We start from the raw sequence: 72,089 nt of genomic DNA, 5'->3' as shown, positions 1-72,089 counted from the left end.
GATTGTCGTGTATTTTTGGTAAACTAATAAAGTTGACATGAAATGATTCAGATGTGACAAATTAAAGCCATCCGGGTTCTTACTATACCCGTTTTGATAAACCTTGAGTTTATCTTCAAGAAAAGATAAGTGCTGAAATTCTCTCGTGTAGAAATTTTATTAAAGGGAAGACACTACACTGTGATTGAGTATATATGATATTGGAGATCTAAACTTCTCGTTATAGAATAAAGAACTTAAATGTTCGTGTATGAATTGATACTATATTGTGTGACTTGTAGTCACATAATGGTTTTTCCGAGTAGTTCCCGTGATTAAAAATCACATTCAGATTTTTATATAAAATCGTTGATCTCTTAAACTGGGCATTGTGAATCAGCACATTAAAAATCCAACTGCATTACGCATTTCTTCCAGAAATGTTTTGCTATTGTACAAAGATGCCCATATAAATTTTCATCAATGATATGAGAAATTGATGTCTAAGGCGGTTATGATAAATTTTGGACTATAAATTAATTATAGTTTTTACCACCTTAGGGGGAGAAATGTGAGTTAAAAGCTGGTAAAATAAAATTGATCCCATAATGAACCAAACGTTCAGAGAAGGTTATACGTTAAATTAATTGAGTAGAGGTTTTTGAATTTGATACAACCATATATTTTACCAGAATAATACAAGTACATACACTTGAAATATATTATGATAAAAGTCAAGATGAATTGACGGTTCCAATGAATGTGAAATAGCAAGTTCAAGTAGTTGGTATGACATATTAATTTCTATGTTTGAAGTGTCCCTGAAGTGACACGATATCTGAAGGATAATAGATGGCTTAAATGAATATAATGGTACCACATACATGTTCAGATATCATTAAGCAGTACTGATATCATCAAGAGGTGATGAAATTATATCGATATATTTATGGAACCTACATACATTTGCGCGCGATATTTTATGGACTTTATAAATGGGGATCGTAAATTTAAGTCCATTTTTATTGTCGACATATAATCTATGATTATAAATGAGCTCATGGACTAGATGTCCAGTTATTGACTTGAAGTCAATTTAAATTATAAATATTGGAAAAGAAAACTGTACAGTTTGCATTATCGAGTCATCATCATGTGCATATAGACAGTAAGTTCATCATTGCATTTAGTTTTACTATATACATTATTATTGGATTATTTTAGGATATGTTATTTAGAACTTAGTTTTATATCATATGCATGCACATGTTTCATAATATAATTTTGAATGGATAATGTTGGAAAAGAGAAATATATTATGATCTACTCCTTTGAGGATAACTCCCTGTAGGAGCCTCAAATAAATTATCATCAATTGTTAATGATTGATGAATTGAGTTATTGAAAACTCTAGTTAAAATATATAAACCTCTACAATACGATTGAAAGATACCGTGATTAATTCCAAAATGGAACATCAAAACTCCTATAGAGTTTATTTGAAAAGTTATTGTCTCAACTTGATGTTTGAGTATATTGGAATTTAGATTTGAATGAGTTTTTTTGGCTAAACATGTGAAATTAGTTTATGGTCTAGAATTACCATAACGATTAGAATAAAGTAGTGAAAATCTACGATGAAATATGTCAATCCATACATATATGATTTAGCAAAGAAAATCGCTCAAGGGTATTGGATGAATTATTCAATAATGATCGGATTGATTCTCTTGAAGACAATGAATTCAGGAAAAAAAGCCACACTCTTTTTCCCTTCGACTAGGTTTTTTTGTCCCAATGGGTTTTCCTAGCAAGGTTTTTAACGAGGTAACACTATACGCGCATTATTACGCTATAGTCATGATTATCATTATTGTTGCGATAACAATTATTTTGGGCATATAATGCTATGTCATATATTGAGGAGAAACTCCATCATAACTATGGAGATATTATTTGAAATGAAAATTTAAGAGTTATTATGAAATGATCATATCCAGATTGTGAGTTCCGATGAAGTATGATGATTGAAGTTATCAAGAATTTCTACTAATTGAAGATATCAAGTTATCAACGAAGATGAATTATATTTCAACAATCGAGAAGTTATGTCAAAGCATGGATCATTTTAAGATACATCAAGTTATGTAATCAACAGGGGGAGTTGACACGCGCTGTACTCTTTTTCCTTAGCCATGGTTTTGTCCCACATGGTTTTCCATGGAAAGGTTTTAACGAGGCAGCTTGTTATGCGTGTTTGAAGATTAATGTACTCTTTTCCTTTCTAGCGTTTTTCCCATGGGGGTTTTTTTAGTAAGGTTTTTAACGAGGCATCCTCTTCAGTGATGGACATCCAATGGGGAGTGTTATGAAATATTATAGTATAATATTATATGGATGTCCATATCTTAGAATATTCTAGAGTGTATTAACTTATGGAAAGTCTACTCTCATTGTATGTGTATATATACCCCCTCATAATGGAATAACATACAGTTCTGTTTCTCTCTCTATATTCTCTCTACCATTCTCTCCTCTTTATTTCACAACACACATAAAAATGTTAGGTTCATATACCTCTTATTAGACTCTTCTAAAAATGAACTAATTAACTGATCGGTTGAGATTGTCGTCGGGTCTCCCAATCAAACACATTTATATTCTCAACAAACAACTAGTTAGTGGTTAAGTCGAGGTCGATCCATAGGAAGGTGTGCTTTGGGTTCTAAGTCTATCTATCTCAATTTATGCAAGTGTCACAATTTGTTTGGGTTTGTAATTGTGTTCTAGACTAATGCAAGCAATAAAGTAAAATAAGCAATAAAAGGAAGGATGCAAACAAATGATTAAAGGTGCTAGGATATCTTGGGTTCATAGGGGATTCATGGGAGTTGATCATACAAACATGTTCACAAAGTTGCAAGCAATTAATGTTATAAAGGAACCGAGTTGGTTTATGTCTTACGGTTCTTAGGAAGAGTTGGGTCCCGGAGCTGAATCGATTAGATTGTACAACACCTACAAGTCGATTTACTTTCCTCCTAATCACTTCTATGCATGGTCTAACAAGACTCTAGTTGGTTTATATCTTACAAGTCAAGTTGAGTAGATAAGAGATGGGTAAAATTGCAAGGATTCATGGGCTTAGCATTTCATCAAACATAACATGTGCATAGGTTGACATTACAACAAGCAAGCGAATTAATTATGGAAACATATTAGATTAAGCAAGATTAATCCCCATGTTTATTTTCCCTAATTACCCACTAATCCTAGCTAAGGAAACTACTCACTCATTATCATGGAAAACATGTCATCAAGGGCGTCAATCATTACAACAAGTATAAACATGATAAAAGTTTAAGGAAATAAACAATAAAGAGTAAAGAGTAAAGGAATTATACCAAACTTGAGATGATCCAAATAATAAAGCAAGGAATAAAAGAAGAGAACTTGATTGATTGATGAAGAGTTGTCAATTCTCCAATAATAACCCAATAATATTCAATTACCCAAAAGTAATTAACCTGAACAATAATTAAGGAAAGATTAATGTGTGATTTTGTGGAAAGATTGAGATTAATCTATTTTAATTTACTCCTAATCTAATCTAACAGGATTTCCCACTATGGGAGCCTCTTCATTTTGATTATTACAAATGGGGTATTTATAGTAGTGCATTACTAGGTTAAGTAAGGATAAATTAGTAATTAACAATGCTAAGTTCTAAATTAGGGAAATGCAAGTCTCTTCAAGGAGATGAGCATATCGTGCTAGGGTCGTCACTATCCGCTCGGGTCAAGGAGGGAGACGCTCGGACTGTGAGTTGCGACGACGAGCGGTTGATGGTCGGGATGCTCGGATGAAGAGACGGGAAGACGAGCGTCGCCTGCTCGGGACACTCGGATTCTGGGCAGGGGAGACAAGCATCTTCTTTGTAGTCCGCTCGGATTGTTCCTCAGAATGGTCCTTGCTTTTCCTTCTCTTGCATGCTCTTTGTTCTTGTGTTGTCGGTCTTCGTTCTTGCCTCCTCTTTCACACTAGTTCACCCATTATCATCAATAAGCTTTCAAATATGCACGGGAGGCGGGAATTTCCGCCTAATTGTCTTCTTTCCTACTAAACATACGAAACGCACTAGGAAAGCAAAATAGGAAGCATTTGACGGATAAAATGGATATGGAATGTTATTATAGTATGCAAAATAGGCTCAATTAGGGGACTAAATGTGCGCTATTATGAGTCACATCAAATATCCCCAAACCGAACCTTTAATCATCCTGAGTAAAGAGGTGATTAAAACTAGACCTTTATTTAAACTATCCTAATAATATAACCGATATGAGACAATTAGCGGGTCTCACTCCGCCCCTTCAACTCACAACAAGACAACCATGAGGTAAGATGCCTTCTTGCAAGGCAAGGTGGGGCTTGCCAAAATGGCGACACATCCAAGCATTAAAGCACACAAAACAAGTAATGGATGCATCTACAAACTTGAATAGCCACTTTCCTCATCTAAGTGGCGGAAATTACCTAAAGAGGAAGCAATTCAAGGGTATACACTCTATTATAGATATTATTTCTCCAAGCTACTAAGTCTAAGAGAATATCAACAAATCACCTCCAAGTTGTGTTAAACTAGGGTACCTTTGTCCACAATTACTAAATGTTTTTGTCAAGAATAGTCTCCTTATGGTGTTAGAAACACTGTAGGATCGCGGAATTCCCCCTCTTGCCTAGACAAGAACAAGGGTCGTCCCCTCTCCACCATGAAACAAATAAGATCAATGGATAAAAGGGATCAAGATGTTTGAGTTTCACATTTGTAGTTTGCTTTTTAATTTGTTCCCCCCAATTTCTTGTGGTATTTGACTTTTGAGAACATTTCTTTGCCACTTTTGATGTTTGGCATTTTGATACTTGGCAATTCTTTTCAATATTGCATTTTTGAACATTTTTCAAAGTCACCCCAATTTGTAACGAGGGTGCTTTTATTGAAGCACAGGAGTTTATTTTTGTACTCCTTTTTTTTATTTGATGCATTTTGTGCAAACTTTTTGATTTTCATTTTGGTACTTGAACTCAATTTGGAGATTTTTGTGCCCATTCCTTTTTTGTTGACAAAATATGATGATAGAAGTGTAAGAACGGTTGCATGGCTTTAAAGGTCACCTTGGAATAAACGATAGCCAAGGAGTTATCACACCACAAGGTAGTCTTGACTAGGCCTTAGTCCATGGGTCAAAAGATACTAATATGACACATCCCAGGGTGTTTTGAGGGTATTCTAGCAAACAAAGTTTCAAGGGGAAAAATTATTTACAAGGGCCTTATATACACTTATCAAGCTTCCTAAATAGGCATTTTCACAAAATTTTCTAACTATGCAATTACATGCTATGATGCAACTAACATATCTACAACTCTAATGCATATGCTTCTATCAACTATTATGCCATATAGACTAGATGCAACTCCTAACAACACATAGATACACAAACTGCAACAACAAAATACACCACATCCTCCTTGACATGTAAGCCCATCCTCTTCATATGAATAATGAAAATAAATGGAAGGGAAATAGAGATTAGAACGATCATACCAAGCGGTCTTCATTTTCCCTTACTAATGCCTCAAATGTAGTGTTGTATCTATGTGAGAAGAGAACAAAAATACAAGTATATACAATTCTATACTACTATATTAAAGAACATGTTTTTGGTTTTTGAAATTTTCAAACTTTTTTATGGATTTTTGTTTTAATGAAATTAAAGAACATATTTTTGGGAATTTTCGAAATTTTTCAATTTTTATGCATTTTTTTTTGGAATATAAATTCCCATCCCCCATTTTATTTTGGACATTGTCCTCAATGTACATGTAGGAGTAGGAATGAAAAAGAAATACATGTTTTTGTATTTTTGATTTTTTTATGAAATGAAGTACAAATGCAATATGATATGAATGAATGCATGCTCTAACTAAATGCAATTCTATATGACATATATAACAAATGAGTGCAATCTAAACTATCCTATATGATGCATGTTTTCTAGTGAACTATGGTCACTTATGATCAAACCTCCCCAAACCGATTTAAACACTATTTCTAGTGTAGAAAAGAATAGGATTGGTCAGTAGTGACTATGCATGAATTCTAATTACATGAATCATGTGAGATATATATTACAATGCAAACTATACTATATAAACTAACTAATGTAAATGCAATATGGAATATAATACAAATGCAAGTGAAGCGTAAACTAAATGTAATGCAACTATACATAAGAGATAGGGAGAGAAGAGTATCATACAATTGGAGATGGTGTGGTAGGCATCTCTCACTCGTCATCATCACCGTCATTGCGGTATCCATACCCGCTAGAACCTCCTTGGTCATACCCTCCTCCTTGACCATAGTATCCCCCACCTTGACTGCCAAAGTTCCCGTCTTGGTTCTCTTGATTAGGGAACAAAAGGTGCGGTTGAGCCCAGGATGGACGAGGGCCATTAGGGTCGACATACCCTTGTTGTGCCATTTGTTAGTATTGAGGATAAAGGCCAAATAGTTGTTGACCCTCCCATCGTATACTCCAAGATCAACTTTCTTCATAAGCGTCATCAAATCATTCATATCCGGAGCATTGGGGACTCGTGGTGTGAATGTCACATGAAGAGTGGGGTATGGTGGGATGGGCACATAAGATGGTGGGGCATTACCCCTTACCGGCATCCCACGAGGTTGTTGAGGTTGGCGGCAGGTTGGGGTAGATCTCAATGTCTAGGAGGTACCTCAGAGTAGGTGATTACCGGCTCAACCTCGGGTCGGTAACGGGTACATTCCACCCCGTAAGAACAATAGAGGAACACCCTTTTGTAAATCACTCCACACTCCTGGTTTGAGTGTAGGTACACCACGACTGGTGGTTGAAGATGGCATCCTCATCAATTAAAGTGCTACCCTCAAGTTTCACATAAGCCTCATGAATGTTAAACCCGGGACAAAGATCGTTAGCCAACATTGTGATTAGACCTCCCATCACGAAGGTCTTGATTTGGGAGTTCCCTTGAGCAAAGTTGAAGAACCTTGTGAGCATCTCAAGGGGGGTATTGAAATTATAGGGCCTTGTCCCCCGAACATTTAGATAGGACTCTAGAAAGGTCAAATCAAGGAGAGTGCACTTATCTTGCTCAAATCTCCCATTAATAGTGCCGGCAATGAAGCGTTCGGTGATGCGAATCACCGGATGTTGAATTGCGAAGGTATAGCATTGTTTTAAATGTATGAAGTCCCTCCCAGAGATAGCCCTCCAAACACGGTCAACATCAAAGTCGGCGGGTTTGTCGGTGTTTTCCGTTGGCATGACAAGACCAAAAATATTTGCGAGTTGGTCAAGGGTTAGTCTATGTGTATGATTGCACAATCGGAATTCCATACAAATGGTCCTCCTAGTATTCGTGACGATGCGGAGGCTACTCAAGAACTCTAGGGTGAGGCTAAGGTAGGTCTCTTCGTGGGCATAGAATAGCTTTCCAAGCCCAAAACCATCAAAGAACATTTTGGTATGGTACCTTATACCTAAGACCTCTAGCACATTGGTATCAATGAATTAAGTCGGCTCGTAATGCTTACCTAGCAATGTGACGAACTTATTGCGGTGCTCATCGGATGTGAAGATCACTTCTGGAAAATATTCAAGTTGCTCCACCCCTCCTATCATCACATTGCGATGACCTCTTGTCGGCATCCCTCCTTGGGCGGATGAAGAAGCGCCTTTGCGTTTCTTGGTGGAGGGCTCAACGATTTTCTTGGCTTTTCCCTTGAGTTTCATCATTTTTGAAGTGAAAGAGTTAGGGTTTTTGGGGTTGATTTTTGTGATGGGAGTGTTTAGGAGATGAAGATGTGAGTTTTTAGGGTTGATAAGGTAAGGAAATGAGGGATGGTGGGGGTGTTTATATAGAAAGGGGTGAGGGACGAGCGGCTGAGGGTCGAGCTCGGGCGGATTGCACGAGGTTTCTAGAAAAATCAGGGGAATCCGAGCGTCCTGTTAGTCGGGACGAGCGTCTCGCTGAGGGGGTCCAAGTGTCTTGGTAAGAATTCGCTCGGATTCTTAGTCAGTGATTTAGGCTCTTCTGAGATTGGCTGAGGACGAGCGTCTGTGGTTTCGACGAGCGTCTTTTGCAAGACGAGCGTCTCACAGAGAATCCGCTCGGATTCTCTTCCAGACCGAAATTATTTTCAAACTGCTATTTAGGACGAGCGTCTCTCCTCTGGTACGAGTGTCTTCTTTTAGGACGAGCGTCTTCCTTGTAATCCGCTCAATTTTAGGTCAGGACCAAACAGTACCCATGAAGAGGCTCTAGACGAGCGTCTTTCCTTCGAGACGAGCGTCTCTTGCCGTCTTTCTCACTTCTTTATTATTTTCTTGCAAAAATCATTCCCTTGCACCCTTTTGTGATTCCTCCTTATCTTTTTCTGAAATTATGCTCAATAAATGGGTAAGAGACCCTCTCTCACTACTATCATGTAAGAACTTATAAGAAAAATGCGAAAATGTACAATATTATACAATGCAAAGATTTAAGAAATATCTTACAAATGGTGGTTTGAGATAGGAGTCCACCAAACTAGTTCAAATTGTCGAAATTCTTTGTCTATAGAGCTCAAGGCTCTTAGAAGGAGACCAAAAGCTTGTGAACAAGCTCCAAATAAGCACAAGTATGGTTTGCTTAACTTGAAAATGAAGCTTGGCCAAAGGAATTTCTCATTCATTTTCTTTTTCACCCTTTTCTTGGCACTTGAGTAATTGTGATGCTTCAAACCATCAAGCCCATGATTCTTGTCAACACTTGGTATGAAGTATGGCTTATTTTCGTCCGGAGACTTCCACTTGCCACCTTCTCCTTCAATTTTGGCGATGATGATAGCATTTTGATTATTCAATCCTTCTAAAGTAGAAGGAGAATTCTCATGACATTGATGATCGGGTTCTTTAGAAGTTAAAATTGTGGATGCCAAATTTCCACAAGTAGCTTCATTTGCAAGTTTCTTCTTGAGCTTTCCCACCAAGTACCCTTTATATGATGTTTTGACCTTTTGGAGGAGATCCACCATATCGTCTTCAACAATCATAGGTTCTATACTGGGTGTAAAGTAGTCTTCATAGACAATAGGGAAAGGGCATTCTTCTTCTTCATGATAAGATATCTCAAATTTCACAAGGATAGGCTCCTCAAGTAGAGTGATCTCACAAACCTCCTCTTCCTTATCCCATGGGTTCTTGCAAAACACGGTCTTATCATCATAGCTATCTTCATAGGAATTGTAGATGGGGCTTCATTCAATAATCCTTCTTCCACCATCTCAATGTTCACATCAAAAGACACACCCTCATACTCACAAAGGCTAAGAGTATTTGGCTTACTCAACCTCATATCTTCTTCATTGAATACAACACTTTCATACTCACAAGAGCTCAAAGGAATTGACTCTTCCCACTTCTCATCTTCCACATCAAAGGTCACTACTTCAAATTCGCATTTATGGTCAATGTTCAAGGAATGGTGAGGATTAGTTACTTGGGCTTCTTTTATTTGGGCAATTTGAATCTCCAACTCCTCACCTTGGGTAACAATGCCTTGAAGAACATTGTCCCTCTTTTGGCTCTCCTCTAGCATTCGTTTGAAGAAGTTTTGTTGATCTCCCATCATTTGGAGAATCACAGTTTGAATGGGTTTATTTTCTTGTTGTGGGTAGGTGTGAAAGTGGTTGTTTTGTGACAATTGAAATTCATTATGAAGTGGGTATTGGGTGGGTGGTTGTTGTGGATATTGGATGTGGTGATTTTGGTGGGAAAAATTGGGGTAGTAGTTAGGATTTTCATTGTATGAATAATAAGGTAGGTTTGTGTTGACTTGCTCCTCAAACTCCCCATACCCATAGACATACTCAAAAGATCCACCACATACTCCATATGTCAAGTCTTGGGTCATCATGGCTAAGACAAGGAAACAACTACAAGCATAGAAACTGCACAAAAACGGTAAGAACAATCCTTGAAGAACAAGTTCCTCAAGGTTAAAGCACAAATAAAAATTGAAAAACAAGTAAGAACTTAATCACATAACACCGTCCCCGGCAACGGCGCCATTTTGATCGGTTGAGATTGTCGTCGGGTCTCCCAATCAAACACATTTATATTCTCAAAAAACAACTAGTTAGTGGTTAATTCGAGGTCGATCCATGGGACGGCGTGCTTTGGGTTCTAAGTTTTTCTATCTCAATTTATACAAGTGTCACAATTTGTTTGGGTTTGTAGTTGTGTTCTAGACTAATGCAAGCAATAAAGTAAAACAAGCAATAAAAGGAAGGATGTAAACAAATGATTAAAGGTGCTAGCATATCTTGGGTTCATATGGGATTCATGAGAGTTGATCATACAAACATGTTCACAAAGTTGCAAGCAATTAATGTTATAAAGGAACCGAGTTGGTTTATGTCTTATGGTTCTTAGGAAGAGTTGGGTCCCGGAGCCGAATCGATTAGATAGTACAACACCTACAAGTCGACTTACTTTCCTCCTAATCACTTCTATGCATGGTCTAACAAGACTCGAGTTGGTTTATATCTTACAAGTCAAGTTGAGTAGATAAGAGATGGGTAAAAATGCAAGGATTCATAGGCTTAGCATTTCATCAAACATAACATGTGAAAAGGTTGACATTACAACAAGAAAGTGAATTAATTATGGAAACATATTAGATTAAGCAAGATTAATCCCCATGTTTATTTCCCCTAATTACCCACTAATCCTAGCTAAGGAAACTACTCACTCATTATCATGCAAAACATGTCATCAATGGTGTCAATCATTACAACAAGTATAAACATGATAAGAGTTTAAGGAAATAAACAATAAAGAGTAAAGAGTAAAGGAATTATACCAAACTTGAGAAGATCCAAATAATAAAGCAAGGAACAAAAGAAGAGAACTTGATTGATTGATGAAGAGTTGTCAATTCTTCAATAATAACCCAATAATCTTCAATTACCCAAAAGTAAATAACTTGAACAATAATTAAGGAAAGATTAATGTGTGATTTTGTAGATAGATTGAGATTAATCTATTCTAATCTACTCCTAATCTAATCTAATAGGACTTCCTACTATGGGAGCCTCTTCACTTTGATTATTACAAATGGGGTATTTATAGTAGTGCATTACTAGGTTAAGTAAGGATAAATTTGTAATTAACAATGCTAAGTTCTAAATTAGGGAAATGCAAGTCTCTTCAAGGAGATGAGCATATCGTGCTAGGGTCGTCACTATCCGCTCGGGCCAAGGAGGGAGACGCTCGGACTGTGGGTTGCGGCGGTGAGCGGTTGATGGTCGGGATGCTCGGATGAAGAGACGGGAAGACGAGCGTTGCCTGCTCGGGACACTAGGATTCTGGGCAGGGGAGACGAGCATCTTCTTTGTAGTCCGCTCGGATTGTTCCTCGGAATGGTCCTTGCTTTTTCTTCTCTTGCATGCTCTTTATTCTTGTGTTGTCGGTCTTCGTTCTTGCCTCCTCTTTCACACTAGCTCACCCATTATCATCAGTAAGCTTCCAAATATGCACGGGATGCGGGAATTTTCGAATAATTGTCTTCTTTCCTACAAAACATATGAAACGCACTAGGAAAGCAAAATAAGAAGCATTTGACGGATAAAATGGCTATGGAATGTTATAATAATATGCAAAATAAGCTCAATTAGGGGACTAAATGTACGCCATTATGAGTCACATCATTAACTTCTTAATATTTGTTGTTTAGATCTAGTGTATGCATAACAAAATAAGAGATTAATAAAGAAAAACAATGTCCCTTACATTGTTGAGTTGCTCGAAATTAAGGGCACAAATAAGATCACCTTCCTTATTTGTTCTTGAGCTATAATATGTTGGATGATCCTCCAGAATCTCAATGTAGAGATCCTCCTTTGATTGCACCCAAGACTAATTCCTTAAACTAGTATACTAATTAACTAGATTAATATAATAGTACCCTTAAAATTAATTCTAATAATACACTTATTACTACACTAGTAATTTTGTATTGTGTTTTAGAATTCATGATGAACAATTCTAAGTTCTAAAACTTGTTTTGTGAGAGGTAGAGAGAATATTGAATATTTGCATGTAGAGTGAATGAATGAATGTAAAAATGAGAACCATTTCTCATATAGAGGAGGTAGGGGTGGCATCTTGCTTTTTCTTTTTCCCTTCTCCAAAATATAGGTGTGTAAGAAAGTAGTGTATATTTTGTAAGGCTAGTAAGGAATAGCCATGATTATGTATCATTTATCACATAAAATAAAACAACCACAACCCACTACTACTCCCTCCATTTCGGTCTACTTTATAAAATGGACTACCATTTTATTTTGTCAATTTGTCATTTGTCACACAATATGTCACATGTAGTATGTTATATGTTATTAATTAATTTAATGCATATTTATCAAATAAATATCATTTTATAAATTAATTAAATCACATACAATAAATTGACTAGTGATACTTGATCACACAAACAAAATGGGTTATATAATTATAATTCACAACATATTGTAATTATAATTGACCATTCATTCTTATCTCAATTGTTTCACAAACAATAATCAATTTTAGTAATAAAGTATTTCAATTACTAAAATAAATCTTATTTAATCTCATTACAATAAGAGATCAATATTCTTTCTCACAAATGAATTGTTCAATTTTAAGGAATTGATCAAGTTGTATCGTCATACAATTAATCAATTTGTCTATTAAGAGAATTGTTCTTTAGGTGTGCCATTAAGGGATCAACTGACCACCACCGTCAAACGACAGTAATGTCAAACTCTAGTTAGCCAATCATTACCGATTAATGATGATCAGTTGACTATATATGAGATTTAAACATGTGATCGCACTATTGTTGAGGACACATACTCCAAAATTCTCCCACTTGTTCGAGACAAGTGTGCGTCACCAATTCTCTTGTCCTATTACAATCTCCCACTCAATACAAGGTGTCTCGCAAGTCGTAGTTACACTTGATCATATCTTGAGGGGTTTCCTCGACCTGGAGTGTAACTATCTGACCGGAATTATCTACCATAGATACTTTCCGAGCGTGGCCACGCATTTCCAGTTCACTACTCCTCGAGTGGCCTTGAGATTTCAAATAATCCAGACAATGGGGTGGACAATTCATATCACACTATTCCCTTTGTTTAGCCACAGTTCATTATAACCCAAAATATACTCATTTGACCTCAGTTACGACAGTCGTAGAGCATAAATCAAAGTCAATCAGAATTTTGTGCCAACTTAGGCGAATAGTCTCTAGTCAAAAGAATTGACTCATAAGAATACTATAGTAGCTCTTGCCACGACCAGGCTTTATGAGTTACCATAACTTTATAAGTGGTCACTGCCCGACAGAGTGTCCCATACAGTCTACCTATGTGATCGACTAGTCATCCCATATGACTCTATGACACTTGAACATACCATCAATCGCATCACACTCTAGTCACTTCGAGACGTCACCTCCTTCAAGTAACCAGGGGCGAATACTATGTTAATCCAGTTCACTTTAATGGGGTTTAATTTGTCTCTACAACCCATTTGGATATAACAAGGTAACGGGTGAGTTTAATAAAACTCAAACAATAAATGCGATTATCATATATGAATAGTCAATACACTATTACTACTTCATATCTTATAATCTTTAGTGTACCTTTTACACTAATTGAAATGCAATAAAAGCTTGGCAAGTGGATATACCACGTATCTATACAATCCAACTTTATGAATTGCTATTTCCTTCCATTCAATGTTATTTATAATAACTTGAATTTATCTCTAAGTATTTGTCTAGTCTTCTCACTAGACTTGGGCTCTTTAACTTGAAAGATGCTCCCACTATTATCACATAACTTGTGATAAAGTCATTGGTAGAGGAATCTATTCTCATTCCATACGTTGACCATTTTATCACAATTTACTTAGATTTCTTTTGTAGAATTTGCAATATACAAAACTAAAACACTTTTCTAGTCTCTTACTGTAACACCCCATTATTTTCGGAGTTATTTATAAAGGGTTACTTATACATTAGTCATTATGGGATTTGGAGTCGTCAACTATTAAAGAAAAAATTATGTTTGTTATTATTAATATGGAGGGAACAAACACTACTACAAATACATGTAACTACATCGGCCCTTTAACAACGCTTATTCACGAAAATTACCATAAGACGTTGTAGAATGGATGGCGCGAATTTTACCAAACATAATTACAACGGTTCTGTGTTGTTAACCGTTGTTATTGGTTTTAACAACGGGTCATACTTTCAAAACCGTTGTTAATATAAAAATTAATAACAACATTTTACTCTGTAATACATTTTAACCGTTGTTAATAATTTGGCGTAAAATTAGTGAAAATTAATTACAACGGTTTTGTTAGAACCCGTTGTTATTAGGTTGTAACAACGGTTGTAGACTCAATAACCGTTGTTATTAATGTTATGAAAATCTTAAGAACAACAGACTGCTTTATTCCGCTATACGCTGCAAAACACAAACACAAGCTAATACTGTTATTATACACAAATATCATCCTCCATTCCTCCCTGATCGTCTCTCTCTGTCTTCATCTCTGTCACTGTTGTCACCGTCTTCTCTCCCTCATCGTTTTTATCAATCAGGTATATAGATATAGGATTGTATGTTCAATTTCCTGGCCTATGAATGTCGATTATTTTTGAATTTGTGAATTTTTTGGGTTATTATCTAATTTGTTGATAATTTAGCTTAATTGATTTCCTGAATTTCGTTTATTTGTTTGCCTATTACGAATGTAGAAAAATGACTCGAACTTGGAAGATTGATGCAAATATGAGTGACTCCAACTATAAGGATGGTTTAGCTGAATTTTATGAAGTCATTTCGAACAATTTGAAAGGTTCTTCTAGTATTCCATGTCCTTGTGAAAGATGTGGTAATATTAGGTATATGGCTTTTCTGGACGTTAAAATACACCTAGAAAAGTGGAGATTTAGTCGATCCTATACACGTTGGATTTTTCATGGGGAACCATTAGAGGACGAGAATAGCTTTGAAGAAGATGATGTTGAGGTATACGAAAAGCTAACTGATGATCCTGAGTTTGCCGAGTATTTTGAGTTGGAAGAGTTGGAAGCAGAGAAGTTGAATGTTGGGTCTATAGATAATGAAGAGAATGATGATAAGTCGAATGCTTTTGAAGATGTAGGTGATGACACTATTAATTGGGATGACCTTAACAACATGTATGAGAAGTTGTGTGAGTATGAAGCACCTCTGTATCCTAGTTGTAAGTTCACAAAAATGTCGGCTGTGGTGAAGTTGTATAATATCAAGGGGGCAAATGGAGTGAGTGACACGTGTTTCACTAGTTTTTTAGCCTTGATAAAGGAGTTGCTTTCAGATGGTAATGTTCTACCTGTTAAGACACATGAGGCAAAAAAAACTAATAAGAGGAGTGGGTATGAAATATGAGAAAATACATGCATGTCCAAAAGATTGCATATTGTACCGGAAAGTATACCAAACTTAACCAATTGCCCTAAATGTTTGGAGTGGCGTTATATGATCATACGAAGACGTTTGCAAAGTGGTTTAGGAATATTGTCTTAAAGTGTATGAATCATACTGGTGATGACATCTCTCATAGGTTACTACGTCTTGGTTTAGGTCCAAATGTCAGGGTCACCTTTTACAGCAGTTTTGCCATTAATGGATATACTTTTTACACCCGCGAGCAAGATGAGTTGAGCACAATGCAAAATAGTGGTGTGAGTTCTGAATTTGAGGCAATGCACTTTGCCACTTCAAAAGATAAAAAGCCTATTTGGGAAAAATGCCTTTGTTTCGATGTAACTGGGTTGATAACAACATCCATTGTGTCCGAAAGGATAAGATGGGATATACGTTGGTCAATCTGGGTAAGGTTGGCAATAATAAGGATGATCCTTTCATAATGGCATCCCAAGCTAAACAAGTGTTCTATGTCACCGATCCTATGGATAAGAAGTGGTCTGTTTTACTATCTATAAGGAGTAGAAGGAGTAGTCCATCTGATAATGGTGATGATGATCAGGATGTCGTTTTTGAGGGAATGGATCACTCTACCACTGTATCTTATTTCGATGATGTTGACACTGATCATGAGGACACTGAAAGCATCTATATGCGTGATGACCATGGTAAAGGTATTTGGGTTTAGGAAGAAACTATGACATCCAAGAAACGTCCCTGATCCTGAGATGATCTATAATGTAAGTTATTAGCTTTTATTTTTATTTTTATTTTTTAAATATATATATCTTCCTTTTAGTTTTTTCTTAAATAACTATCTCCACTGAACAGATTAGTAGAAGAAACTGCATATTTAATACAAACGTAAAGCACTGATACTCTCGACGCTACTTATACAACAGTACTGGAAATCTTACAAGACCACAGGGTTACACATTACCTTTATTTAAGTTGCCTTTTCATACAGGCCCACGACACTGCTTATGATAGGCGGATAGAGACACACAGTTTGACACTCAACAAATAACACACGACGTTGCTTGGAAGTTTCAGCCACAGACACGGACACATTTTGTAGGGGTTTTAGGGGTACATGGCTTGGAAAACAGCCACAACCTGGTTGTAGGCATCGACGCTTTCTGACCTGGCCGACTGTTGCCCATCAATGATGGTTGCATACGGCACTTGGACATAGTCCACGGTATTCTTCAGAAGCTTAGCATCCGAGTCTGTGGCTACCCAGAGGTATGGTTCGAGTGTTGATCTATTCGGATCATTCCAGTCGTTCCTGCCATGGCCTCTGAGTTGAAACATCATGTCAAGCTTAAATGCTGATTCTGCATGTGCAGGTGATGTTCTAAATTGAATGAGTAGACTCCCTTTGAATCCCCATGGCCCTCATTGTGGCTTAACTTTGCTGACCGAGTATCCCAACTCAATAAGCTTATTCCTCAAAGGATTAAAGCTTTTGGCAGCAAATTTTCCATTGTCTATATCTATGTGGCTTGGGGCATTTATCAGGACACAGTGATATGGACGACCAACATTTTGAGTCATTTTCAGACCAGTAATTTGATGGTTTAATTTATTTGTGAGTTGTGGGGAGCTAATGGGATGCCTCTTTTCTGAATTTATAGCAAGTTTGAGATGTGTTGTCTTTAGCTTTTGGTAACTTAAAAAACCAATAGAAGCAATGGTCATTGTTAAAGATTCCCAAATTTGCATGGCATGGTAAATCCTGTAGATATGCAGTATGCATGCATGCTGGTGTTGTCTTATTTTCTTGATCTTATTATTCGATGTGGATGTTGTTGTTGTTGAAATTGAATAATGTTGCGGTATATATAGTGATTCTAACATTTACATAAAGTATGTATTGTTCTGAGTTTGGACTGTAATGGAATTACAATAATTTAAAAAAAAAAGTGTTAAACAATAACAACGATTATATTGAAATTACCCGTTGTTAATACTTTCAACAACAGTTATATTGAAATTACCCGTTGTTATTACTATCAACAACGGTTATAGTGACACTACCCGTTGTTATTATTTTTAACAACGGGTGTAGTACTTCAACCCGTTGTCATTGCTTTTTTAGACATATTTCATTTTGGCGCAAATTGGGTGAAAATATATTACAACGGGTATATTTTAACCGTTGTAATAAAGTTATGACAACGGTTGACTTTTATTGACCCGTTGTTATTAACATATCACAACGGTGTTGTTTTAAGGACCCGTTGTCAATAGTTTGTCTTAATAAAAAAAACTAATTTACAAACACATACAGCATACCACACAAACACACACAACATCAGTTCAATCGTTGATATCCTGAGTTTATTATTCTCTCTCCCCCGCTTTCTACATTCTCGTTGTCGGCCGTCGCCCAGTTCCCGACGCCCAGATTCCGTTGCATTCCCTTATCATCCTGCTCGTTCTCTTCATCATCATCATCGTCATCATCATCATCATCATCATCATCATCATCATCATCATCATCATCATCATCATCATCATTATCATCATCATCAGGTATGTTCACTTTTGTGTTTCGTCATTAGGGTTTTAAGACGATCATCTTTTTTGTTTTTCATCTGTTTGTTTTTCGTCTTCTTTGTTATATTTATTATCCCGCATCATCTACTTCATTCCTCTTATTAGGGTTTAGGATTTTAGAAGCTCAAACTGTTGTTTTAAATTTTCAATCCTCTTTAGGGTTTTAGATAATACTCTGCATGACGTTGTTAAGTTGTTCATTTACTATTTCATTCATATTTGGGTTTTAGGATTATCATGGGTGAAAAACGGAAAAGAAGTCAAAAGAATAATAAGCCTGGGGATGATAATAAGCCTGGTGAGAGGGGTGCTACGAAGTGCCCTGCAGCCCTTGCAGCTATAGCCGCTAAAAATAAAATGGAACTCGAAGGGTTTCCCTACTGGTCCAAATGTGGGTTTTTTATCCACTTGGATTGGATGTTGCACAAGACAGTTTGTGCCTATCCATTTAGATGAAATTAGGAATTTGAATCCAAAATTGGCGGAGTTATACTTGGCTCGTATAAAGGAAGCCTTTGATATTTCCGAATGACATGATAAGTATTTAATGCAGAAGGCAGGGATTGTCTTAAGGCAGTGGAAGTGTGATGTTGCTAGGGATTGGTTGTATGTGGACAAGGCATCGGGGGAGATGCGTAAGAGCCCACCGGAAAACAAGTGTCCCGTCATCAGTCAGGAACAATGGGATTGGTTGTATGTGGACTAAGGCTGACATGGTATCATTTATTCTATTATTTTCATTTAAGTTCACATGTTATTGTTGGGATATAAATTGTTGAAATATTACATTCTTGGCACGCATGTTCAGTTCTTGGCATCCGTACTACTAAAGATGAATGCTGGAGGCAAGCCTTCCGAAGAAGAATTGAAGATGATGGAGGATGTCATTAAAGGGGGTAAGGTACAACAGATTGGTCAAGAGGCCGAGAACACTACTACCTTGGAAATACATGAGAAGGAAGTATCGGTCAACAAGATTCAGAAATATCAGGTACCTAATGCTTCTGAAGTTGTAACAACTAAAGCCGATAAGGTAAATATATGACTTCCTTATTTTCTTTTCTTTTTTTTGGGTAAGATCAGGGGGTATGTTCCCTGCCAGCTCTAATGCTATAACTTCTGACATCGTGCCATTGGTTAATTTTATTAGGTAAATAATGAGTCTGAAAAGGAGATGCAACTTGAGTTATCCGCCACGGCTGACAATAATCAGGTGATGCAACTTGAGAAGACGGCTGATGGAAAACAGCAGCATACATCCCCTTCAAGTCAGTTCACAGTTTTCGGCAAGGTATGCATGCAGTCTTTAATTAGTTAAATTTATATGAATTCTATTAAATTTTGGGATATAATATATAATGCATGTGTATTCTTCAGGCCGTAAACAGGAGGGTAGTTATTCTTGCTGACCCTAAATCCAAGAAACCAATTGTGCGTGTTGGCCGGGGTCTCGTACAAGTGCCCACCAAATCAGTGGAAACTTTATTGGTTATTCATGGCGAAAAACTTTTGCCGAATCATAGAAAAGTGGAGATAACTGAAGTCTTTCAAGGCCATGAAAAATTTCAACTGCCCGTCCCAGTTCGTGACGACATTACCATTCTGGCATATGCAGTTGGAAGTTTCATCCAATAGCCTGAATCTCACATCTTCCTGGCTCGTTCGTCTCCGCCTCTACCGCAAGCAGTTGGGGTTAGAAAAAAATACCTTTATATGTTAAATTTTTATATGTTAAATTTATATGTTACTTTTTTGGTAGGGAACAAAAAAGCCGGCTAAGGCGGATAAGCCTAAGTCTCGAGACATGCCAACTATCTCGTCGAGACAATAACTTGATGAGGTATTTAATTAACTTCTCCATTTTTTAAAAAACCTCCCTTTATTTATATTTTTTCGGTATTTCTAAAAAGCATGGAAATATTTTGTAGGGAACAAAAAAGTCGGCGAAGGCGGATAAGCCTAAGTCCCCAGACATGTCAACTACCTCGTCGAAACAACAACTTGGTGAGGTATCTAATTAACTTCTCCATTTTTTTTAAAACCTCCCTTTATTTATATTTTTTCTGTATTTCTAAAAAGCATGGAAATTTTGTGTAGGGGACAAAAAAGACGGATAAGCCTAATTCCCCAGTCATACTTGCTACTACTGCCTCATCATTGAAAGAGCAGGTTGATGAGGTATTTAGTTAAGTACTCTTTTATTTTTATTACTCCAACTAGCTAGCTAGGATATGTTACCTTTGGATTTTTTATTATTTTAATTATCTACATGTATAGGCTGGTGGTAGTAGAACAAAATCAGAGAAGCATTATTTCCCCGCACCGAAAGATGTTAGGGAGTATAAACTCCACACAATATTCTGGGAAGGATTTCATGCTAAAAGTAAGAACAGTGACGATGAGGAAACTTTATTCGGAGGCTAGCAATCGCATAGCAAACGAGCAATTGATAATTATTCCGCTCGAGGAGCATATTTTAGGGGTTGAGCGCGAAGAAATTATGTCATGGGAGATGTTAGCCATTTGGGCTGGCCTAGACGAGATTGATGTCAACACCTATTTGTTTGGATGAAGTAAGTTTATTAATAAATCATTTCATATTCTAATATTCTGACTACTAGATAGTGTTTTAAATATCGGAATTAATACCGTAATAATGTAGGATATTGAAATTGAGAGTGATCCCGGAGAACAAGATTCCATGTGATCAATACGGATTCCTGTGCCCCTATGTTTTATCTATGCATATCACGATTATTTAGTTCGAAGATCGGGTAGATTATATTGCTCAGCATTTGGCGACAACCAAGAAGCTGGTTTTTACCCCTTATAATGAAAACGGGTAATAAACAAATTAATATTACGTTTCTCCCTACCATTGCATTTTCATAACTAATATATGTACTTGTTAATAAATGATGATGTTTCTTGATGTAGGAGTCATTGGGTGCTAGCAGCCATCATGCCGACGAAGAAGAAAGTTTTTTGGTTGGACTCTTTGCATAGACAACCAAGCGAGACTTTTAAGGGCTTTATTATTAAGTAAGTTTATAATACTGATTTATTTATAATAACATTAAGTTTCAATTTTTATTTATAGCAAAAAGCTCATTTTTGCCCCAAAAATATGAGTTTCTGCCTCCTTTTTTTTTTTTTTTTTTTTTTTAAAAAAAAGGGTTTTGAGAAGAAAAGAGCTAACGAGCAGGATCAACCCACGAAATATTCTGATGATAGCCCTACTTTTATTACGATAACAGGGGTACGTGCTCAAATACAATACCTTAAGTGCAAGATTCTGTCTTTAATAATAATACAATACCTAAAGTGCAAGATTCTGATGTGGGCCTTCTCTTGTCTCTTTGTTTTTATGTAATAATAGGTCCCTCGCCAGCCGGATAGCATACAATGTGAATACTACGTTTGTCGGTTCATGTTGGAAATTATTATGCGAAGATATATCCTTATTCCAGAAAAGGTTAGTAATTTAATAATGTGTTTATTACTTTTTTTAAATTAGAGCTGATGTTGTCTTGCTTGCCGCTATACCATGATGTTGCTATGCTGAATGATGTTTGTTGTTACAATAATGTCTTGTCTTTGTTTTTTCCGTAGTATGTAATCAGCGCACCACAAGAACTTCAGCAGTACAAATGGCACCAAATAGAAGAGGTAAGGGACATGTTGGGCAATACGTCTTAGAACATAGCAATGCTGAAGGCTAAATGCATGATACTCAGAGCTTAGATCATCTTAGTAAATTTTTTGTTGAAGTTAGGGAATGATCTTAGTTCATGTAAAGTGATCAAATTGTAAGTATATATGATGTTGCTTTGGTGGAATTGAATCTATTGACTTTTGATGAACCCAGCTGTGATTTATGCTGGTGCTAATATATGTTGATGCTGATATATGCAGGATTTTGAATGGCATGAAACAAATTTATTTTTTAAAAAAATTAGGAGTTTGTAATAAAAACGGTTGCTAAAAATAAAACCGTTGGAAATACCTTTCACAAATACCCGCCATAATATTCAACAACAGGTTTTAAAATAAGAACCGTTGTAAATAACTTTCACAAATACCCGCGCATAATATTCAACAACAGGTTTTAAATGAAAAACCGTTGTTACTAACAATTTCAACAACGGTTATGTGACGTATACCCGTTGTCAAAAGTCGTCACAATTTTGGTGGGAAAGATACAACAAGGGTTTTTATATGATAACCGTTGTTATATTATTCCCACCAAAATTTTGACAAACTTTTCACAACGACTTACTCGCAACAACAACGGCTTTTAACCGTTGTGAATAATTACCACAACGGTTTTAGTAAATAATCTAACCGTTGTAAATACCTTTTACAACGGCCGCTTTAACAACGTCCGCTTTTTGTTTTTACAACGGTTTTTACCCATTGTAAAACCCTGTATCTGTAGTAGTGAAAACCCTTTTGGACTTTTCTTAAAGGAAATTTATTTGGAATTTATTCAAAGATCAGACATTGCTTATGGTTTATACACTGACTTGAACCTAGGCTCGGGCTTTGAGCTAATTTTATATAACAGTGATAAGAAGGAAAAATCTAATCAGCTCTCCGTCACTCCCTCATCAAAACGAAGAAAAAAAATTAGAAACCCCAAAAGAGAAAAGAGGATCACCGAGAACGGGATTAGCGTAGCCTTGACCGCCGTCAACAACACCACTACTTTCATCATCTACTTTCTGTCATCAATCCCCTTTATCAAGGTATTTCCCGTCCCTTAGTCACTTGTTTTATTAAATACTTCATACATAGGATTAATTGGTAAAGTAGATCGTCTTGAGTCGGATTTCTAATGTCGTTGTTACCATCAAGCACAATAGGTATAATAATATGTCAGGGTGTCCGTGTCCGTTTGGGTTGAATAGTTGTCAATTGTGAATCTTTGAGGCAAACCTTCAGGTGACCATACCCCTGCATTGAGACAATTTCGGCGGAGTTCGTAGGTGTCGTGAGTCTCTTAGAGATGAATATCTGTATAATTTTTGCAGTATAGGTTTATCCCTTGTGAGTATCGTCTTTTGCCCGTGGACTGTTAGTTCCGTCTCCCGACGCCGACACTTTCCCTGTTATGCGTGTATAGGAGATCGTTAACTGTTTGAAGTTGGGTAATGTATGAAGATTTTAGTGTGTGGTTGTATTGAATTATAGATGTGAGTCTATAAGTGGTTTTCTGAAGGTGGGAACCTACTTGGTTAAATTGGATCATTTTGGTATTAAGATAAGCTGACAGTAAAGGGAAAAAAAATGGTTAGGAAATAACACAGGTGACATGGTAGATGACGAGAGACTGTGTATGAATTGATGGACACAACATTGTGGTTTTATAAGGGTTGCCATGATAATTTATTAAAATGATTAATTGATTTAGTGTACTAATTAGTAATCTTGTTAACAAGATGAGCAAACTTTGGTATATGATTTACACATTTGGAAATAAAATTCTTAAGAGTTTGTTGGTTTAGGTGAATGGCATCACTAGTGTAAGTGATAGTGATAGGTACGTAAGTTGGTCTTGAAGGTGGAAATTAGGAGTAGCTGTGTTGGCTTTGAGTTTTAATTATGGTGGATGTAACTTATAAGGGTGAATTATTCACGTTGAGTGAGTAACGAGTTTGTATAATAGAAAGTTGGATAGTAGCGGGTTTATTTATATAGTAAGTTGGGTTCCTTTTAATACCATACAATATAGTGATTGTATATTTTCTATACTTGTAGTTTGTGGTTTTGAAGTAAAGGAATTTTTGGATTAGACTAGCTTGGATCGACCGTCTTGAGAGGTAAGGACTTTTACCCTTTTTAAATTTAAGTAAAGAACATGTTCGGTTTAATCATTAAACTGTTTTTATAATATTTTGGCATCGATGAGATTTTTCTTGTATTTCTAGATTTTGAATATTGCACATTGAAATGGTTTCGGCTCAGGCCGCTTTGGAAAATTGGTTTCTTCTAGTCTAGATGGTTTAAGGTCGTCTCTGACGCTCCTGGGATTACGTCCCGAAACCAAACTTTTGGTCCGAGTTCATTTGGGTGGGGATTGTCCGACCCCCACTCGCTAGGTAGTTAGACTTTCTCCTTTGGCGGTTCAATCCTACTGACTGCCCAAATGTGAGAGGTGCGTACTTTTATGAGTCTAACAAAGCACAAGTGGTGCCTCTAGAATGTGTCAAGGGTAGGACCTTGGCACACAGGTGGTAAAAGTTTTGATTTTGAATTGTTTGGTTAATATTATTGGATTTACAGCAATTGGTTTTGGAATGTAATTCTTGTTTTTACTTTGGTTTCAAAGCTTTGTTAATTTATAATGTTGATTCTGAATTTGTCAATATTTCTTATTTTCTTAAACTCAGCTTTTGCTGACATCCTTATGTTTTGGGTCGTTCTCCCACTGGAACCTGTACCTATTTATGTTTTGGGTACAGTTGATAGGTACAATTGAGATGCTTGAGATGCTACATGGGAGTATACTGGATTCGGGGATTAGTACGAGCGTGGAAGGATTTTGAATAAATATTCCGTCTTACACTATTTATAAATTTATAATATCATTGGATTTGAATTTTATTTATTGTTTTAGATTTTGTAAGACTTAAGTCTTCCGCTGCAACGTTTAATTGTTTTGATTAAATTTTGAGACATGTACTTTGATTTAAAGGTTACTCTGTATTTACCTTGCACTTGGCATTTTAGCTAAGTGTGGAGTGACAGCCGTGAATTTTCCATATCTTCTTTACCGTTTTGGTCGTGAAAATTTAGGGCTATTACAGTTGGTATCAGAGCAAATTGTTTTTCGAAAAGAAAATAAGTTTTACAGGATTTAAAACAATTGAAAAAAAAAACTTTTCATATTTCAAAAAAAAAAAAAATACATTTTGAGTGAGTTGTAGAATGGGTGCATTGCATATTAATATTTTATTTGTTACATTTAGAATTTGCCTAAGAGCCGTCTTAGTAGTCATTGCTAATTTAGTTTGAGCCTCTCGGTTAACTAAGGAGTTATCATACTTAAAATTTAGAGGAGATGAGTTTACTTTGATGTGGTTTGGTTAATGTTCACTCTAATATCTTACTAATCGAGCTTACCGAATAATGTTTATTTATGTAGTTGATAATGTCTCCTCGAAGAGAACCTGAGAACAATAATGTTGATATGGCTGCCTTAATGGCACAAAAGGTTGCCCAGAATGGTGTTATTCTCCAAACTGTGCAACAAATGACAGCAGTTAGTAGGAGTATAAGTGAAAGGGTAGAAAGTATGAATGAAAGGGTTGAGAATGAACAAGATGGTGCACCTACTATTACCGCTATGTCTGAAGCGGTGCAAAATAAAAGACCACCGTCTTTTACTGGAAAGGGGGACCCAAATGAGCTAGATAATTGGGTTAGGGAGATGGAGAAAATTTTTATGGCTGTAGGGTGTCCCGTGGAATTTCAGGCTAGAATAGCCGTATATTACCTTTAGGAAGAGGCTAATGTTTGGTGGGAAACAATTAAAGAGGACTTTATGAAACCCGTTAGAAGGAGAAATGCTGAGGGAGTGTCCATACTTTATGAAAGGGATTAGGAGGACCTTAAGGTGATGCTTGAGTATGAGTACTTTCCCAATCACGTAAAAAGTCAAAAACTTGCTGATTTTGGGGACTTAAAGCAAACTGATGATATGTCTGTGAAGGAATTTTATACTAAATTTGTGGAACTTAGTCGTTTTGCTAAGGAGTTGGTGCCTACGGAGCATACTAAAGCAGCCAGATTTGAGGATAAGCTGAGTTGGAAGATTAAGGGTAGGTTTGCTGGTGAAACTTTTACTACTCTGAAAGAAATTTATGCAAGGACTGTTAATATTGAGAGAAGCAATCAGAAAATGGAAGCCGAAATGGGAAGTGTATAATAAGAGGAAGGAGTTTCAGGGGAGTCAATCTGACACCCCAGCTAAGAGGGGTAACTTTAGTCACAATAATAATAGTAATTTCCGCAGTAAATCGCGATCTTTTGGAGATGTTGGAAATAAAGAAGGAGGGAACAATTGGCGAAATAGGAGTCAGGTAGCTAGTCAAGAGTCTAACCGTCATTACTACTGCAAGCGGTGCAATGGCGATCATCCTGGTGTTGATTGTGACGGGAAAAAGGTGACATGCAACTGGTGTGGATTTTTGGGACATCGTGAGTTTGAATGTAGAGGCAAGGAAGCTGGTAAGCCGAGTATTGTATCTTCTGCTAGTGCGAGTGTCGCTCAGGGTAATCGGTTTCAAAGTGAAGCAAAGAGCAACAACTATAACAACTATACTGGTTCTGCGTCAATTAATAATTTTAAGAACTCGACTCCGACTAAAGCTAATACTACTTCAGTTAGCAAAACTGCGGGGCAGGTGAATGTAGCACAAGGCAACAAGAAACCTACAGGAAAGCTCTACGTCATGAATAGAGAGGAAGCTGAAAATGCAGACATTATTTCGGTTAACTTTTCCGTGAACTCTGTTTTAGCTCATGTCCTATTTGATTGTGGTGCATCTCATTCTTTTATTTCATCTAAGTTTGTGGAGAAACTTAACCTAGAGCCTAATGAAGTTGTAAATTATGATTTTGTTATGCCATTCGAAGACTTGGTATATTGTGAAAAAGTGTATAAGGGTCTATTTGTAGTCATTGGTAGTCATGATTTTAAGGCAGACCTAATAGAATTTCCATTACCCTATTTTGATGTCATATTGGGGATGGACTGGTTGGGAGCTCATAGGGCTAGTATTGATTGTTGGCAGAGCAAAGTTACTTTAAGAGGGCCTAAAAATGTGAGAGTATCATATAAGGGTCATGTTAGCGGTCCTAAAGTGAAGCTTATTTCTACTATAAAATTGAAGAAACATATATCTAGGGAGCTGAGCTGATTTTGTGTCATATATGAGATCTGAGGGTCGAATACCCTGACTTAAGTGATGTACATGTGGTGAGTGAATTTGTTGAAGTTTTTTCCCGAGGACATACCCGGAATGCCCCCAGATAGGGAATTTGAATTTAAGATAGATTTGGTGCCAGGAACGGGTCCAATTGCTAAATCACCATATAGAATGGCGCCTTTGGAAATGAAAGAACTTAAGAAGCAATTAGATGAGTTGATGGAAAAAGGGTATATTAAGCCTAGTGTTTCGCCTTGGGGTGCTCTTGTGTTATTTGTGAAAAAGAAAGATGGAATCTTAAGGTTATGCATTGACTATCGGGAATTGAATCAAGTTACCATTAAGAATAGGTATCCCTTACCTAGGATCGATGATTTATTTGATCAATTGAAAGGCACCTCTATTTTCTCTAAAATAGACCTGCGATCTGGGTACCATCAATTGAAGATAGCGCTTGAAGATGTGCCTAAGACTGCGTTTTCCACTAGATATGGGCACTATGTGTTTACTGTGATGCCCTTTGGGTTAACCAATGCCCCTTCTGTCTTTATGGATTTGATGAACATAACTTTTAGGCCTTACCTTTAGAAATTTGTTGTGGTATTCATTGATGATATTTTGATTTACTCCAAGAATGAGGAGGAGCATGAGGAGCATTTACGCGTTATTTTGGGCATTTTAAGGGAAAAGCAGTTGTATGGAAAATTCTCTAAGTGTGAGTTCTGGCTAGATCAAGTAGCTTTTCTGGGTCATATCATATCAAAGGATGAGGTTTCGGTTGATCCTGCTAAAATTAAAGTTGTGAAGGAGTGGCCTAGACCAAAATCTGTGACCGAAATTCGTAGCTTTAGCTGGTTATTATAGGAGATTTGTGAAAGACTTTTATAAAATAGCTAGACCTATGACTACACTCATGAAGAAAGCAACAAAGTTTCAATGGGATGATAAGTGTGAGGAAGCCTTCGAGATTCTTAAGGAAAAGTTAATTACTGCTCCAGTGCTAGCTTTACCAGACCGTAATGAGGAATATGAAGTATATACGAATGCCTCTAAAAATGGGTTAGGTTGTGTGCTTATGCAGAATAGAAGAGTAATTGCCTATGCTTCTAGACAGTTGAAACCTTATGAGGAAAATTATCCTACTCATGATTTAGAGTTGGCTGCTGTGGTCTTTGCGTTAAAAATTTGGAGACATTATTTATTTGGTGTACCTTTAAGGTTTTCTCTGACCATAAAAGTTTAAAATATATATTCACACAAAAAGAGCTAAATATGAGGCAGAGAAGGTGGTTGGAGCTGATTAAAAATTATGAGATTGAAATTCAATATCATGAAGGAAAAGCCAATGTGGTGGCTGACGCCCTAAGCAGAAAATCTCTCCATATGATGCAGTTAGTGATACATCGTGATAAGCTACGGGAAGAGTTTGTGAACTTTGCGATCCAAATGGCAAAACCGGGGACTTCTTCTAATATACTGAGTGCTGAGAATAGTTTGACAAGTGATATTAGGGATTTGCACGGTGGAGATAAATTTTTGCAGGACAAGCTTGTTAATGAACCTGTATTATTCAAGCGCAATAAGAATGGGTTAATTAAATTCCAAGATAGAGTGTGTGTACCTAATGATAAGGATATTAAGGAAAGAATCATGACAGAGGCGCATGCAACGCCCTATTCTGTTCACCCAGAGGGTGATAAGATGTATAAGACTTGAAATTAGCATTTTGGTGGTCTGGGATGAAAAAGAAAATTGCAGATTTTGTGGCTCGTTGTTTGATATGTCAAAAGGTGAAGAGTGAGCATAAGCAACCTCAAGGGAAGCTACAACCTCTAGAAGTACCTGAGTGGAAATGGAGTTCGATTTCTATGGATTTTGTAGCTGGTTTACCAAGATCACAGAAAGGTAATAACATGATTTGGGTAATTATTGACAGGCTAACTAAAAGTGCTCATTTTATACCGATGAAAGATACATGGAAAAAGAAGCAACTAGCTGATGCGTATATACATCATACTACGTCTCCAGGGTGTCCCAAATGACATTGTTTCAGATAGAGATGCTAGGTTTGTTTTGATATTTTGGGAAAAATTACAGAAACCCTTGGGAACTAAGCTCAAGATGATCACCGCGTTTCACCCTACTACTGATGGTCAAACTGAGAGAACAAACCAGATACTTGAGGATATGCTACGAGCATGTGCTTTGCAATTTCAAGGAGGTTGGGAAGATAAATTGGATCTCATTGAGTTTTCTTATAATAATAGTTATCAAGCTACAATACAGATGGCACCATTTGAGGCGCTTTATGCGCGCAAATGTAAGAGTCCAATTTGTTGGAATGATATTAGTGAGTCCGTAATTTTGGGGCCCGAGATGATAACTGAGATGGTTGAACAGGTTAAGATTATTCAAGACAGGATGAAAGCTGTTCAAGACAGGCAAAAGAGTTATGCGGATAAAACGCGCAGGCATGTGGAATTTGAGGTTGGTGATAAAATTCTTTTACGTGTCTCGCCTACAAAAGGGGTAATGAGATTTTGTAAGAAGGGCAAACTGAGCCCAAAATTCATTGGACCATACGAGATTTTGGAGTGTATCGGTGAGGTAGCTTACCGACTTGATTTACCAACTGACTTAGAGAGAGTTCATAATGTGTTTCACGTTTCTCAACTTAGAAAATATGTTAGTGACCCATCTCACATCTTGGATCCGGAGATTATTGAGCTTGATGAGACAATGACATATGAAGAGTCTCCGATAAAGATTTTAGATACTAAGGTGCGTAAAACCCGTAGAGGTGAAACTCACATGGTCAAAGTTCTATGGAATAACAATAATGTAGAAGAATGAAGCCACTTTGGAAGTTGAATCCGCCATGAGAGACAAGTACCCTCACCTTTTTACCTAAGGTAATTTTACGCTTCGTGGACGAAGCTTTGTTTTAAGGGGGCTGAGATTTGAACGTTTACTCTTCTTTTGTGGTCTTGATGCAAGTGTGTCACATACTTTGTTTGGACATGGCTCTAAGTGTAGTGTGCATCGTTGCAAGTTTACTTTTCTTTCTGTTTTTGCATTACACCTAGTATTCAATGTGCTTAATGCACAATATTTGTTCTGTGTATTGGTTACCATTTGATATTAATTGGTCATTGGTCTTAGTTATGCTTAATATTAGCTTTTGGTATCAGTGGTAATCTTACCCTTACTCAGTGGTGGATTGGTGGTGGTATAGCTCCGTGTGGGCATATAACACTTAATGGCGATTTTTATTTTCCTATTTATTTATTTACGCATCTTCCTCTCAACTTGTGAGATATAGAATTGGGGAAATGTGTTTGTGTTATAAAAAAAATATTTGATTTTTTTTTTCATCCGACATGCTCTTAGTTTTGTAGCTGGTGACGCTTTTACCTTTGGAGTTGAGAAAATTAAGAGAAGCTTGTAAGGTAATGTATAAGAGTGAGAATCCTAGTGAAATTTTGAGTATATGAAGCGGGCAGACAAGTATGAGAATGAAGGTTCATGTTTTAAGGAAGAGTTTTAAGCTTCGGGGACGAAGCTTTGTTTTAAGGAGGGAAGTCTGTAACACCCCGTTATTTTCGGAGTTATTTATAAAGGGTTACTTATACATTATTCATTATGGGATTTGGAGTCGTCAACTATTAAAGAAAAACTTATGTTTTGTTATTATTAATATGGAGGGAACAAAACCCTTTTGGACTTTTCATAAAAGAAATTTATTTGGGATTTATTCAAAGGTCAGACATTGCTTATGGTTTATACACTGACTTGAACCTAGGCTCGGGTTTTGACCCAATTTTATATAACAATGATAAGAAGGAGAAACCTAATCAGCTCTCCATCACTCCCTCATCAAAACAAAGAAAAAAATTAGAAACCCCAAAAGAGAAAAGAGGATCACCGAGAACGAGATTAGCGTAGCCTTGACCGCCGTCAACAACACCACTACTTTTATCATCTCCTTTCTGTCATCAATCCCCTTTATCAAGGTATTTCCCATCCCTTAGTCACTTGTTTTATTAAATACTTCATACATAGGATTAATTGGTAAAGTAGATCGTTTTGAGTCGGATTTCTAATGTCGTTGTTACCATCAAGCACAATGGATATAATAATATGTCAGGGTATCCGTGCCCGTTTGGGTTGAATAGTTGTCAGTTGTGAATCTTTGAGGCAAACCTTCAGGTGGTCGTACCCCTACACTGAACGATTTCGGCGGAGTTCGTAGGTGTCGTGAGTCTCTTAGAGATGAATATCTGTATAATTTTTGTAGTATAGGTTTATCCCTTGTGAGTATCGTCTTTTGGTCGTGGACTGTTAGTTCCGTCTCCCGACGCCGACACTTTCCCTGTTATGAGTGTATGGGAGATCGTTAACTGTTTGAAGTTGGGTAATGTATGAAGATTTTAGTGCGTGGTTATATTGAATTGTGGATGTGAGTCTATAAGTGGTTTGCTGAAGGTAGGAACCGACTTGGTTAAATTGGATCATTTTGGTATTGAGATAAGCTGACAGCAAAGGAAAAAAAAATGGTTATCAAATAACACAGGTGACATGGTAGATGACGAGAGACTTGTGTATGAATTGATGGACACAACATTGTGGTCTTATAAGGGTTGCCATGATAATTTATTTAAAGGATTAATTGATTTAGTGTACTAGTTAGTAATCTTGGCGACAAGATGAGCAAACTTTGGTATATGATTTACACAATTGGAAATAAAATTCTTATGGGTTTGTTGGTTTAGGTGAATGGCATCACTAGTGTAAGTGATAGTGATAGATACGTAAGTTGGTCTTGAAGGTGAAAATTAGGAGTAGCTGTGTTGGCTTTGAGGTTTAATTATGGTGGATGTAACTTTTAAGGGTGAATTATTCACGTTGAGTGAGTAATAAGTTTTTATAATAGCAAGTTGGATAGTAGCGGGTTAATTTATATAGTAAGTTGGGTTCCTTTTAAAATCATATAATATAGTGATTGTATATTTTCTATACTTGTAGTTTGTGGTTTTGAAGTAAAGGAATTTTTGGATTAGACTAGCTTGGATTGACCGTCTTGAGAGGTAAGGACTTTTACCCTTTTTAAATTTAAGTACAGAGCATGTTCAGTTTAATCATTAAACTGTTTTTATAATATTTTGGCATCGATGATATTTTTCTTGTATTTCTAAATTTTGAATATTGCACATTGAAATGGTTTTGGCTCAGGCCGCTTTGGAAAATTGGTTTCTTCTGGTCTAGATGGTTTAAGGCGTCTCTGACGCTCCTGGGATTACGTCCCGAAATGAAACTTTTGGCCCGAGTTCATTTGGGTGGGGATTGTGCCCCCCCCCCCACTCGCTAGGTAGTTAGACTTTCTCCTTTGGCGGTTCCATCCTACTGACTGCCCAAATGTGAGAGGTGGGTACTTTTATGAGTCTAACAAAGCACAAGTGGTGCCTCTAGACCGTGTCAAGGGTAGGACCTTGGCACACAGGTGGTAAAAGTTTTGATTTTGAATTGTTTGGTTAATATTATTGGATTTACAGCAATTGGTTTTGGAATGTAATTCTTGTTTTTACTTTGGTTTCAAAGCTTTGTTAATTTATAATGTTGATTCTGAATTTGTCAATATTTCTTATTTTCTTAAACTCAACTTTTGCTGTCGTCCTTATGTTTTGGGTCGTTCCTGTGGGAAATAATCTGTATACTTCCCTTTAACATGAAGGATTATAACGATATAATAAAGATGATCTATGGTCATAAAATAAAATACATAAGCATAAGTAAAAAGATTTAGAATTAACCTCGGGTCCTTGCAAAATTGGCCTAAGAACAATATCAAAATTGATATTCGCCTATTAGTTGCACCCAACACGATCTAAGATATACCCTTTGATTATGCTAGAAATCAATCTAAAATTTTCTGTAAAATTTTATTGTCTTTGTGTTTTTTTTGTGATGAGAAAGAGGAGGCTAGGTCAGAAAAAGAATTAGGTTAGAAATAATTCTCCACCTTTCTTTTTATATAGACCGAAATATACGAAGTATACCCTTGTGAACCTGTAAGAGATTTACAAATGTTATCACACTAATTTGTGGAGGACACCAGCTCCAACAAACTCCCACTTGTCCTCACAAGTGTATGTGCGATAACCGATTCTCATATCCTTTAAAATTTCTCCCACTCAATGTAAAACAATTTGCAAATCCGAATTCACAAAGGTCGTATTTTACAAGCGATCAGTATCAAGAGTGGTTTTCCCGACTAGAGAGTAACTTAACTGATAAACGAATCAACATTCGAGCATGGCCATGCATTTCAGTTACAACTCCTCGAGTGGCCCTGAGAAATAACTATACCAGATAAGGGATGGATATTTTCCTCAACTCAAATCTTGCAAATGTATGCACAGTATGAAATGACCCAGAAAAAATCTACTTAGCCCCAGTTACGGTAGACCGTGAGAAAGAAACCAAAGTCACTCAAAAACTACCTTAATCTCAAGAGACAGTTGATGGTCAAAAGAATCGACTCTAGGTACACAATAGATGTCCTATCCACGACCTGGCACCGAATGTTATAAAACATTTAGGACTCCATTACGTTGTCACAAATAAAAATTGTCCTACGAGGTATCGACATAATCTCGTATCTGTGATCGATTAGTCAACCGTTTAACTTATGGCTCGTTGAACCCACCATCAATCGACTGCACAATATAATAGCCGGAGTTATCAGCTCACATTGGCGATTACGGACAAAAACAAATATAATGTAATTCAGTTCACTTTGTGGCATTCAATGTTGTCAGTACAATCCACATGAAAAACAAAATATTATATATATAAAACGATGAAGTTATAAATAATATATGAAAAAGATAATGTATCAAATCCATAATCAAATACTACAACTTAGGAACATGTTTAATTCCCATGGAATTAACATGCCCTACATGCTTATCATAATTCAACGGTTTGGTGAGAGGATCTGCGATGTTATCATCCGTCGCAATCTTGTCAATCACTATCTCTTCTTGCTCCACGTAATCACGGATCAGGTGAGCCTTCCGTAGTATATGTCTAGATTTGTTGCTAGACTTTGGCTCCTTAGCCTGGAAGATGGCACCTCTATTGTCACAATAGATGGTGATCGGGTCATTCGAACTAGGAACTACCAAAAGCCCTTGTAAGAATTGACGCATCTATATCGCTTCCTTTCTTTGCCTCCGAGCGGCATAGTACTCGGATTGAGTAGTAGAATCTGCTACAACACTCTGTTTGGAACTCTTCCAGTGACCGCAAAGCACCATTAAGAGTGAAGACGAACCCGGACTAAGATTTTGAATCGTCTCGATCCGTTTGGAAGCTAGCATCTGCGTAACCGGTTGCGCATAGCTTAGTATCGCCTCCATAAGTCAATACCCAATCCTTAGTCCTCCGTAGGTATTTGAGGATATTTTTGACTGCTATCCAGTGTGTTTCACCTGGAGTCTTTTGGTACCGACTCGTCATACTCAATGGATATGCCACGTCTGGACGTGTGCATATCATGGCATACATGATCGATCCTATTGCAGAAGCATAAGGAACACGACTCATGCGCTCAATACCTTCAGGCGTCGTGGGTGACTGAGACTTGCTCAACTTCATCCCAGTCGTCATAGGAAGGTTCCCCTTCTTGGAGTTGGTCATGCTGAACCTCTCAAGAACCTTATCTAGATAAGACTCCTGACTAAGTGATAACGTCCGTCGTGATCTATCTCGGTAGATACGGATTCCCAAAATACGCTTTGCCTCACCTAGATCTTTCATCTAGAAATGGTTCTTCAACCATTCTTTAACCGAAGAAAGGAGAGGAATGTCATTCCCAATCAAGAGTATGTCATCGACATACAATATCAAGAATACAATCTTGCTCCCACTCGACTTGATATATAATCATGGTTCCTCGACCGATCGAGTGAAGCCATACTCTTTTATCACTTGGTCGAAACGATGATTCCAACTCCGAGAAGCTTGCTTAAGTCCATAAATGGAACGCTTAAGCTTGCATACTTTCTTAGGATGTTTAGGATCTATGAAACCTTCGGGTTGCACCATGTACAACTCTTCCTCCAAATAACCGTTTAAGAAGGCGGTTTTTACATCCATTTGCCAAATCTCATAATCATGAAATGCGGCAATCGCTAAGATTATCCGAATGGAACGTAGCATGACTACAGGTGCAAAAATCTCATCATAATGCAATCCTTGCACTTGAGTGAAACCTTTTGCCACAAGTCGTGCCTTATAGATATCTGGTTGCGCGTCTACAGAGCGCTTTATTTTGTAAAGCCATTTGCACTGTAGAGGTTTTACCTTATTAGGCAAATCAACTAGATCCCATACGTTATTCTCATACATGGAGTCCATCTCGGATTGCATGGCTTCAAGCCATAACTTTGAGTCGGAACAGGCCATAGCACCTTTATAGGTTGCGGGTTCATTACTTTCTAGAAGTAAAACGTCATTCTCCACGACCATACCAATGTATCTGTCCGGAGGATGAGAGTCTCTACCCGACCTCCTAGGTTCCTCGGGAATATTAACCGTATCATCGTTGGAGGTACACTTCCTCCATCTGTTCCTCGGTTGTTGGTTTGGAATCTCCGACAGCTCGAAGGTTCTATTACTCGACTTGTTCTCGAGAAATTCTTTCTCTAAGAACGTCGCACTAGCCGCAACAAATACTCGATGTTCGGTTGGCGAATAGAAGTAATGACCAAATGTTCCTTTTGGATAACCTATAAAGTATGTCTTGACCGATCGCGGGCCGAGCTTATCCTCGTGTCTCCACTTGACATAAGCCTCGCAGCCCCAAACCCGAATAAAGGACAAGTTAGGTACCGTTCCTTCCACATTTCATATGGAGTCTTGTCGTGACTTTAGACGGACTTCGGTTAAGTATAAGAGCGGTGACAAAAGAGCATAACCCCATAATGAATCGGGCACTACCGTGTGACTCATCATGGATCGAACCATATCAAGTAAGATTCGATTTCTCCGTTCGGACACACCATTTAATTGAGGTGTTCGGTGGAGTTAAGCGTAGAGCGATTCCACGAGTCTTTCGGTGTTGATCAAACTCATTTGAAAGATATTCGCCACCCCGATCTGAACGGAGAGCTTTAATCTTTCTACCCAGTTGGTTCTGTACCCTATTCTGGTATTCCTTAAATTTCTTAAAGGACTCACTTTTATGCTTCATTAAGTAGACATATCCGTATCTACTCAAATCGTCCGTGAAAGTGATAAAATATCTATAGCCATCTGTAGCGGTAATTGACATAGGTCCACATACGTCCGTATGTATGAGTCCTAATAGGTCACTAGCGCGCATTCCAACACCTTTGAAGGAAATTCGAGTCATCTTGCCAATGAGACATGATTCACACGTGCCATATGCAGAAAATCCGAATGAGGGAATAGTCCCATTATCGACGAGTTTCTTTACGCGTTTCTCATTTATGTGTCCCATTCGACAATGCCATAGATAGGTTTGATCTTTGTCACTAACCTTTAATTTCTTATTATTCATGTGTAATACTTCCGTGGTTTGATCTAAGATATAAATTCCATTCATGGAAACTGCTTTGCCATAAATCATTTCATTAAAAGAGAAAATACAACTATTATCCTTTATTGAAAATGTAAAACCGTCTTTAGCAAGTACGGAAACAGAAATAATGTTCTTAGATAAACTGGGTACATAGTAACAGTTATTTAATGATAACTCAAAACCACTAGGGAGTTGGATTACATATGTTCCCTTCGAGGCACGACTACTCGTGCTCCATTCCCGACTCGCAGTCCACATCACCTTTTTCGAGAGGTATGATGATCTTTAGGCCCTGCAAATGATTACACAGATGAGAACCACAACCAAGTATCTAGTACCCAAGTTCCGAAACTTGCATGGTTAATCTCAATCATATGAATATAAGATGACATACCAACAGGAGCGACACGGCCTGCTTTGATGTCCTCACGGTAGACGGGACAATCCTCCTCCAATGTCCAGTCTTGTGACAATGGTGGCACTCTATGTCACCGCCCTTGCTCTTTGTCTTGCCCTGTGAGCCACTAGTCTCACCGGGCGCACTCTTACCGTTTCCTGGCTTTTTAAACTTTGGCTTACCTACAGCTAGGTCGCCATGAGCCTTGCCCTTACCTTTACTCTTGTTGTGAATCGTGAGAACATCCTGCTTCATGCTCCCACTCAATTTCATATCCTTCTCGGTCTGTACGAGAAGGGAGTGTAGCTCATGAGGACTCTTTTTCAAGTCATTCATGTAGTAGTTCGCCCTGAAAAGGGCAAAACCATCGTGAAGAGAATGAAGCATTCGGTCAATGACAATGCTCTCACTGATTCTACAATTCAGTGACTCCAGTTTCTCGATATTCTCAATCATGTGAAGAATGTGTGGGCTAACCGGTTGGCCCTTCTGGAGTTTCGCATCAAAGAAGCGTCAGGTATGCTCATATGTGATGATTCTCGGTGCCTTTGAGAACTCATTAGTGAGCGTGGTGAAAATCTTGTTTGCGCCTTGGGCAATGAAGCGTCTCTGCAAATTGGTTTCCATTGCAAAGATGAGTACGTTCTTTATCGCACCCGCTTCCATAATGAAATCACTATAAGCGAGTGACTCGTTGGCTCTCGCATTTGGGCTGGGTTGACCGGTATTGGCTCGATTAAATACCCGAGCTTACCGTCGCGATGGCGACATTCCGTAGTCTTTGCCTCCCAGTCCGCAAAATTGGACCCATCATTCTTTAGTCGAGTGGACTGATTCATTTGGTCCATGAACATTTTAAGCCAGGACGAACGATCTAGTGTGGCACTAGGCATTGGGATTGCGTTATTTCCAGCCATTTGTTGTAACAGTATTATTGATAATAAGCGTGTTCTACACTGCGAAAGAAGAATAAAATAATAAGCATGCATCGTTTTTATTTTAAGTCTAATGAACTAATGTCATAACGCGAAGACTCAAAAACATTTATACAATTGACCTCCCTCAAGAATTATATAAATGACCCCAAGACTCAATTCTCTGTAAATTGATAAGCTAACCTTTTAGCTAATTCTACCGTTAGAATTCTTGGTCGATAAATTTCTGTAAATTCTATCTATAGTCCATCATAATCACGAGAAACTCTTCGGACTATAAGTCAACACAACTACTTACCCAACGTAGAAGGGGTCATATTAGGACTACCGACGAAGAAGGGACTCATAGATGTTTGCCCTTATAAAGACTAATCTCAATTTCCGTTTTAGAGGAAGATCCCATCAACTTTTTAATTCATTTTAAGTGAACTATAATCTAGCATGCGAGAATGATTTAAACTAAGGTGATGGCTTAAAGACTTTGACATCTGCATGTCCATGAAAACTAGCATACAACCTATATGAGTCAATTTTCATGCATTTTAGTAGTAGGTGGTTTGGTTTTAGGCGGAATATGATGCAATTACTAGCATGTGAATGAAAAGCAATAAAATGAAAAACGTAAAAAAAAAAAAAAAGTCATAGTGTGGCCTATCCTATCAAAATGAACAATAAATACAAGTTTGGAATCCATCCTTGGACCCGAGAAACTTGTCTTGATGTTCCATCTTGATCCATGTAGCGGGAGTGAGCTTGAATCTTCATCTTTAGTCTTCTTTGAAATTACAATAATTAAAATTACATAATTGACCTATTAGTTACATTCTAATTTCAAAACCCAAAACTAAAATAAAGGAGATTCGAGATCTCATAATTACATAAAAATTATGTTTCCTTCATTACGAAAACATAATTGACTAAGGCCACACTAAGTATTACAAATTACAACCGATTGCAAAATTAAATACGTAAATAAAATTCATTCATTCGATTCATTCAACATAATTAAAAGCATCAACTAAAAATAAATTAAACATACATAATACAATAAATAAATTATGTTGATTAATTTATCCAAACCACCTATTTAAATTAAATTAAGTGACAATTCCGCAATTTAATCACATTAATTTCATACTTAATCCATATTATACTTGTAATATGAATTCTATCCGTCAAAAATTTTAAACTGCTTTAAAATAACTCGGTATCATTAAATTGTGAACCGATTCACAATAACTAATTGACCAAAATAAAGAAAAATAAAATCCAATTCTCTAAATTTGTCTCGGCCAAAAAAACGAAAAGTTTTTTTTTTTTTATTTGTCACGGCTGAAAAAAAATAAAAAAAACAACTCCTTTCCTATTCTAATTCGGTAAATAGGAAAAACAAGGGAAAAAAAAAACTTTCCAAAAAAATTTTTCTCTATTTTTTCGGCAAAAGGCAAAAAAACTTTCCTAATTTTTTTTCTTCTTTTTCACGGTTTACCATAAATAAAATTAATCATAAAAATTTTTTTTTTTTTCGTAAACCCTAAAAAAAAAACAGCCTCTTTTTTTTTCTTTTCTTTTTGCGGCAATTATGCCCTAAGACAAGATTTGATGATCAATTGTTTACCTTTGCTATTAGAACATGATTAGCATATGAAATAATAAACATGATTAATTTATATGCCAAAAACTATATAGCAAAAACAATCTTTTAATCATAAACATGACGATTCCATTTGATTTTAACTTAATCTGCATTAAATCAAAAACTACCAATTCTTCATATTATAATTTTAACTGATTATAAACTATAATATGAAAAATAGAATGGAAAAACTATCATCAAACAGAAAAAAAACGGCACAACAAAAACGGCACAACAAAAACGGCATAAAAAATTTCGATCCAAAAAAAATCGAAACCCTAAAATTTCTTCTCGAAAATCTTATCGTTTACATACAAATTTTATGAAAATCATCAAAATTAAAATCGTAGCCTAGTGCTCTGATACCACTTGTGGGAAATAATCTGTATACTTCCCTTTAACATGAAGGATTATAACGATATAATAAAGATGATCTATGGTCATAAAATAAAATACATAAGTATAAGTAAAAAGATTTAGAATTAATCTCGGGTCCTTGCAAAATTGGCCTAAGAACAATATCAAAATTGATATTCGCCTATTAGTTGCACCCAACACGATCTAAGATATACCCTTTGATTATGCTAGAAATCAATCTAAAATTTTCTGTAAAATTTTATTGTCTTTGTGTTTTTTTGTGTGATGAGAAAGAGGAGGCTAGGTCAGAAAAAGAATTAGGTTAGAAATAATTCTCCACCTTTCTTTTTGTCATCTAGTGAGGATCGAACCCATGACCTCTTGGCTTGTGTACCCTCACTATTACCACTATGACACATTCAACTTGTTGATATTAAATACAACTAATTATATTTAATTACGAATTAACAGATTAATTCTTTCAAACTAACCTTATATATATTTAATTAAATATAATTTATTATATTTAATTTACGAATTGACAGTTAATTCGTCTCAACTTAATATTATTTAATTTTTATTAAATAATTATCTCATCAACACATTGACTAACGTTTTAGTCATTTTGGGCATCAATGTAATTATATTTCTATAACCACATTTATCAAATACGTCCTATAGGTGTGACCTTTAGGGACCAGTTGATCACCGCCATCTGTATGATAATAACGTCAAACTTTCTAGCAAGCCAACCGTTATTAGGTAAACATTAATCAACTGATTAAATATACGAAGTATACCCTTGTGAACCTGTAAGAGATTTACAAATGTTATCACACTAATTTGTGGAGGACACCAGCTCCAACAGTTCCCTCACTGGAAGATGTACCTATTTATGTTTTGGGTACAGTTGATAGGTACAATTGAGTGGGTGCATACTTGATCCGGGGATTAGTACCAGCGTGGAAGGATTTTGAATAAAGACTCTGTCTTACACTATTTATAATTTTATAATATCATTGGATTTGAATTTTATTTATTGTTAGATTTTTTAAGACTTAAGTCTTCCGCTGCAACGTTTAATTGTTTTGATTAAATTTTGAGACATGTACTTTGATTTAAAGGTTACTCTGTATTTACCTTGCACTTGGCATTTTAGCTAAGTGTGGAGTGACAGTCGTGAATTTTCCATATCTTCTTTACCGTTTTGGTCGTGAAAATTTAGGGCTGTTACACTTACTCCTAAGTCAATAAAAACAGCCTAGGATTTCGACAAATCCTTTTCGGTTTGGAAACTAAAGTTTGTGAAACCTTCAACACATAACTTAGTTTATCACTCAATCATATGAACGAATCCTTAATTCTTCTCAAGAATCTCAAGGATGTTCTTTAAGGCTTTCACAAGCCATCATTCAAATTAACTTGCTATTGACTTATCATGCTCTAAGCATGCGTCTGTTGGCATACATGATCGTTCCAATGGCGGAAACATTAGGAATCAACTTCATGTAATCAACAGCTTAATAGGTTCAGTGAACGACTATGACTCCATCATAGCAATTCCACTTTCATCAACATGAATAACCTACTCAACCTTGTTGATGTTAAATAGATATGAAAGATCTTATCATCATAAGCCTCTCAACTCTATGCCAATATTCTCTCACATAGATTCGGTAATCTAAAATAGATCGCACCTTTTCCTAGTCTCCCAATCACTCTTGACAGAAGAGAGCATTAGTACATTATCCTCAATAAGTAATATGTCTTCAACATGTAAGACATAGAAAAAATAATTTTAGCTTCCACTTAACTTCATGTATAAACATGATTCTTAAATCATGTGAACGATACCATTCTCTATTATCACATGAACGAAAAGTATAATCCTTTAATGCTTGCTTAAGACCATCCTGGGATTGTTGGGGTTGGTGTCCTTAACAGTTAGTGCAAGGACTTATAAATCTCTAAAAGGATCAAAGGGCATACTTTTGGTATTATTATCAGTTGATCCACGTTTATCAATAACGGTTGGCTTGCTAGATAAGTTTGACGTTATTGTCATACAGATGGCGGTGATCAACTGGTCCCTAAAAGTCACACCTATAGGATACGTTTGAGAGATGTGACGGTATGAAAATACAGTCATGTAGATGCCAAATTTGACTAACCAGTTAGTCCGAGTTATTTGACTAGTAATTAGTCAAAATATGAGGTTGAGATATTATATTTAATACGGATTAAATATTATGGGCTAAGGCGAATTAACCAGTTAATTCGTAAAATTAAATATAAACGATTTATATTTAATTAATGTATATTGAATGTAATTATACAATATCGTCTTTGTCGGACATGTATTAATACTTCAACTAACCCGTGTTATTAGTTGATGTTTTAATAGCCGATAACCGATGACGATTTATAATAAAAACCGCATCATATACATTTTAGCGAGACGAGTCGGATCAGTCGGATCACGAGTTAAATAAGGAGAAAGTGGAAAGCCCACTCCCTCCTCTAGTGACCCGCGGACCGAGGTCATCAAAAGGAGAGGTTTTTCCTCCTTTTGAAACCTAATTCATTTTTAACAAAGATTAGGGTTTCGGAGATTAATTTTCTCTCTGAAACTGAGATCTCACATCTCGAAAAACCTCACATCCAGTTCTCCCTATATTGCAAGGCAATCGGAGAACACGTTCTAGCACAAGCGCATTTCTCGGACAAATCTTGGGTGCAACAATTAGGAGGGAATCTCTGTTGATTTCTGTTCTTTACGCCGTGCATCAAAGGACCCGAGGTTGACTTTTATCTTTATCGTTTCTCTATTGTATTTATGTTTTATGACGATATTCGCATGTTAAATTTACGTTATAGTCCTAAATTTAAAGGGTATTATACGGATATAACCCTACAAGTGGTATCAGAGCCAGGTTACGTAAATTTTTCTATGTGTTTTTCATAAAACGATTTTGAAACGGTTTTGTTTGTCTCGAAATCCGTGCCTTGTATACATGGATGTTGCGTTTTTGTTAAAACCGTGCGGCTGTTTTACACGGCTGTCTTGGGTTGTTTTTCGATTTGTTCTTTTATATGTTGTTATTTTATACGGAGATTATAGCAACATGTCAAGTTTTGTCAATTGTTAAATTGTTTTGATGAGTTTTTGATCAAAATTGCAATTGATTTTGTCATGACAAACTGTTTTCACGAGGGTTTTGAAGTTTCAGCCATGTTTGCATTCGATCGAGCGTATTTTTACTCGATCGAGTGCTATCTCTGTCTTGTTTTTGATCGATCGAGTCCCTGTTGTACTCGATCGACCCCTTTCTAAACCCTACTGCTCGATCGAGTTGTCCTCGTACTCGATCGAGTAGATTTGCTGATAAAGGTACTCGATCGACCACCAGTTTAGTCGATCGAGCACTTTCAGTTTGGCAACCCTCTCGATCGACTTGCAGTTCAGTCGATCGAGCCCTTTTGTCCCTCGATCGAGCACTTATGTCCCTGGATCGAAGGATTCTGCTTTTTTGTGACTTTGAAAATTTATTCTTTTTGCTTTAAATTTTCTTTTGGCTTCAATATGTACTTTATACGGATATTGTACACTCGCTATGATTGTGAAACGGTTCACACACGTACCATTAAGTTATTTTAAAGCGTATTTAAAGTAACGGACTGTATGAGATTAAAATTAAATTGATAGAAGCAGTTTTATCACATGAATTTTAATCATTAAAAGGTGGTTTGGATAAATTTAACATAATTACAGAATTATGTCACGAATGAATTTGTTTTTAGTTGATGCATTTAATTATCGTTTTGTTGAATGCCTTGAATGCCTTTTATTACGTATTTTTTTTTGCAAACGGTTGTAACTTAGTGTGGCCTTAGTAGAACGTGATACCGTAATGATGGAACACGGTCTTGGTTGTATTTTGAGATCTCGTATCTCCGTTTTGGATTTTTCACTTGTAATTACAGTTTTTAATTAGAATGTAAATAGGTTTATATTTGTAATTCTAAATTGTAATTTTTGAGAAGACCAAAGATGGAGACCGGATGCTCACTCCCGCTACTTGGATCAAGATGGAACATCAAGACAAGCTTCTCGGGTCCCACGGTGGATTCCAAAGTTGTTTTATGTTTTGTTTTACTAGGATAGGCCACACTAGGAATTTTTATTTACGTATTGCATTCATTTATTTATTTTTCGTAACGATAATATGCATCATATTCCGCCTAAAAACCAAACCACCTAATTATTGCATGAAAACTGACACATATAGAGGTCACGAGTTAGTTTTCATTGACATTCTCATGTCACACGTTTTTTTTTTAAGCCATCATCCAAATTAATTCATTCACGCAGACGCTAGTTATTCGTTCACTTAATATGAATTATAATTTAGTTGATGGGATCTTCCTCGTATAATCAAAAATTGAGAACGGTCTTTATAGGTCAAACTCCAATGAGTCCCTTCTTCGTCGGTAGGCATAATATGACCCCTTCTACGTCGGGTAAGTTGGAACCGATTGACCTATTTTATCTCAACACTACGGTCACTCGTACGATCCTGTGACTGTGGTGGACTATAGATGGGATTTACGGAAATCTATCGACCAAGAGTTCTTCCGGAAGAATTAGCTAAACAGTTGGCTTATCAATTTACAGAAATTGAGTCTTGGGATCACTTGTATCATTCTTGAGGGAGATCAATTATGCAAGTGCATTGAGTCTACATGTTAAAATGAATTTTAAATAGACTTAAATCACCTCGATGAGTTGCTTATTTCGTTTTTGTTTTTCTTTCTTTTTCAGTGTAGATCACGTATTTTAAACTGTAAATAACAAATGGCTGGTTCTACTGATAACCCAATGCCAAGTGCCACATTGGACCGTGAGTCCTGGCTTCGGATCTTCATGAATCGATGAATCGGTCTACTCGATCAAGAATGATGGATCAAACTTCGCGGACTGGGAGGCGGCATTACGGAATGCTGCAGCTGCTGACGGGAAGCTCAAATATCTATTAGAGCCCATCCCGGCAAACCCAGGTCCCACGGCTAGAGCTGCTGAAATCACCAAGTTTAATGATTTCTGTATGGAAGCGGGTGCGATTAAAAACGTACTCATTTTTGCAATGGAACCCAATTTGCAGAAACGCTTCATAGCCCATGGTGCAAACAAGATTTTCACCACGCTCACTAAGGAATTCTCGAAAGCACCGAGAATCGTGACCTATGAGCATACCACTCGCTTCTTTGATGCGAGACTCCAGAAGGGCCAACCGGTTAGCCCACACATTCTCAGCATGATTGAGAATGTCGAGAAACCGGAGACCTTTAAGCGTAACATCAGCGAGAATATTGTTATCGACCGCATTCTTCACTCACTCCACGATGGTTATTCGCAATTTAGAGCGAATTACTATATGAATGATTTGAAGAAAACTCCGCATGAACGCACTCCCCTCCTCGTACAGACCGAGAAGGACATGAAGTTCGGTGGGAGCATGAAACAGGATGTTCTCGTTGTGTCAAACAAAGGGAAGGGTAAGGGCAAAGCTCAGGCAAACCTAGCAAAAGAGGTAAGGCGAAGTTCAAGAAGTCGGGTTCGAGGTAAGAGTGGGCTGGTGAGTCGAGCACCTCATCAGGCACGACAAAGAGCAAGAATGAAAACATGGAATGCCATCACTGCCACAAGACTGGGCATTGGAGGCGTACATGTTCTGTTTATCATGAGGACTTAAAGGCAGGTCGTGTTAAACCTGTTGGTATGTCTTCTTCTTCTTCTACTTTTATTCATATGATTGAGATTAACCACGCAAGTTACGGAACTTGGGTACTTGATACTGGTTGTGGTTCTCATCTGTGTAATCATGTGCAGGGGCTCCGAAACATCGAACCCCTCGTAAAGGGTGAGGTGGACCTGCGTGTTGGGAATGGAGCAAGAGTGGCTGCCATCTCAAAGGGGACATATGTGATCCAGCTTCCTAGCGGATTTGTGTTGTCTTTATATGACTGCTATTATGTTCCTAGTCTTTCGAAAAACATTATTTCAGTTTCTGCACTTGATAAACTTGGTTTTTCATTTGTAATAGAAAATAATACTTGCATTTTCTCATTACACGATATGATTTACGGCAAGGCAGTCTCCATGAACGGAATTTATGTTTTAGATCAGACCACGGAAATATTACACGTAATGAATAAAAAGTTAAAGGTTGGTGACAAAGATCAAACGTATCTATGGCACTGCCGTATGGGACACATTAATGAGAAACGCGTAAAAATGACTCATCAAACATGGAGCTATCTCGGCCTTTGATTTTCAATCATTTGGCACGTGTGAATCATGTCTCATCGGTAAGATGACTCAAATTTCCTTCAAAGGTGTTGGAATGCGCGCTGCTGACCTATTAGGGCTCATACACACGGATGTATGTGGTCCTATGTCAATCACCGCACGAGAAGGCTATAGGTATTTCATCACTTTCACGGACGATTTAAGTAGATATGGCTATGTCTACTTAATGAAGCACAAAAGTGAATCCTTTGAGAAATTCAAAGAATACCAGAATAGGGCACAGAACCTATTGGGTAGAAAGATAAAAACACTACGTTCGGATCGTGGTGGCGAGTATCTTTCTCACGAGTTTGATCAACACCTCAAAGATTGTGGGATTGCCTTTACGTTAACTCCACCTGGAACACCTCAATTGAATGGTGTGTCCGAACGGAGAAATCGAACACTACTTGATATGGTTCGATCCATGATGAGTCACACGGTTTTACCCGATTCATTATGGGGTTATGCTCTTTGTCACCGCTCTAATACTTAACCAAGTCCGTCTAAAGTCTGTTGACAAGACTCCATATGAACTATGGAAGGGAACGGTCCCTAACTTGTCCTTTATACGGGTTTGGGGCTGCGAGGCTTATGTCAAGTGGAGACACGAGGATAAGCTCGGCCCGCGATCGGTCAAGACATACTTTATAGGTTATCCTAAAGGAACACTTGGTCATTACTTCTATTCGCCAACCGAACAACGCGTTTTTGTTGCGGCTAGTGCGACATTCTTAGAGAAGGAATTTCTCGAGAATGCAAAGAGTGATAGAACCTTCGACTTGTCGGAGATTCCAGAACCAAACACCGAGCAACCATTGGAGGAACCTGTTCCTTCAATCCCGGCCGCGGTGAATATTCCTGAGGAACCTAGGAGGTCGGGAAGAGTCTCTATTCCTCCGGACAGAGATACATTGGTGGTCGAGGAACATGACATAGATGACGTTCTACTCTTAACGAGTAGTGAACCCGCAACCTATAAAGGTGCCATGACTAGTTTCGACTCAAAGCTATGGCTTGAGGCCATGCAATCCGAGATGGACTCCATGTATGAGAACAACGTGTGGGATCTTGTTGACTTACCTGCTAAGGTTCCTCCCCTTCAATGCAAATGGCTTTACAAGATAAAGCATTCAGTGGAAGGTCAACAAGATATCTACAAAGCACGACTAGTTGCTAAAGGTTTCACCCAAGTGCCAGGTTTGCACTACGATGAGATTTTTGCACCCGTAGTCATGCTGCGTTCCATTCGGATTATCTTAGCGATTGTCGCTTTTCATGACTATGAAATTTGGCAAATGGACGTGAAAACCGCCTTCTTAAACGGCTTTTTGGAGGAAGAGTTGTACATGGTACAACCCGAAGGTTTCATCGATCCAGTACATCCTAAGAAAGTATGCAAACTTAAGCGTTCCATTTATGGACTTAAGCAAGCATCAAGGAGTTGGAATCATCGCTTCGACCAAGTGATAAAAGAAAATGGATTCACTCGATCGGTCGAGGAACCATGTCTATACATCAAGTCGAGTGGGAGCAAGATTGTCTTCCTAATATTGTATGTTGACGACATACTCCTGATTGGGAATGACATACCTCTCTTAACTTCGGTGAAAGTATGGTTGAAAAACCATTTCCAGATGAAAGATCTGGGAGAGGCACAAAGAATTCTAGGCATCCGTATCTATCGAGATAGATCACGACGGATGTTATCTCTCAGTCAGGAGTCTTACATAGACAAAGTCCTAGAGAGATTCAGCATGACCAACTCCAAGAAGGGGTTTCTTCCTATGGCTCCAGGGGTGCATTTGAGCCAGGCTCAGGCACCAGAGACACCGGAAGAGAAAGAGCGCATGACACGGATTCCTTATGCCTCGGCTATAGGATCAATCATGTATGCCATGATATGCACACGTCCAGACGTGGCATATGCATTGAGTATGACAAGTCGATTCCAACAGCATCCAGGTGAACCACATTGGCTGGCTGTCAAGAACATTCTTAAGTACCTACGGAGGACTAAAGATTGGGCATTGACTTATGGAGGCTCTCAAACGCTATGCGCAACCGGTTACGCAGATGCTAGCTTCCAAACGGATCGTGACGACTCGAAATCTCAGTCTGGATTCGTTTTTATTCTTAATGGCGCTGCGATCACTGGAAGAGTTCGAAACAAAGCTACATAAAGCAGATTTCTACGACTGAGTCCGAGTACTATGCCGCGTCTGAAGCTACAAATAAAGCGATATGGATGCGTCAATTCTTACATGGGCTATCTGTAGTGCCTAGTTCGAATGACCCGATCACCATCTATTGCGACAATAATGGTGCCATCTTCCAAGCTAAGGAGCCAAAGTCTAGCAACAAGTCTAGACATGTACAACGGAAAGCTCATCTAATCCGAGATTACGTGGAGCAAAAGGAAGTAGTGATAGAAAAGATTGCTACCGATGATAACATAGCAGATCCTCTCCTTAAACCATTACGACAAGATAAGCATGAAGGGCACGTTAATTCCATGGGAATCAAACGTGTTCCTGAGTTGTAGTACTTTTTATGGATTAGATTCATTCTCGTTTGTACTCTATACGACATCATCGTTTTGATATTTATATATGTATAATTTGTTTTTCATGTGGAATTGTACGACAATTTTGAACACCACAAAGTGAACTGAACAAACATCATATTTTTATAGTCCTTAATTGCCCACATGAGCTGATAACTCTGGCAATTATTTTGTGACGTTGGTTGATGGTGGGTTCAACGAGCCATAAGTCAACCAGTTGACTGACCAATCACAGAGGCGAGTTATACGGATATCTCGTAGGACACCATTGTGACATCGACGTGGAGTCCTAAATGTTTTATAACACTTGCTGCCCGGTCGTGGATAGGACTTCCATGGTGATCCTTAGAGTCGAATCTTTAGACTATCGACTGTCTCTTGTGACTACGGCAGATTTTGGGTGACTTTGGTTTCTTTCTCACGGTCATCCGTAACAGGGGGCCAAGTAGATTTTTTCTGGGTCATTTCATGCTGTGCTTAGATCGGAAGGAGTCGAGTTGAAGGAAATATTCAGCCTTTATCAGGTACTCGATAATTCTCGGGGCCACTCGAGGAGTCAGAATCGAAATGCATGGCCATGCTCGGATACGGATTCGCTTTATCAGTTAAGTTACTCTCTAGTCGGGGAAACCACTCTAGATACAGATCGATTGTAAAATACGACCTTTGTGGATCCGGATCTACAAATTGTTTTACATTGAGTGGGAGAAATTTTAAATGAATATGAGAATCGGTTATCGCACATACACTTGTACGGACAAGTGGGAGTTTGTTGGAGCTTGTGTCCTCCAGTTAGTGCGGATAACGTCATTGCACATACACTTGTACGGACAAGTGGGAGCTTGTTGGGGTTGGTGTCCTTAACAGTTAGTGCAAGGACTTATAAATCTCTAAAAGGATCAAAGGGCATAATTTTGGTATTATTATCAGTTGATCCACGTTTATCAATAACGGTTGGCTTGCTAGATAAGTTTGACGTTATTGTCATACAGATGGCGGTGATCAACTGGTCCCTAAAAGTCACACCTATAGGATACGTTTGAGAGATGTGACGGTATGAAAATACAGTCATGTAGATGCCAAATTTGACTAACCAGTTAGTCCGAGTTATTTGACTAGTAATTAGTCAAAATATGAGGTTGAGATATTATATTTAATACGGATTAAATATTATGGGCTAAGGCGAATTAACCAGTTAATTCGTAAAATTAAATATAAACGATTTATATTTGATTAATGTATATTGAATGTAATTATACAATATCGTCTTTGTCGGACATGTATTAATACTTCAACTAACCCGTGTTATTAGTTGATGTTTTAATAGCCGATAACCGATGACGATTTATAATAAAAACCGCATCATATACATTTTAGCGAGACGAGTCGGATCAGTCGGATCACGAGTTAAATAAGGAGAAAGTGGAAAGCCCACTCCCTCCTCTAGTGACCCGCGGACCGAGGTCATCAAAAGGAGAGGTTTTTCCTCCTTTTGAAACCTAATTCATTTTTAACAAAGATTAGGGTTTCGGAGATTAATTTTCTCTCTGAAACTGAGATCTCACATCTCGAAAAACCTCACATCCAGTTCTCCCTATATTGCAAGGCAATCGGAGAACACGTTCTAGCACAAGGGCATTTCTCGGACAAATCTTGGGTGCAACAATTAGGAGGGAATCTCTGTTGATTTCTGTTCTTTACGCCGTGCATCAAAGGACCCGAGGTTGACTTTTATCTTTATCGTTTCTCTATTGTATTTATGTTTTATGACGATATTCGCATGTTAAATTTACGTTATAGTCCTAAATTTAAAGGGTATTATACGGATATAACCCTACAGGGATCACTTAAGAAAGCTACGCATAATTATAGATACCTAATATCTGCTGAGATTCCAACAAACACCCGATGATTATCGGACTACAACATGCTTAGGAATCGCGGCGTTTGATCGACAGTTTGTGTACAACTTTACGTCGGAAAACTTAAAACGATTTCGAAAATAAAACTTTTCAAAAGTACCTGGAGTGTTTAATGCATGACGACGGGGTCGCAATGACACTAACTAGAGTCAAAACCGACACCGGACCAAAAACCGACTAAAAATTCAAATCCCGACTCCAACAACGAGTCAAACCGAGTCAAACAAAACCATTCAAATGCTTCTATGTTAAGGTTTCCCGGAATCTTACATAGTCAAGTACCAAACATGTGCATCCAAATCCTAGGATAGAATAAATCATGATTGCACTTGTGTGAAAGCGACAAGACACCTCGAAGACGTGTTATATGGCTCGCGCCTCTTTGAGCAGCCCAGATGGCCACGTCGCTCAAAACTCACACAACCACTCATTTTCCTGTAAATACCCCTCAAATGCAACTATTTGAGGGTTACGCGAGTGTCCGCCCCCTCTTTTCTCCCTTAAAATTATCGACTCGACTTCCTAAGTCACAATCCGACACGTGTTTACGACCTACCGATCGTAAACACAAGCCTTACACATTGTTTGGTACTGTCTTCGTGCATTAAGCCACTTGACCGACCATCTCGACCACTACACCATCACTAAACTTAACAAACACTCTTTTTACTTACTAAAACGGTTTTAAACCTAGTTTTCCGACCAAACGAATTGATACACTTATGTCGATTTCTCGCCATAACCTAGCATGTAAGTATGAGGGTGTAAAAACCCTCTTTTTATCATGTCTTTACTTGTTTCATGACTATAACATGCTAAATCAAGCATAACATGGTCAAAAACTTGGGAAGAATGAGCCAAAACCGGACTTTTGGTTAAGGCAGAGGCTACTTACGTAGCACATAGGCTCGCGCCTAAAGGACCCTGCCCAGCCTTAAGTCCAATCCGTGTTTGGTCTCTTCATCTCCCTTATTTTCATGTTTGTAAACGGTTTTTACCATTTCAAGTATTTTCAAACCCTTTTTATTTTTACAAGTTTTTAACCATAAAACATTTTTCACCCTTGGTTCTTAATACCATGACGGTTTAATCCGTGTTTTGGTGATAATATTTGGTTAATTACATTTAAAAGGTATTTTAAAGCCTTTTATTTCATTTCTTTACATTTTGGAAGGTATTTTAAAGCTTTCCATCATTTCTTTACATTATCAAAATAAATGTATTAGTCACCAATACAAAGTCATCCTTGGTTCTACATACCATGTCGGATTTTAACCCGAGTACTATGATGAATATTGACTAATTATATTCAGATGAACTTAAAACAATTAGTTCATAACCATTTTCAAAAATATTCATGTCAAGCTTACAAAGTCAAACCCGACATCGAATACCGCCAAAGCAATGACGGTTATTCAAGTCTCGTTCTTCAAATCAACACAAAAGCGGCTTAAACGACCCTTTCAAACCAAAACGGGTTCAAATACCCATTTTTCAACACGTTTTACAAACGTTTTTCACTGGTCAGAACACGTCATATATCGTTGACAGACCCGCGCCTAAACATGCCACTTCTTTTGTATTTTCAAACCAGGGGAGACCGTCTTGCATCGCCAATAGGCTCGCGCCTCTTCTGGCTGCTTGATGCAGTGTCTATTCCCCTTCCAGCATTGGTTTAGGACGATCCAGACTCCGGTTAACACGGATATAGGACGGATCAGACGACTAATTTTCTCATTCAAATACCATATTTGCAAAACGTCTTACTAAGGCAAATGGATCACGTTATGCGCCATAAACCTACTTCGGTAAATTGATGTTTAATTTCCGTCTCGCATGCAAATCAACCATAAATTCAATTCGACATCTTATACTTGATACTTGGATTAAATCAACCGACTTAGAAAGCTCTCACATGTTAGGTTTAAACTATTGGATGCGCATTCATGCATTTAAACCATTTTATCAACTTTTGCATTCAACCAACCAAGATCGATCAGTAGAGGTCGCTACCGCGGGTGAGATTGGGTGTCTGATTAAAGGGCTTCCCAATACGTACCTTCACCTCTTACTCATAAATTTTGGATAGTGGACGACCTTATCCAGGGCGTACGAGAGTCATTTTAGAGATAGGATGCTAAAGTGGGACGATTCCTTATCTTTAGTACCTATGTCAAACACTGCTTTGTGCTTCGTTTGACCGAGGTATAAAGTGGATTCGAACGGGTTCCAAGCATCCCACAAATTCTTGGTGGCGACTCCAAACATCTCTAATCGTTTCAAGACCCTTGCCGAGACGAAACCGACCGATCTAAAACGATCCGGTTGAAAGCATTTTTACGCCGCCGAGCGTGGCTTTCAAAAGAAAGCTATACGCCCACAGATTGGCTTGGCGTATAGGTGGCTATGTCCACAAATTGGCGACTCCACTGGGGATAACTAGGACACTTGTGTCTTTGTGATCCCTAGATGATGAGACTCGAACGAGGTCTTGGTTGGAATGTATTAATTGATATTACGGTCACTGTCGGGTTCCTTGTCCAGGCCCACAACCTAACCCTTTTCGACCAATTGGCTCGTCTCATCGTCGTGAGTTTTCTCATCCCCGCGTTTCAAATCCCAATTGAGTCAAGCATACCGTTGACGTTATACATTTCTGTTTCGTCAAAGAGCTTTCATCACCTTCGAGCACGAGGCTAGGGCACCCTCCTTACACATTTTGTTTGGATTGGTATCCCTCTCATAAATCGGGGTTTGATTGCTTGGTGTGTAACCCACCCTTTTAAGCCAAAATCCGTGTCAGCATTATGCATAATATATTGAAACTGTGAGTGCTTATGTGCTATGTGATCATAATTCCTTCCGTGTCATTTTCAAACTTTCAAAAACACCTTTTGCGCCGTTATAATGGTCGTTTCAAACCTCGGTCTTTCGCCGACCGTTGCTTTTCAACACGCCTTTCTAGGCCGTCGTAATGACGATTTCCAAATCCGGTTTTTATAACCATTTCAACACGCCTTTCTAGACCGTCGTAATGACGATTTTCAAACCCGGTTTTTACAACCATTTCAAAACACCTTTTCAGGCCGTTATAATCGCCGCGTCTAAACACGGATTTTTACCCGTTTCGCGCCGACAATGGCTCTTTCAAAACCTGAGAAAAGCATACACCCTTTTCTCGAGACATTTTCAAGATCCTGAGGACCATACATCGTCCCCGAGACCTTTTCAAACATTTCAAACTCGATTTTCAAAACATACAATTTTGAATTTCAAAAACCGTCTTGGGAAATAGTACATTGTTTTCCGGGCCGACTCAAACTCAAACCGTCTTTTGCAAACAAACTTAAGATAACCTTTCAACTAACCGACTTGCGGAGATCCCTATCTTCGGAATTCGTCCATAAAGGGACAAACGAATCTTTTTGAAAATTTCTATTTTCGAAAACTTTAGTCCACCATTCCAATTCCGCCTCGTGTCATCGGGTCGAAGCAAACGTACTTATGGGTATTTACTTATGATTCGTCACACCACGAGACTCATGCAATGGCGTCACACTACTACCTTGGACGCGTGTCGAAGTCCGGTCAACACCGTCACATTATAAATCGAGTCAGCACCGAGGTACCACACACGGTCACCCTCGTCTTGTTGAGTCTGATCTTTGTTACGTCCTTTGTGTTATCTGCGTTCAGTCTTTGAACCGTGTCAGATTGAGTTATAATGTGAGCCGTTTTTGTGCCTCAGGACCATGGCCCCGTCTTCGACTTCGTCCAACAACAGCGACAACAGAGATGTCACAACCGCTCAGCTAGCCAGCCTACTCACTGCTCTTAAGGTCACTCTGGATTGTGTCGAGACCCATATCGACACCCTGGAAAACAAGGAGACTGGAGAGCACAACACTCTGCCCTTGACTGAAACCGAGAAAAGGCTCAAGCTCTTGGAAGAACAACTCCTAGCCCGGGGTAACAAAATCCACCTTGAGAACAATAGAATATTTGAACCCGTTGGGGATCAACTACCCGACAACTTTACCTTGACTGATGTGCCCAAATTCAAGGGAGTGGAGGACCCACTCAATCACATTCGAGCCTTCAAAGACTACATGACCATAAAAGGGGTCAAACAAGAACTCTTCACCCAGATCTTTTCATCATCCTTGGAACCGATCCCTCGCCAATGGTACTACTCCCATGACCCGAAGAAACTTACTACCTGGGATGAGGTTGCAGTTGAATTTCCTAAGCAATATGCTGACAATGTCGAAATCCAAGTCAATACCCGTACTCTTGAGGTCCTAACCCAAAATGACAAGGAGGGATTCACCGAATTCTTGACCTGTTGGAGGAGAGTAAGCACTGAGTTGGTCAGCAAGCCGAGTGAGTCAACCTTGGTGGAAAAATTTGTCAACAATCTCCGCCCGGTGTATGCCAACTAACCGGGGTACTAAAACATCAAGACATTCCAGGATCTGCAAATCCTTTTGACACGCATTGAAGATGATCTCCGAAAGGGTGTCCTAGCCAAAACCACCGTTAGAGGCTACCAGGGATCCACATCAACCGGATCTCGTCCTTATGGCCAAACGAACAAAATTGACTAGGTCAACCTCCTCGAGCCAACCGCCAAGAGAGCTGAGCGCTCTCAAAGAGTGTTCACCAACATAGGGTCAACTTATGCAAGCTCCCTGAAAAGGCTTATGGACCAAGGGAAGTTACAACCAATTGGACCCACCCCGGATCCGTCTGATGCTAAGAAATCCCGCTTCTGAAACCCCAATGCCTACTGTCAGTACCACCAAGGGAAAGGGCATGCCATGGAAACCTATTTCAAGCTCAAACACGTCATTCAGGACATGATCGAGAAAGGGGAATTGCCTTGCCTCCACCGACTAAACCAAACAACAAAACAAACCCTTTGAGAATCCATGCCATCTCCGATGACGAACCAACGTTAGACTGCTCACACCTCATCTTACCAATTGATGATGAGGTGATTGCTCTGGAGAAGGATGCCTTGGACGGGGTATTTGTGTTCAGTGCCGCAACTATGCTTGCCATGTTCCAACAAGTCGAGGAAGCTATAGCTAGTCTCTCCGAAAGGATTACCCGACTTGACGATGTTTACCGCCGATAGATTTTCAATCCTCCAGCACCACGCCCGAGGGAAGGTCCCCCAAGCACCCAAGACTACCCTCACCAGGGTGGATTGCTCCCGCGGCTATTCTGGCACGCACCTCACAATAATCACCTTCACAATAATCACCTTCACAATAAATACCCTCACAAAAACTACCCTCACAAAATCTGCCCACCGAGGAATACCCCTCCAAGGTACCCCCAGGATCCCGAAATCAATGGTATCTGGAGAGATGATGATGAGGATATCTATATAGGCCCAGGGAAAGAGAAGCAGGCGAAAGAGATCAGTCATCTTACCCGGTCCAGACGCCACTATCAAAACCCGAACAATTCAACAGTCATTCCAACAACGAACGACCAGGTTGTCCCGGACATGGACACTCAACCAAAGGCTCCCGAGAATTCGATCCTCAAACAACTGCATAAGGCAAAAGCCGAAATTTCAATTTGGCAATTGATTGCTACATCCTTCGAGCATCGGCAAGCTCTACTACAAGCCTTGGGAAAACTGACCGTGACCTCTACCTCCTCCCCCGAAGAAGTAGTAGCACACATGACAAAGGATGTCCCCGACCTGAACAACCCGATCATCTTTTCCGATGAAGATATTCATCCCTTCGGAGCCAACCATAACCTGGCCCTATACATCACCGTACAGTGCCTAAAAAAGAATGTGCCTATGGTTCTTGTGGATGACGGATCCGCGGTAAATGTCATTCCCCTCAAAACAGCTCATAAACTGGGTATCAAGGAAGCTGATTTGGCCTCAACCAATCAAGGACTACGCGCTTATGACGGCACTCGTCTTAAGGTCGCAGGGCTTATCACTCTAACCGTCGCAACCGGGCCACTGGAAAGGTAAACCAGTTTTCAGGTAGTCGACATCGACGCCTCCTTCAACATGCTTTTGGGACGTCCCTGGATCCACGCCATTAAGGCGGTTACCTCCACCCTTCACCAGAAAATCAAGATCCCCTTCAACGGGAAAACGATCACGATTCCTGCTTCTCTGATCAAAGTCATCATTAAAAAGGTAATAGCCTCCTAGGCCATTGAGGAGGATGACAACGAGATGTGGGGATTTCAAGCTTTGAACGCCCTAACTGATGAATCAACACCCTCTAATTGTAACCTGTTCGCCAACCTCACAGTCAACCGCATCCTGATGCGCCAGGGTTACTTCCCGGGTTTACCCCTCAATCCGCTGAATAACACCTTACCTCCCTTGAAACAGGCTAAGGTCCCCAACATCCCCTTCGGGCTGAGCTATGAACCTACCAATGAAGATATCCAGTAGATGAACCTCCTAATTCGGAAGCGTAAGAAGCACGGAATTATCCTCCGTCCCTATCATTTGACCCTCAATGGATACTTTGTCTCCGAGGGAGAGTCCGAGATCTACCATGACTTCGCTGAGCCGATCTGTGACTCTGTGGCCAAGGTCAGGTACCCGGGTGTAGAAGTCTTCCAGGACTGCTACTTCATTCCCAATAACACCGAAGCTGAATCAACCGAGTCTAAGGCGTCCTCATGCCTCGACGGACAGGCTGTCACTCTCCTCTTTGGAGAGGATAACATCAACCACCTCGACTATGAGGACATCATTAACATTGCTCTAAAGGACAACCAATTTGATCCCACCATCTTGATCTCCGATGCTGACTCGGAGAAAGCTACACAAGGCTGGAGGAAAACCGTCAAGTGGACCGATCTCCAAGGCCGCATTCTCAAGATCACAACTGGAGAAGGCCCTATGTTCAAAGAGGGAAGTGAAGAAGAATCTGAGTCTGATTCGGAGTCAGAGTCTGTCTTAGCTCCTAGCACTCCTGATGTCCCGGTCAAGGTCCCCTTCCCGCTGTTTTATCACAAACTTGTGGCTGCTTTAGAGGCTGAGTCAACTAGGGTTACCCCCTCTCCCATGGAAGGTGATGACCTGGAGCCTGTTTCAGGGGCCACCTCCTCTGCGTTTTCGCTTCTGACTAACCATGAGATGTCTGTCCTCTCCGAGCTTTTCGCTCGTGTCAACTTAATGAACGCTAAGTTTGCTTATGACTCATCTCAATTTAACTGCAATGCAATTCTGAATGACTATGAGGAATTTGACTTGAGTGACTACCCACCTCACTTAGCCAAAGAACTTGACAAAAGGGAAACCAGGACCCCCATCATTGAGGAGACCGAACCTATTAACGTAGGAACCGACAACACACCTCAAGAACTTAGTATAGGGACAACCCTTGACCCCTCGGAAAGACAACAATTCATTGACCTCCTACACGAATACAAGGACGTATTTGCCTGGTCCTACAAAGACATGCCTAGGATTGTCAGGGAAATTGCCAAGCACCGGATACCCGTTAAGCCCGGAGCTAAACCAGTGAAGCAAAAGTTGCGCCGGATGCGCCCTGAAAAGCAAAGAAGAAGTGGATAAACAATTCAAGGCCGGTTTCATCAAAGTGTCGGAGTACTCTGACTGGGTAGCCAACGTCGTTCCTGTACCAAAGAAAGACGGGAGAATTCGGCTTTGCGTCGAATTCAGGGATCTGAACAAGGCGAGTCCAAAGGACAACTTCCCTTTGCCACATGTTGATAATCTTTTGGACAATACCACCCAGCACGCTCTCCTATCATTCATGGACGGGTATGCTGGGTACAACCAGATCAAAATGGCTGAGGAAGACATGCACAAGACTGCATTCACTACGCATTGGGGTACATATTGCTACACGGTCATGCCCTTCAGCCTCATCAATGCCGGAGCAACCTATCAAAGAACCGCTACCACTCTCCTACATGATATGATGCACAAGGAGGTAGAGGTATATGTCGATGATATGATTGTCAAGTCAAGAAAACGAGACGACCACATCAGTGCCCTTCGTAAATTCTTCGCTCGTCTGCAGAAGTATAACATGAGACTAAATCCTCAGAAATGTGCATTCGGGGTCACCTCCGAAAAACTCTTGGGACATGTCGTCAGTAAAAGAGGCATTGAGATTGATCCAACCAAAATCAAAGCCCTTTAGCAAATGCCACGGCCTAAGAACGAGAAGGAGATTCGGGGATTTCTCGGTCAAGTTTAATACATTAGCCGCTTCATAGCCAAGCTCACCATGATTTGTGAACCAATATTCAAGAAACTTCGCACCTTCGATCACACCGATTGGGACGACGACTGTTAAAAGACCTTCGACAGGATAAAGGAAATCCTATCCAAACCTCCTGTCCTCATGCCACCTCAACAAGGAATTCCCTTATCCCTATACCTGACTATCACCGACACAGCCATTAGAGCAATGTTAGCGCAGACAGTCGACGGTGAAGAACGAGCCATCTACTACATCAACAAGAAGTTCATCGAGTATGAGACGAGGTACACCCAACTGGAAAAGACATGCCTTGCCCTAGTATGGTCAACAAAGAAGCTGCAGCATTACATGCTCAGCTACACGGTCCATATCTACTCCAAGATGGACCCGGTCAAATACATCTTCGAGAAACCCGTACTAAACGGAAGGCTGTCTAGGTGGACACTCATGCTGTCCAAGTTTGACCTCAAGTTTGTACCCCTCAAAGTTATCAAGGGAAGGGCAGTCGCCGATTTCCTGGCAGAGAATCCCGTCAACGAGGATCCAACGACCGACACATGCTCACTTCCTGACGAAGACATCCTTTGTGCTGACTCCGACTCATGGGACCTATACTTCGATGGTGCGTCTAATCAGAGAGGCTTCGGGGTAGGAATCCTTTTAATATCACCAGAGGGAGAACATGTTCCGATCTCGGTCAAGTTAGACTTTGTCGTCACCAACAATGCCGCCGAATATGAAGTATGCCTCATCGGCCTACAAGCAGCCATCACATTTGGCATCAAGAGACTAAGGGTCCATGGCGATTCCTCACTTATCATCAATCAGGTGTCCGGATCATGGAAAATTCGAAGTGACAACTTACCTCTCTACCGAGCGAAAATCAATCAAGAGGCTGAGTTCTTCGACCAAGTCGACTACTTCCACTTGCCACGAGAGGAAAATCAATTTGCTGATGCCCTGTCAAAGCTTGCTGCGCTTGTCAACATACCCAACGACATGACATCAATGCCCCTATGTGTCAAAAGAAGGAGCGAGCCAGCTCACATATATGCCATCAACAACGACGAGGAAAACCATGATAAACCCTGGTACCAAGCCATCCTCAACTACAAAACCAAAAACGAATTCCCTTCTAACTCTAATCCAAGAGGACAAAGAGCCATCCGTTTACTTGCATCACAATTCGTGATAAACCAAGACCAATTATACAAAAGAACACCCCAAGGGATTCTCCTCCTTTGCATTGACCATCACAAAGCCAAAAACGTCATGGGATAGGTCCACGATGGAGAATGTGTCCCTCAAATGAGCGCAATGATGCTTACCCGAAAAATCATGTGGCTAGGCTACTATTGGACCACCATGGAAGCCGATTGCCGTAAATACGTCAAACATTGCCACAATTGCCAAATCTTCGCCAACATACAACACATACCACAATCCCTTTTGTACACCATGACATCACCCTGGCCTTTCTTAACCTGGGCATCGACATCATCGGGAAAGTCAACCCGATAGGCACCAAGGGGCATTGCTTCATCCTCGTCGCCATCGACTACTTCACCAAATGGGTAGAAGCGCAGTCATACGCAGTCTTGACCGCCAAACAAGTGGCCAAGTTCATCCAAGACAACATCATCTACAGATACGGGGTACCCTATGAAATCATCAGCAATCAAGGCTCTCACTTTCGGGCGGAAACACAAACCTTGCTGGACAAATACAAGATCAAACGACATCAGTCATCCCCCTACCGTCCCCAAACCAACGGAGCGGTGGAGGCAGCGAACAAAAATCTTGTCACCATTATTAAGAAAATGCAAGACAACTACCGCGATTGGCTGAGCAAACTCCCATTCACACACTGGGGATACCGAACCTCCATTCGAACACCGACAGGCACCACACCCTTCTACCTAGCATACGGTATGGAGGCCGTTCAACTGGTAGAGTTATAGGTCTCATCTCTACGCATCCTAATGGAGAGTCAAGTTCTTGAGGCGGAATGGACCCGTCGAAGGTATGAACAACTCGCTCTCCTAGACGAGCGGCGGCTCAACGCCTTGCACAACGTCCAACTATACCAACGACGTATACAACATGCATTCAACAAGAAGGTTAAACCCAGGAACATCAAAGAAGGTTAAATCCTCAAAGAATGCGCGGTTGGCCTTGCCAACTTCTCGATACTTCAAGGCGACAACCTCGTCCTTACGGGATTTGGAGACCTCTTCCAAGGATGAAGCTCTTGACCACTTGACATAAGCGGGAGTCACCCATGTCGTGGCAACGGGGTTTGGTACCTCCCAAAGCGGCCGAGTGGCCAACCATTTTTCGAAGACCTCCACAAGCTCGGAGTTCCAGAAAACATTCTCTTGAACATGGGTATCTTGAGCGGGCACCTTTTTTTGACGCCCCATTTGCCTCATGAGCCTTTCGGGATAAATGAAGGAAACAACCTTTAAACCCACCACCATCAAAGAACGAGGACTAGCACCCGAAGCGGGCAACCCCGTGAAGGACCTCAAATGCCACCATGGCACCACCTAACGGATATGAGGGCCACCCTCCTCCGCCAATCTCGCGGCCCAATAAGCCTCGGTGGACGCAAAGCTATCCAAGTACAACTTCTTGCTCATGGTAAGGTGATGGAAAGAATAAGAAGAAGAATCAACCGGAGGCTCTACATACCTTAGCCTCTCCAATAGCCACACTTGGAGGATCCTTGGAGATCCAAATGAAGGAGCTTCTCCACAAGAGCTCTTCTTGTCCAAAGCTTGGACGATCTCTCCAACCACCAACCATGATGGATCTCTACCATGCTCCATTTGCTCGACTACGTGCACAAGGGTCATGCTACCATAGCATTTTAGCTCCTCCTTCTTCAAAGCATCAATAAAGAGGTATACATGGACAAGGCAAAAGACAAGAGCCCTTCTGTGGGATTTATCTGTATCCATCCCTTTGTAATTAAGGACTATAACGAATATATCATGATGAATGCTAGTCATAAAATTAAATTACATAAACAAAAGGGTAAAGAGAATTAGAAATAACCTTCGGTCCTAGCTAATTCGGCCTATGAACAATATCACAATGATATTCTCCTATCAGTTTCACCCAAGATGCTCCGAGAAATACCCCTCAAAATTGCTAGAATGAGATCCCCAATTTTCTGTAAATATTAGGGTTTTTGTGTGATTTTCTGATGAGAGAAATGATGAGCAAAACTAGGTTAAAATTAGGTTAGAAAAATAATTATCTACCATACCCTTATAAAACCGAGTATAAGGTGTAATAGGGTAGATATTTTCCTTCCAAATTTTCGGCCCATATACCGAAATTAAGAGAGTTAATTTCTCTTTTTTTCGGTTATTCCAAAAATGTATAAAATGTGTAAATTGTCATCTAGTGAGGATCGAACCCATGTCCTCTTGGTTTGAGTACCCTCACTATTACCACTATGACACATTCATCTTGTTGATATTAAATATAACCGATTACATTTAATTACGAATTAACAGATTAATTCGTCCAAGCTAACATTACATACATTTAATTAAATATAACTTATTATATTCAATTTACGAATTGACAGTTAATTCGTCTCAACTAATATTATTTAATCTTCATTAAATAATTGTCTCATCAACATATTGACTAACTGTTTAGTCATATAAGGCATCAATGTGATTATATTTCTATAACCACATCTCTCAAACACATCCTATAGGTGTGACCTTTAGGGACCAATTGATCACCGCCATCTGTATGATAATAACGTCAAACTTTCTAGCAAGCCAACCGTTATTAGGTAATCGTTAATCAACTGATTAAATATACGAAGTATACCCTTGTGAACCTATAAGAGATTTACAAATGTTATCACACTAATTTGTGGAGGACACAAGCTCCAACAAGCTCCCACTTGTCCTCACAAGTGTATGTGCGATAACCGATTCTCATATCCCAAAATTTCTCCCACTCAATGTAAAACAATTTGCAAATACGTATTCACAAAGGCCGTATTTTACAAGCGATCATTATCAAGAGTGGTTTCCCCGACTAGAGAGTAACTTAACTGATAAACGAATCAACATTCGAGCATGGCCATGCATTTCAGTTACAACTCCTCGAGTGGCCCTGAGAAATAACTATACCTGATAAAGGTTGGATATTTTCCTCAACTCGAATCCTGCAGATGTAAGCACAGTATGAAATGACCCAGAAAAAATCTACTTAGCCTCCGATTCACAGCATCGTGAGAAAGAAACCAAAGTCACCCAAAAGCGCCTTAATCTCAAGAGACAATCGATAGTCAAAAGAATCGACTCTAGGAACACAATGGATGTCCTATCCACGACCTGGCACCGAATGTTTTTAAACATTTAGGACTCCATTACGTTGTCACAAAAATTTGTCCTACGAGGTATCGTTATAATCTCGCATTTGTGATCGATCAGTCAACAGTTTGACTTATGGCTCGTTGAACCCACCATCAATCGATTGCACAATATAATAGCCGAGTTATCGGCTCTTGTAGGCGATTACGGACCAAACAAAATATAATGTAATTCAGTTCACTTTGTGGCGTTCAAAGTTGTCAGTAAAATCCACATGAAAAACAAAATATTATATTAATACGATGAAGTTATAAATAGTATATGAAAAAGATAATGTATCAAATTCATAATCAACTATTACAACTCAGGAACACGTTTAATTCTCATGGAAATAACGTGCCCTCCATGCTTATCATACTTCAATGGCTCAGTAGTAGAATCTGCTACAACTTCCTGTTTGGAAATATTCCAGCTGACCGCAGCACCATTAAGAGTAAGAATGAATCTAGACTGAGATTTCTAATCATCTCAATCCGTTTGGAAGCTAGCATCTGTGCAACCAATTGCGCATAACTTAGTATCGCCTCCATAAGTCAATACCCTATCCTTAGTCCTCCGTAGGTACTTGAGGATATTTTTAACAGCTATCCAGTGTGTTTCACATGGATTCTTTTGGTAACGACTCGTCATACTCAATGCATATGACACGTCTGGACGTGTGCATATCATGGCATACATGATTGATCCTATTGCAGATGCATAAGGAACACGACTCATGCGCTCAATCCCTTCAGGCGTCGTGGGTGAATGAGACTTGCTCAACTGCATCCCAGACGTCATTGGAAGGTTCCCCTTCTTGGAGTTGGTCATGCTGAACCTCTCAAGAATCTTATCCAAATAAGACTCCTGACTTAGTGATAACGTCCGTCGTGATCTATCTCGGTAGATACGGATTCCCAAAATGCGTTGTGCCTCACCCAGATCTTTCATCTGGAAATGGTTCTTCAACCATTCTTTAACCGAAGATAGGAGAGGAATGTCATTCCCAATCAAGAGTATCTCATCAACATACAATATCAAGAATACAATCTTGCTCCTACTCGACTTGATATATAAGCATGGTTCTTCGACCGATCGAGTGAAACCGTACTCTTTTATCACCTGGTCGAAACGATGATTCCAACTTCGAGAAGCTTGCTTAAGTCCATAAATGGAACGCTTAAGCTTGCATACTTTTTTAGGATGTTCAGGATCTATGAAACCTTCGGGTTGCACCATGTACAACTCTTCCTCCAAATAACCGTTTAAGAAGGCGGTTTTCACATCCATTTGCCAAATTTCATAGTCATGAAATGCGGCAATCGCTAATATTATCCGAATGGAACGTAACATGACTACGGGTGCAAAAATTTCATCATAATGCAATCCGTGCACTTGAGTGAAACCTTTTGCCACAAGTAGTGCCTTATAGGTATCTGGTTGCGCGTCTACAGAATGCTTTATTTTGTAAAGCCATTTACACTGTAGAGGTTGTAGCTTATTAGGTAAATCATCTAGATCTCATACGTTATTCTCATACATGGAGTCCGTCTCGGATTGCATGGCTTCGAGCTATAGCTTTGAGTCGGAACAGGCCATAGCACCTTTATAGGTAGCGGGTTCATTACTCTCTAGGAGTAAAACGTCATTCTCCTCGACCATACCAATGTATCTGTCCAGAGGATGATATACTCTACCCGACCTCCTAGGTTCCTCAGGAATATTAACCGTATCATCAGTTGGAGGAACAACTTCCTCCATCTGTTCCTCGGTTGTTGGTTCTGAAATCTCCGACAGCTCGAAGGTTCTATTACTCGTCTTATTCTCGAAAAATTCTTTCTCTAAGAACGTCGCACTAGCCGCAACAAAAACTTGATGTTCGATAGGCGAATAGAAGTAATGACCAAATGTTCCTTTTGGATAACCTATAAAGTATGTCTTGACCGATCGCGGGCCGAGCTTATCTTCGTGTCTCCACTTGACATAAGCCTCGCAGCCCCAAACCCGAATAAAGGACAAGTTAGGGACCGTTCCCTTCCACATTTCATATGGGGTCTTGTCGAGAGCTTTAGTCGGACTTCGGTTAAGTATAAGAGCAGCTGGAAAAAGAGAAAAACCCCATAATGAATCAGGCACTACCGTGTGACTCATCATGGATCGAACCATATCAAGTAAGGTTCGATTTCTCCGTTCGGACACACCATTTAATTGAGGTGTTCCAGGTGGAGTTAACTGTAGAACGATTCCACAGTCTTTAAGGTGTTGATCAAATTCATTTGAAAGATATTCGCCACCCCGATCTGAACGGAGTGCTTTAACCTTTCTACCCAGTTGGTTCTGTACCCTGTTCTGGTATTCCTTGAATTTCTCAAAGGACTCACTTTTATGCTTCATTAAGTAGACATATATGTATCTACTCAAATCGTCCGTGAAAGTGATAAAATATCTATAGCCATCTATAGCGGTAATTGACATAGGTCCACAAACATCAGTATGTATGAGTCCTAATAGGTCACTAGCGCGCATTCCAACACATTTGAAGGAAATTCGAGTCATTTTGCCAATGAGACATGATTCACACGTGCCATATGTAGAAAATTCGAATGCGGGAATAGTCCCATTATCGACGAGTTTCTTCACGCGTTTTTCATTTATGTGTCCCATTCGACAATGCCATAGATAGGTTTGATCTTTGTCACCAACCTTTAATTTCTTATTATTCACGTGTAATACTTCCGTGGTTTGATCTAAGATGTAAATTCCATTCATGGAAACTGCTTTGCCATAAATCATTTCATTAAAAAGAAAATACAGGTATTATCCTTTATTGAAAATGCAAAACCGTCTATATCGAGTACGGAAATAGAAATAATGTTCTAAGATAAACTGGGTACATAGTAACTGTTATATAAAATAACTCAAAACCACTAGGGAGTTGGATTACATATGTTCCCTTCGAGACTGCAGCAACTCGTGCGCCATTCCCGACTCGCAGGTCCACATCACCCTTTTCGAGAGGTATGATGTTCTTTAGGTCCTGCAAATTATTACACAGATGAGAACCACAACCAGTATCAAGTACCCAAGTTCCGAAACTTGTATGGTTAATCTCAATCATATGAATATAAGATGACATTCCAACAGGAACGACGTGGCCTACTTTGATGTCCTCACGGTACACGGGACAATTCCTCCTCCAATGTCCAGTCTTGTGACAATGGTGGCACTCAATGTCACCGCCCTTGCTCTTTGCCTTGCCCTGTGAGCCACTAGTCTCACCGGGCCCACTCTTATCGTTTCCTGGCTTTTTAAACTTTGGCTTATCTACGGCTAGGTCTCCATGAGCCTTGCCCTTACCTTTACCCTTGTTGGAAATCGTGAGAACATCCTGCTTCATGCTCCCACTCAATTTCATATCCTTCTCGGTCTGTACGAGAAGGGAGTGTAGCTCATGAGAACTCTTTTTCAAGTCATTCATGTAGTAGTTCGCCCTGAAAAGGGCAAAACCATCGTGAAGAGAATGAAGCATTCGGTCTATGACAATGCTCTCACAGATTTTACAATCAAGTGCCTCCAGCTTCTCGACATTCTCAATCATGTGAAGAATGTATGGGCTAACCGGTTGGCCCTTCTGGAGTTTCGCATCAAAGAAGCGACAGGTATGCTCATAAGTAATGATTCTCGGTGCCTTTGAGAACTCGTTAGTGAGCGTGGTGAAAATCTTGTTTGCACCCTGAGCAATGAAGCGTCTCTGCAAATTGGTTTCCATTGCAAAGATGAGTACGTTCTTTATCGCACCCGCTTCCATAACGAAGTCACTATAAGCGAGTGACTCGTTGACTCCTGCATTGGGGCCTGGGTTGACCGGTATTGGCTCAGTTAAGTACTTGAGCTTACCGTCAAAGCAATGGCGACATTCCGTAGTGCCGCCTCCCGATCCGCAAAGTTGGACCCATCATTCTTGATCGCGTGGATCGATTCATGTGGTCCATGAAAGCTTTCAGCCAGGACTCGCGATCAAGTGTGGCACTAGGCATTGGGATTGCGTTATTCCAGCCATTTAGTTGTAACAGTATTATCAAAATAATCGTGTTCTATACTGCGAGAAGAAGAATAAAAATAATAAGCATGTGCATCGTTTATAATTTTAAGTCTAATGAACTAATGTCATAACGCGAAGACTCAAAACATTTATACAATTGACCTCCCTCAAGAATTATATTAATGATCCCAAGACTCAATTATCTGTAAATTGATAAGCTAACCTCTTAGCTAATTCTACCGTTATAATTCTTGGTCGATAAATTTCTGCAAATTCTATCTTTAGTCCATCATAATCACGAGAAACTCTTCGGACTATGATGTTGAGGTAAACTAAGTCAACACAACTACTTACCCAACGTAGAAGGGGTTATATTATGCCTACCGACGAAGAAGGGATTCATAGTTGTTTACCCTTATAAAGACTAATCTCAATTTCCGTTTTAGAGGAAGATCCCATCAACTTAATTTAGATTCATTTTAAGTGAACTAATATCTAGCATGTGAGATTGAATAAACTAAGGTGATGGCTTAATAAGTCTGTGACATCTGTATGTCCATGAAAACTAACATACAACCTATATGAGTCAATTTTCATGCATTTTAGTAGTAGGTGGTTTGGTTTTAGGCGGAATATGATGCATAAACTATCATGTGAATGAAAAGCAATAGGAATGAAAACGTAAAAACAATAATAAAGTCCTAGTGTGGCCTATCATATCAAAATGAACATTAAATACAAGTTTGGAATCCATCCTTGGATCCGAGAAGCTTGTCTCGATGTTCCATCTTGATCCATGTAGCGGGAGTGAGCTCCAATCTCCATCTTTAGTCTTCTTTGAAATTACAATAAATAAATTAGATAATAAACCTATTTATTACATTCTAATTTCAAAACCCAAAACTAAAGAAAAAATAAAAAGAGATACGAGATCTCATAATTACATAAAAAATTATGTTTCCTTCATTACGAAAACATAATTTGACTAAGACCACACTAAGTATTACAAATTACAACCGATTGCAAAAATACGTAAATAAATTCATTCAACGATTCATTCAACAAAATAAAATGCATCAACTAAAAATATTTTAAACACACATGACACAATTCCTTAATTATGTTGATTAATTTTATCCAAACCACCTATTTAAATTAACAAATTAAGTGACAATTCCTCAATTAATCACATTAATTTCAAACTTAATTCATATTAAACTTGTAATATGAATTTAATCCATCAATATTTTAAACTGCTTTAAAATAATTAGGTATCTTTAAATTTTGTGAACCGCTTCACAAAAATTATCATACATTATAAATTTAATGTATAAACAAAATTGGCCAAAACAAAAAAAAAAAAAAACAAAATCCTTTTTTTTTTTTTCTTTTTGGTCTCAGTTGAACTTAAAAAAAAACAATTTTTTTTTTTTTTTATAATTTCAAAGACGGCTAAACTAAAAAAAAAAATGACTTTCCTTATTTTGTACACGGTTTTATCTGTAAAAACCGAAACATGACAAATTTTTTTTTTTTTTAAATCTGTCCTCTGTGAAAAGTAACCACGTGAACAGTAACAGGAAAAAAAAATTCTTTTCTCGGATGCTTTTCAAATCGGCATAAACAAAAACAGCCGCAAAAAACTTTAATCGGTTTTTCAGGAAAAACCGAAAGGAAAAAAAAAGAATTTTTTTTTTTTAATAAAAATATTGTTCATCCGTGAACAGTAACGTGACGGAAGGAAAAAAAATTCCACGGATAAAAAAAATCCAGCCGATTATATATTTTTTTTCGCAAACCCTAATTATTGTTTACAAACAATTTTATGAGAATCATCAAAATTAAAATTCGTGGCCTTAGCTCTGATACCACTTGTGGGATTTATCTGTATGCATCCCTTTGAATTTAAGGACTATAACGAATATATCATGATGAATGCTAGTCATAAAATTAAATTACATAAACAAAAGGGTAAAGAGAATTAGAAATAACCTTCGGTCCTAGCTAATTCGGCCTATGAACAATATCACAATGATATTCTCCTATCAGTTTCACCCAAGATGCTCCGAGAAATACCCCTCAAAATTGCTAGAATGAGATCCCCAATTTTCTGTAAATATTAGGGTTTTTGTGTGATTTTCTGATGAGAGAAATGATGAGCAAAACTAGGTTAAAATTAGGTTAGAAAAATAATTATCTACCATACCCTTATAAAACCGAGTATAAGGTGTAATAGGGTAGATATTTTCCTTCCAAATTTTCGGCCCATATACCGAAATTAAGAGAGTTAATTTCTCTTTTTTTCGGTTATTCCAAAAATGTATAAAATGTGTAAATTGTCATCTAGTGAGGATCGAACCCATGTCCTCTTGGTTTGAGTACCCTCACTATTACCACTATGACACATTCATCTTGTTGATATTAAATATAACCGATTACATTTAATTACGAATTAACAGATTAATTCGTCCAAGCTAACATTACATACATTTAATTAAATATAACTTATTATATTCAATTTACGAATTGACAGTTAATTCGTCTCAACTAATATTATTTAATCTTCATTAAATAATTGTGTCATCAACACATTGACTAACTGTTTAGTCATATAAGGCATCAATGTGATTATATTTCTATAACCACATCTCTCAAACACATCCTATAGGTGTGACCTTTAGGGACCAATTGATCACCGCCATCTGTATGATAATAACGTCAAACTTTCTAGCAAGCCAACCGTTATTAGGTAATCGTTAATCAACTGATTAAATATACGAAGTATACCCTTGTGAACCTGTAAGAGATTTACAAATGTTATCACACTAATTTGTGGAGGACACAAGCTCCAACACCTTCTTCTAGCCATCTCCGAAACATTGGCATCCAATTGGTTTGAAAAGATGTTTATAAGAGCCAACATATCCACACCATGAGGAGCAAGGAGGAGGTTGATTTGACTTGTTGACAAGCCCGACATTGAACGAAATTTCTCCTTGTAACACAACTGAGTCGGAGGAAGCACCGGAACACAAACCGGCCACCCACCAATGGCTCCTACTTCCTCGGCAAGAGGACAAATTTTGCCTTTCGGGAAAATGAAAACGTGATGTTTCAAATCCCAAAACCGAGACCATGCTTCGAGAAATGAGGATTGTACCTTGACTTGACGAAGCACCAATAATTGACCAACTCCCATGCAAATGAGTTGATACTTCCCGGGAGGCGACAAATCCCGGCACCATTGTCGCAACGCATTCTCAAAGGCATCCATGATAATTTTTGTGGAAGAAGAAGAAGAGGTTTTGTAGAAATGTTTTTCGTGTTTCGGATGATGAAACAATGAAGCACAAACATCCCTATTTATACAAAACAATCAGCGCGTTTTTCAGAAAAAAGGGAGAGCTGGATTCTATCGCCAAGCTGCTCGCGCCTCTTCAGGCCTGTTCTCAGGATTCCCACCTTGAATTGTCCCTTTCAAGTTGTGTTTTCTCCTGACACCTCAAACCTCCCGCCGGGATGCTCGCGCCTCTTCGGGATAGTCCAGGACATTTTGTGTTTCCTCACACTCACTGATACCCGTCGTGAGGTGTCAAAAATAAATTTATAATCTCCAACTACAACTATAGCTAGCGGCAGTCGGGTCGAACCACAGAGAGGCAGACTTAATTTCTAGTTGTTTAATTTCGGTCTAAGGTAACAGAAATGTGGGGGGTTTTGAGTTGATTTGATCTATAGCTAAGGCGATAAAAGACAATAAACTAAAAGACGGATAAAAACAGATATTAAAGGGGTGCAAGGATGGTTGGTTCGCTATAGTTTCGGCGGCATCAAACTAAGCAGGTCTAAATCAAACACATGAGACAGGAAAACAAGAGGTCCTCTCGGTCCACTCTTAACAAATAGCATCTTTCGATCTCGCTACAAGTCCCTAATATCACTAATACTGACTCTCGTCCTGAAAAGTGACTTATAATCTAAACTTACCTATCTTTCGATCTCAGCATAGTTTAGTCATTTTAATTGGTGATCTAACAACTTTCCCTATCTTTCGATCTAATGGGTCAGTTATATATTAAGCATTCAACTAGTCGCATGCATTCGATTCGTCAAATACAACATTTAAATCAATTAAAACGAAGGTAAACCTCACGTGGTCAGTCGATCGACCGGGTAGGGTGGTCGATCGACCAACACGCGATTAGGGCTCCCTAATTCTAGTGCCGCCTACACTATAATTCCCCTACATCCTAGCACAATTAATTTAGCTACTCATGATACTGAATAAAACAACAATAATCATAACGAAATAAACTATCGAATTCATACTTTAAATAATCAAATAACAAATAGCGATAAAAGATAATTGGCTTTGGATACTAACTAGCAATTCTATATCTATGAACAATAAAAGGTAATGGAACTGAAATAAGAACAGAGGAAATACCGAAATGGCAGAGAAAAGGATCCAAAAACCGATTGCAAAGGAGTAACTTTGTTGACGGAAAATAAATAAACTAATGAATTATGTTAAGAACTGTATGCTAAAAACTA

The 72,089-nt window shown here is 38.7% G+C and overlaps 1 long non-coding RNA gene across 2 annotated transcripts; it reads left to right on the top strand.

The window, feature by feature from the left end:
• The first annotated feature begins 22,801 nt into the window (after positions 1–22,801).
• Positions 22,802–32,192, top strand: LOC141596284 (uncharacterized). 2 transcript variants are annotated; one of them, XR_012522449.1, is made up of 3 exons: positions 22,802–22,920; positions 23,933–23,994; positions 32,131–32,192. It is a non-coding gene; the product is annotated as an uncharacterized LOC141596284 (long non-coding RNA). The 2 variants fall into 2 exon arrangements; XR_012522452.1 differs by lacking the exon at positions 32,131–32,192 and adding an exon at positions 24,637–24,715.
• Positions 32,193–72,089: the final 39,897 nt, after the last annotated feature.

This window comes from Silene latifolia, chromosome 1 (genome assembly GCF_048544455.1).
Source record: "Silene latifolia isolate original U9 population chromosome 1, ASM4854445v1, whole genome shotgun sequence".
NCBI lineage: Eukaryota > Viridiplantae > Streptophyta > Magnoliopsida > Caryophyllales > Caryophyllaceae > Silene > Silene latifolia.
The sequence above is the reverse complement of the archived record's forward strand: the minus strand, read 5'-3'. Positions and strand labels throughout refer to the sequence as shown.